Source organism: Manihot esculenta, chromosome 7 (genome assembly GCF_001659605.2).
Source record: "Manihot esculenta cultivar AM560-2 chromosome 7, M.esculenta_v8, whole genome shotgun sequence".
NCBI classification, from domain to species: domain Eukaryota; kingdom Viridiplantae; phylum Streptophyta; class Magnoliopsida; order Malpighiales; family Euphorbiaceae; genus Manihot; species Manihot esculenta.
In genome coordinates this window covers 11563626-11630683 of record NC_035167.2, presented here as the reverse complement: position 1 = coordinate 11630683, position 67058 = coordinate 11563626, and the positions used below count along the sequence as shown (strand labels likewise).

The following is a 67058-nucleotide window of genomic DNA, read 5'->3' as shown; positions in this document are numbered from 1 at the left end:
TTTATCAAACATCACAAGGGTAAGATCACCCTTCTTATTGTGTATGTTAATGATATAGTGGTGACAGGTGATGATAAAGAAGAAATGGCTCAACTAAAAAAGTTGTTGGCTCAAGAATTTGAAATCAAATATCTAGAAAAACTGCAATATTTCCTAGGTATCGAGGTGGTTAGATCAGAAAAAGAAATTTTCGTCTCTTAAAAAAAGTACATTCTGAATCTTTTGGAAGAAACTGGTATGATGGGGTGTGAATCTACCGTTGAAAGTAATCATAAGCTGGAAGCAGGAACTGGTGAGTTTGTGGATATTGGAAGATATTAGAGATTAGTAGGAAGGTTGATTTATCTCACACACTCGACCGAATATAGCCTATGTTGTTAGCTTAGTCAGCCAATTCATGCATAACCCTCGCGAGACTTATATGTAAGTTGTACTGCGCATCTTGAGATACCTAAAGTCTGCGCCAGGGAAAGGGCTTCCTTACTCCAAACATAGTCACCTCCGAATTGAAGCTTTTACAGATGAAGATTGGGAAAGATCTCTCAATGACAGGAGATCTACCTCTGACTACTGCACAATTGTGGGAGGGAACCTTGTCACATAGAGGAGCAAAAAACAAAGTGTTATTACTCGGTCAAGTGCTAAAGCAGAATACAGAGCAATGGCCCAAAGTGTGTGTGAACTCTTATGGTTGCAAAAGTAATTGAAAGAGTTGAGATTGCCCGAGAGAGATAAGATAACCTTGTATTGTGACAATAAATCTGCTATAAGTATAGCACAAAATCTAGTCCAATATGACCGGATGAAAAATATTGAAAATGCTCGGCACTTATTAAATAAAAATTAACAGGCGGTGTCTTGAACCTAGTTCATGTGGCTTCTACTGAGCAACTTGCGGATGTGTTTATTGAAGGGCTCAACAACAAGATCTATCATAATTTGATTTGCAAGTTAAGCATGTGCGATATCTTTGCACCAACTTGAGGGGGAGTGTTGACTTATTTGGTGATCTTAACTGATTCTAGGGATATGATTTGATCTGATTAGGATCCTTAATTATCTATGTAATTATTATTTGATTATTTATTTCCTGTTTAGATATGATTTTTTGTCTATAAATAGTCATGTAGACCAATTGTAAAGATTAAAAGTGAAATACAAGAATACTCAAAATTTTCTCAAAATTCTTCATAAACCTTTCCAATCCTACTCTTATCCATCAGAAAACCCAATTTAGAATACACTACTAAACCAAATATGCCTTATAATAAGACTAGTTCCTCAAGTTCCAGCTATACCACCCAGTCAACAACTCCTTTTATCAATAACAAAACTCTTGTTCAAAACAATGCCAGTAACTCAAATACCAGGAGCAATCCTAGACCTTGCTTTAATTGTGGGAAAAATTACTTCCCTAGGCATCAATGTAAACTAAAAATAGTGTTGGCCATTCAAGAAGATGAACAGGATGGGAATCAATTAGAGGATTTGTATGCAATCAATTTAGAGTAGGAGAACCTAAAAGTGCAGAAAAATCTAATGTTGTCTATTCATGCTATGGAGGGTAGACAAGGGGCTAAGACTATTAAGATTTTGAAGAGATATAAGGATAGACAATTGGTTATTTTAATCAACATTGGGAGTACTAATAGCTTACTGGATAAAGTGGCTGAGAAATTAAAAATTTCTTTAATTAATATACCACAATCGACTGTCACTATAGCAAATGACAGAAAAATTAATTATAGCTATAAATCTGTTAGATTATGCAGTCCGTACATTTTTTCTATGACTTGAGAATTCTTGATCTAGGGAGATTTGACATGATATCGGGGTAGATTGGCTCCACTCCTTTAATCCAGTTCTCTTTGATTTTAAAGAGTATCAAGTAGTCCTTAACAAGGGGGAAGGAAAATAGAATTGCAAGGGATAAAAAGGGAGAGTAATAAGCAAACACTGAAATTGAAGGCTTGTAAATGTTACCAAGTATTGATGAGGAAGGAGGGGAGAGATTTTCAAACCCTTGTGTTTTGTATAGACTTTGAGGACTGTAGAAATATAATAATTGTTATTATCTCACAATAGATATTACAATCTATTTATACATGAGAAACAATATCTAAACAGGAAGGAAAATCAAGCCTATGATTATACAATCTATAAGATTAAGCAACTGACCCATCTATCAATATTTACTTCCTATATTAATATATTTACTTTTTATAACTTATAACGCTCCCTCTCAAGTTGGATCATAAATGTTAATCATGCCCAACTTGTTATATATATAATCAACTCGAGTCCCATTCAGAGCTTTAGTGAAAATATCTCCTAATTGTTCTCCAGTTCGGATATGTCCTGTTGATATTATCTTTTGTTGGACCTTTTCACGAATAAAATGACAATCAATCTCGATGTGTTTAGTTCTCTCGTGAAATACTGGGTTGGAGGCAATATGGATAGCTGCTTGATTATTACACCCCAACTTAGCAGGCACCGAATTTGTAAACCCAACTTCTTCCAACAGTTGACGTACCCACAAGATTTCACAAACGGCTTGTGTCATGGTTTGATATTCAGATTCAGCACTAGAACGGGAGACCACATTTTGCTTCTTACTTTTCCATGAGACCAAGTTACCTCCCACAAAAATACAATACCCAGTAGTTAACCTCCTATCAACTTTTGAGCCTGCCCAATCAGCATCAGAAAATCATTCAATATTTGAGTGCCCATGGTTACCATAGAATAGGCCTCGCTCTGGGGCCCCTTTAAGGTAATCAAGCATCTGTCCCAGAGCATCCCACTGGATAACAGTAGGAGAAGACATAAACTGACTTACCACACTCACTGAATATGCAATATCAGGACGAATCACCGTCAAATAATTCAGCTTATCAACTAATCTTCTATACCTTCCAGGATCTGCAAATGGCTCACTGTCTTCTGTGGTAAGTTGAAGGTTAGGGGTCATTAGGGCACTACAAGGCTTAGCACCTAATTTTCCTGTTTCTGCCAACAAATCAAGAACATATTTTCTTTGAGATAAGAAGATGCCTTTTTTACACCGCATAACTTCGATTCCCAAGAAATATTTCAAGGAACCCAAATCCTTTGTATGAAACTGTGTTTTAAGAAATTCTTTTAGGGATGTGATGCCAGCAATATCACTTCCTGTAATAATGATATCATCTACATATACTACAAGCAGAATTACTCCATTATCAGAATTTCTATAAAACACTGAGTGATCACACTTACTCATTTTCATTCCAAACTGTTGGACCACCTCACTAAACCTGTCAAACCATGCCCGATGACTCTGTTTCAAGCCATAAAGGGATTTTCGAAGTTTACAAACCTTACCTGAGCAACAAGACCAGGTGGTTGCTCAATATAAACCTCCTCCTGAAGATCACCATGAAGAAAAGCATTTTTAATATCCAATTGATGCAAAGGCCAATTATGAGTAGCCGCCAAGGAAATAAACAATCGGACAGATGCGAGCTTGGCAACTGGAGAGAATGTATCAGAATAATCAACTCCATAAGTTTGTGCATAACCTTTGGCCACTAAACGGGCCTTGAGGCGAGCAATAGATCCATCAGAGTTTACTTTCACTGCAAACACCCATTTGCACCCAATAGCCCACTTTCCTGGGGGCAAAGACATCAACTCCCAAGTACCATTTGTGTCAAGGGTCATCATTTCCTCTTCCATTGCAGCACGCTAACCAAGATGGGACAAAGCCTCAATAACAGTTTTGGAAATTGAAATAGAATCTAAAGCAGTGACAAAACAACGAGAAGAGGAGGATAATTGATCATAAGAGACACAAGATGAAATAGGATAAGTGCAAGTACGTTTACCTTTGCAAAGAGCAATGGGCAAATCCAAATCAGACAGTGAAGGATCAGTAGGAGCAGGATCGGTCGACGAAGAAGCGGATAACGGAACGGAGTCAGAGTCCTCTAAGCGTCTGGAATACACATGAAAGATGGGAGGGCGACCTGGCACATGAGCGAAAGGTGTAGGAGTAGTCTGAGGAGACAGAGAGCGAACTGTGTATAACAAGAGGTCATCTTCCTCCTCCTGGGTGTTATAAACAGATGATGGCGGAAAAAACGGAGTGGACTCAAAGAATGTTACATCCGCAGACACAAGATACCGATTCAGATCAAGAGAAAATCAACGATACCCTTTCTAACGTCGAGAGTAGCCAAGGAAGATACATTTGAGTGATTTGGAATTCAATTTAGTAACATGTGGACGAACATCACGAACAAAATAAGTACAACTAAAGATATGTGGCTCAATAGGAAATAAAGATTTAGTGGGAAACAAAATGTTATAAGGGATATCACCATGAAGGATGGAGGAAGGCATGCGATTGATAAAAAAACAAGCAGTGGATACAGCATCAGCCCAAAAACATTTAGGTACCTTCATTTGGAATAAAAGGGCTCTGGCTACTTCAAGAAGAAGTCGATTTTTTCTTTCAGCAACTCCATTTTGTGAAGGAGTGACAACACAAGAGGACTGATGAAAAATCCCTTTTTGTAACAAATAAGATTGAAATTCCCTAGAAAGATACTCTTTAGCATTATCACTTTGCAATATACAAATGGAAGTATTGAATTGGGTTTGGATTTCAGCATAAAATGCACAAAAAATAGAAAATAATTCTGAACGACTCTTCATTAAAAATAACCAAGTAGTACGAGAGAAATCATCAACAAAAATAACAAAATACTTAAAGCCAGACTTAGACACAACAGGACAAGGACCCCAAACATCTGAATGGACTAACTCAAAGGGGGACGAAACCCGTTTATTGACTCGAGATAATTTAGGTAAACGATGATGTTTGGCAAATTGACAAGACTCACAATCTAGAATAGACAAAGAATGAAACTGTGGGTATAACTTCTTCAAAACCGAGAGAGAAGGATGCCCCAAACGACAATGAACATCAAAAGGTGTTAAACGCATGGAGCATACCAAAGATCAAGGAGATCGAGATAGTTGCTGATCCAAGACGTAAAGACCCTCTGACTCACTCCCCTACCAATAATCTGCTTCGTCGAAAGATCCTGAAAAACACAGTGATCAGGAAAGAATGAGACACAACAATTCAATGCACGAGTGAGTTTACTCACGGAAAGCAAATTAAATGCGAACTTAGGAAGACATAACACAGAGGATACAAAAAGAGAAGGAGTTAAGTTGACATGACCAGAACCCATGACAAAAGATTTAGTGCCATCAGCAAGAGTAATATAAGAAGGCGATGTATGAGACTCAAGATTAGACAAAATGGTAGAATTACCTGACATATGATCGATAGCACCAGAATCAATAACCCATTTGGAGGATGAAGACACAAGACATGCATTAGAGTTACCTGACTCGGCAATTGCAGTGATAGAGGAGGAATTAGAGAATTTTAGAGATGCCTGGTATTGGATGAATTGTGCATACTCATCTGCAGATATCAAAATTCCCTGATCGGAAGATCCATTCAATTTGTGCTCTGTGATTTTAGTCATCATAGGAACCACATCAGTTATGGTGGTGGTTTTAACTTCAGCCATAAGGACAACCAATCCAAAATGATAGCAACAAAACAAACACAGAATCAGAAAACAGTACCCGGCGTGAACAGTACCGATGAATAGTACCACGTGAACAGCACCGATGAACAGTACCCAAATATGAATAGTACCTAAAACACCTCCACCCAACACTCGAACGGCAAACAAACTTCAAATCTGACAAGGGGACGGTGTGGCGACTCTAACGACGGTGAGATCCAAATGTTACCCTTTATGGGTAACCCAAATGAACAGAGCCCCAAGTCTCCAAAAAAAATTTTAAAACTTGACGAGAGAGAGAAAAAAAATTAAATCTCTACGAGAAAGGCTCTGATACCATGTAGAAATATAATAATTGTTATTATCTTACAATAAAAATTACAATCTATTTATACATGAGAAACAGTATCTAAACAGAAAGGAAAATCAAGCCTATGATTATACAATCCTTAAAATTAAGCAACTGACCCATCTATCAATATTTACTTCCTATATTAATATATTTACTTTCTATAACTTACAACAAGGACAACTTTAATGAGGAATATAATCTAAGGACTACTTATGAGTTCACAGATGAGGAGTTATGAGTTCACAGATGAGGAGTTGCAAACTTTATTACAAAAATACAGTGGAATTTTTCAGGAACCAAAAGGTCTACCACCTTTTAAAAGTCACAATCATGCTATACCACTGCTATTAGCTAATCAACCTATCAATGTGAGACCTTATAGGCATCCCCTTTTCAGAAGGCTAAAATAGAAAAATTGGTCTTTGAAATGTTGGATTCTGCTATCATACAACCAAATACTAGTTACTATTCATCCCCAGTTCTGTTAGTAAAAAAGAAAGATGGTATTTAGAGATTTATGTGGATTATAGGAGGTTAAATAACCATACTGTGAAGGATAAGTTTCCTATTGCCATTATTGATGATATGTTTGATGAATTACATGATGCTAGGGTGTTCTCTAAGCTAGATTTGAGAGCAAACTATCATCAAATTACGATGGAAGCTCAAGATGTTTCCAAGACTGCTTTTAGAGCACACCATGGCATTTTGAATTTAGGGTGATGCTCTTTGGTCTCACCAATGCCCCTATCACTTGAATCAAATTTTCAGCCCTATTTGAGAAAGCTTGTGTTGGTGTTCTTTGATGATATATTAATTTACAGCCCTAATTATGAGTCTCATATGAAGCATCTAGAGGTTGTGTTCTAGGTTCTGCAACAGTAACAAATGTATGCTAAACTTTCAAAGTGTTCTTTTATGCAGATAAAAGTAAATTATTTGAAGCATATAATCTCGAGTAAGGGTGTATCTACTGACCTTAAGAAGGTGCAAATGATGAAATTTTGGCCCAATCCTTCCTTTGTGCAAGAATTGAGGAGTTTCTTAAGCGTTACTAGTTACTACAAAAAATTCATAAGGAATTATGACGTGATTAGCAAGCCACTAACTAATCAATCAAAGAAAGATGCATTCCAGTGGGAACCAGCAGCTCAACAAGCATTTGAAGTGCTGAAACAAAGAACGACAAAGGCACCAATTCTTACACTACTAGATTTTTCTAAAACTTTTGTGGTTGAGACAAATGCAAGTAACATGGAAATGGGGGCTATGTTACAACAACAAAAACATCCAATTGCTTTTATTTCCAAAGCTTTTGGTCCAATAGGGCAAGAGTTGTCAGTATATGAGAAGGAATTATTAGCCATCACTTTTGTTGTTTCAAAGTGGAGGCATTATCTAGAACAAGGCTATTTTTCATTAAAATTGATCATGAAAGCATTAAATTCCTTTTGGAACAAAGACTACATACGAATTTGCAGCATAAGGACATATCTAAATTGTTGAGGCTGCATTATAAAATTTTGTATAGGAACCGGTAGACAACAAGGTGCTAGAAGCTTTGTCTAGGAGGCCAAAAAGAGAGGACTTAGCAACATATGGTCTTCAGAATTCTTATTCTTCAGTTTCTCCTACTTGGATGGCGAACTTGATTGCTAGTTATGACAAAGATGTTAAAGCTAAAGAGCTAATTTATGAACTCTCTTTAGATGAGCTGGTTGTTCCTAAGTCCACATTAAAGGAGGGAATGTATGTAGGAGCTGCTACTACATCGAGGCAGAAACTTTTGGAAATTTATCATGCTTAGGTGGTCATTCTGGAATCAATGCAACTTAGAGTAGACTCAAAAGGCATTTTTTCTGGCTGGGGATACTGTCTGATGTCTTACAGTTTATCAAGTCTTGTAACACTTGTGCTAGGTATAAGGGAGAACACTGCTCTTCCCCTGGCTTATTGCAGCCTCTGCCCATTCCACATCAAGCTTGGCAGCACATCTCAATGGATTTCATTGCGTATCTCCCTAAGTCTGGTGGTAAATATACAATTCTAGTTGTGGTTTGCAAGTTCACTAAGTATGCCCATTTCATTGGGTTCTCATCCTTTTTCTGCTTCTGTGGTTGCTAAAGTATTTTTGGATACAGTGTTTAGATTGCATGGAGCTCCTCAGTCCATTGTCTGTTTTGGAAAGATCTATTTAAATATTTGGGTTTCAGCTGGCTTATTCTTCAGCCTATCACCCTTAATCAGATGGTCAGACTAAAAGGGTCAATCAGTGTATAGAAAATTATCTCAAATGCATGTCTCATCTCCAACCTAAGGCTTGGTTTAATTGGTTGGCTTTAGCTAAATAGTGGTACAACACTTCTGTCCATAGTGCAATTAAAATGTCCCCTTTTGAAGCATTATATTGATATTCTCCTCCTTCCTTGCCTATGCTGCCTGTTCAGAATCCAGTGGTAGGAGATGTGGAGGCTCTACTTCAACAGAGATAATACTGGAATAACTTGCTCAAAGAGAATTTGCAAGTGGTCCAAAATAGAATGAAACAACAAGCTGACAAGAAAAGAAGTGAAAAGAGTATTAGGGGTGGATGATTGGCTGTATCTCAAACTTCAGCCTTATAGACAGACTTCCTTAGCTTTGAGACAGAATTTGAAGCTGTAGCATACAGATTCACCCAGATTTTCATGTTTCTCTAGTCAAGAAGAAATTAGAGGATGGTATTAGCCCTATTCTGGACCGTCCTATTATTCAAGATGAAGAAGTAATAGTTGCATTTGAGAAAGTATTAGCTACGAGATGGATCACTAGAAATGGCAATAAGGTGCTACAAGGGTTGATTAAATGGGTGAACTTGTCTACTGAAGATTCTACATGGGAAGATAAGTCATTTATTGAAACTCAATTTTCATTCTTTTCGCATTCTTGGGGACAAGAATGTGCTGATGAAAGGGGTATTATTATGTATAGGAGGAAAAAATATAAGAATAGAGAGAATTAGAATTAGAATTAGAATTAGGAAGAGAGAGAGAGAAACAATTAGTTTGTTACTGCCAGCTATTGCAGTTATTCTGTTGTGACAGCTATTACTACTAGCTGGCTGAGTGTATATAGTGTGAGCTGAGTAGTATTGTAAGACATGGAAGATTTTGTTATGAAATAATACTCTCTCGCTCATTCTCTCTCTTTTTCTGATCTAGATCTATTCTTCCTATTCTTCTTATTCTTCTAAACATCATTTCTCTATTCATCTATTTCTCATCGTTAGGATTTACCTAACATAATTTCATTGTTTTTAACTTGAAAAATTACATTTTAAAAGAAATTAAAATCATGCATGATTTCATAAAAATTCATTTGAATTCTCTTCTAGTAAAATGAATTGTTCCAAAAGGCATGAAGAAGAAAAAGGCAGTCCAGGCCTAAAACTACTATAATCAAGCTAACTTGGAGATGATAGTGATGATAAGGGAATGATCCAAAATGATAATAAAAGCACTTCAAAAGGCATATACAACTAAGCAACTCAAAAAGAAGGTATCTTAGCCATCATTGCATCAAGATAGGCACGAGTGAGGTAGACATAGAGTTCTTGAATAGAAAGGCAACAAGCTACTAGAACTTCAAAAGATGCATATCAACTTCAACAAATCTTTTGAATTGTTTTAAGTCTAACAAGCAATATGCTCAAGAACACAAGGTTAGAAACATTATTGATACTCATATAATTAAGAGACCGCAAATATTATGCAAAGTAGATAGAAGGAAGAGATTCAAAACAATGGGTGTCAATGCAAATAGGTATTCCCTCAATGGCATGCATTGAATAAGTAAAGATGACATGGTATTTCAAAGTTCTAGTCATAAACAGAGATGGTATAAAGGAAAAATATTCATAGGCATTGTTGAAACTAAATAAAGTAAATGACTATCCCTCTGTACAAAACAATATTAAAATGAACATGGAAAATGGCAAAAGAATTCTTCTAAACCTAAATTAAATTAAACCTGGTTTGCATTATCTACAGTCATCTGATTAGTATGTGCAAACTGCAAATTTAAGGAAGAGCCTTGGAGCTCTTTCACACTTACAGCTCTGAAAGTGATTTCCCCTGAACAATACCATTTCATACTAAGGTTTAATCTGAGCTTACCATACAGAAATATTTGCATTGGACATAAATCTATAGGAGAGGACAGACATTCTAAAATATGCTATCTATATAGAAAAATGGCTAATAGGAAATTTGGAAAGAAAAATCATTCAGGAAGTACTTATTAACAGGAAAATTTCAAATCCTGGATCAGGTTCAGCTGCGGCACATATAAGGTCTGTCACTGTCTAATAGATGGATATGAGATTCAGTAAACAAAAGTTACATATAGAAAATTCATATAAATTGCCAACAGGACAAATGTCTGGTAGAGAAATATTAGCAGGTAACCGAAACGCTAACTTTGTAGAAAATATACAGAACTCTGAAGAATGAATATTGGCAAAGTTTGGCACAACGCAGGTATAATCAATGAGAATCTGAAATGATATAGGAATAAACAATTCCATATATGAGTCTATGACCAATGCAAATTTCACCGGAAGAAGTTTGGGGAACTCATTCCGCATCTTCAAAAGTGTATATGAAGCAATCCCCAAACAAATTCTACTTTGCAAATCCAACCCCAATTTGACATTCTACACCCTTCAGTCCACAAGTTTCTCAACCATTTTATTGCCTATTGGAAAATAATGCACCTCCTTGAGAAAATATCCCCTAAACTTAATTGTCCGGGTGCTTTGCAATCAAAAAGCTATCAAGACAAGCTCATTTTATTTTCTAAAGCCCCCCTTAGGTTATACCTCTCCCTCCCTGTCTCCCTCTCCTTTACTTTCTAGTGGTTTTACTAGCACAAGGTAATTCATTTCCTTTTGATGTTCCCCATTCTGTTCTGAACATTGCTTCTTTAGCATTTTACTTTGTGTTCTATATCATCTGACCCAAAGCTAGAATGAAAATATAGAATAAACTCACTATCCCCTAAACTACTCACAAAAAAAAAAAAAAATTCTACCCATTGTCTTCTTGATGCATCTTTCACTTGCAGTGAGAGAGATGTAGAAAACCATCTAAACAGAAAACATTCAGAGCTGCTATGTTCTCCAAAAATTATTCAACAAAAAAAGATGTCATCAGATAATGAAAACTAAACAGAAGCAAGTTTAATATGTACATTTCAATATTTGGTGTGTTAGCTCTAGCTCTTTGCTTGCCAATGCTTCAGGACATGCAGCAGGGGAAAAATAGCACCACATAAATTTTATAGAACTGCATTCCCATTAAGGCGATTGTTGTGCAACAGTACAGCATAAAATACAGCGTAATTTCCCAATCTAAGTAAGGATGCAAAATTCATATTCTTAAAACAGCTATATTCTAAAATAAACTTCTCAGCGTGATTTTCTTGGAGCATACCACCTCATCTTCAAAGCCTAAATTCATCTTCCAGCTGTTAGAGTTTCACAAGTAATAGTGCTAGTTGCTCATCAGATACCCGGACATTGACACATGTTCCCAATGCTGCAGCAAGTCTTGCAGCTAATTGATGCTTACACTAGAAAGTGGAGAAAAAAAATGAATTAATCACTACTACATTAGAGAAAAGTAGTGTACACAAAATACAAATGATGAACCACCAAGAAGACAAACTTACGCAAAGTTGCTCTCCTCTGTTTACAATGTCATAAAAGAACGAGTAACAGGCACAATATTGTTCAGGAAAACAGAAGTATTCCTCCTTTCTCTGTGATTCCGCCACCACCTGACGATGCCATATAAACAAGAAAACCACTTCCTCAATGTGTTTATTAAAAATCCAGTCTTAAACTCTTTACAGCCATCTTTTGAATAATTATAACAATAAGTTTGACAACATTTATGCCCTTATCCAACTAGAGTTTCTCCTACCAAATTAATGGAAAATTTTGGCAGATCCTAATCCTCAAACCTGTAATCATTTGGCTAAAAAGCAATTAGAATTTCTAGAGCATTCCCCTTTGATATGGCTATATATCATCTAAATTTTCTGAGCATTCTTCTTTAACATTTTAGCAACACCGAAGCAAGTTAGTAATAACTGGACCAAGGCAAGAAATAATCCTTCAGGTATGAAATTATAGAAGATCCTCTTTAAGAACAAACAATTCCATCAAATTGAGTATGATTGAATGAACCTAAAAAAGAAAAAGATTCGATAATTTTCTGCTCTCCAAATCTTTGTTAGTCAAACTCCCCTTCTAAGCTGAACATTCACAGCTCATTACCACCTCCTTTCTCTAAAAAATTAAAACCCATTTTAGTTCACGATGCATTTTCAAACCCAATTTAGGCCTTAAATTCATACTGTAAAATACCCATACAAGTAATACATGTGAATACAATATAATATAGGGCAAAGGGTTGGAGAGAACCTGAAAGATGGAACGACCACTGGGTTCACCAGAAATCCTCTTGACACCTCTTTGATCCACTATCCTAGTCGCTCTCTCAAAGTTTTTACCAAACAAGAAATGCAAGCTAAAAATTAACAAAAAGAGATTAAAAATTTTGGAAAATAACAAATACCCACTTACATCATCTAAACAAATTGTAGAACAAACACCTCTTTGATCCACTATCCTAGTCGCACTCTCAAAGTTTTTACCAAACAAGAAATGCAAGCTAAAAATTAAAAAAAAGAGATTAAAAATTTTGGAAAATAACAAATACCCACTTACACAATCTAAACAAATTGTAGAACAAAAGTAAGCATGCTTACTAACATTGAGAGCTGATCCTCAGTCACTGCCACCAGCCACCAATAAAACAAAATCAAACCTAATTTTTTTAGTGGGTGGGTTTCAAAATATTCTCTAACCTCAAATAAATAAAGGAATAAAAGAAAAATTTTATGAAACAAAGGACCTGTAAGAGTTGACTCAATGGTTTTCCACAGAGATTCCGCAACCAAAGAACTTGCGCTCATTCTTTGTTTTCCACTCCGAATCTGCAGAAGTTTTTTAGGAAGTAGATGATTTTGCTTCAAAGAAGAGAAAATTGAATCTATGGTTACTTAAAAGCTTCTCACTTTCGCGTCAGTCTATTGAAAATCAAGTGCCGCGTGAAGCTGTGTTACAACTGTTTATGAGTAATGATTTATGACTTGAGCAATCTCAACGGGTACATTTCACTCTTTAAAATTTTAAATTTTAATCTTTGGATTTGTTTTCTTTTTTTTCTTTTCTTTTCTGTCAATTAAGAATTTCTTTAAGAAATCTTTTGGCAGATAAGCGTTCCCAGTCCCAACGACCATGCCTTCAATAATTTCAACCCCCGTCGTGAATAATGAAAATTTCTAAGTTCCTTTAAGAAGTGTGGGTATAACATCAATTTTAATCAGATTGCATTCGACAAAATATACATATTGTAACTATACCTTCAATTTTTAAAAAGGAAATGAAAAGTTTTTTAAAAAATATAATACATAGCTTTTTCTTAAAAAAAATCTGCGAGCACTTGTTTAGTGAAAAAGCATGCAATAATCTCTGTCCATCCGCACAAAATCACTCGTATCAGATAGCCCCTTAGTTAAAGGCTGAATGAAAAGTTATAATATGTTAAATTTATAATTACAAATTCACCTATTATATTTAACTAGCTAAATTAAATAATGAAAAGTTATAATATGTTAAATTTATAATTATAAAATCGATTATAAAGTTAAATACATGTATAAATGAATCGAATCGAATCGAGTTAAATTTTAAAAATTTTAAATTTGGTTCGTTAAAATTTTTTCGACCTCGAATCGAATTAAAGTTTTACTTATTTCGAATTCGAATCGAGTATTAAAAAGTCCAAACTTGTATTGTTTAGTAAATAAATTTAGATAAATCGAATTTTTATCAAATTTAGTCTCGAATAGTTCAAAGATAATTTAATTTATTTACATATATAATAAATTTTAGTTTAAAATTAATAAATTTAAAATTAAAATAATTTTAGTTAAATAAATATATTCATAAATTTACTAGTAAACTTATAAAAATAGTTTTTAAATTTTAAACATTCAAATATATGCAAGTTTAAGAGTGTAATTAAACTGTATAGAGTTAAATATTAAAAAATTTAGATTTAACTCATGAATGTATATATAAAATTTGAATTTATTTCTCGTATCATAATAATCTCAGTTTACTTAATAAAATTATTCACAAATCGATAAGACTATTCACGAGTCTGCTCATAAACTCAAAAACGAGTCGAGCTCATAAGTTTTAACGAATCGAATACTATAAATCTCAAATTTGACTCGTTTACTAAACAAACATAAAAATTAAATTCGAATTTGACTCATTTAGAAATCGAGTCGAGTTCAATCGAGTTTTTATCAAATTAAATCTCACGTTCAATCGAATTTTGTTCAATCGAATTTTTATCAAATTAAATCTCGAGTAGCTCACAAATATACACAATTAAAAAGCCCATATCATTCTCTCTCTCCCCATCTTTTCAACTTTCTTAGTTTTGTTTGTTTCTTCTATGAAAAATTAATGAGTTGCTTTTGTTTCATGTTTATAATGAATTGAACCGGTAATACAGATTTTACAAGGCTTTTCATCAAATCCATTGCATTTCATTGGTGCCTAATTTCATTTACCTACACAAAACAATGCGAATACCTTAAAAATAAACGTCATATGCAGACAGAGATCAATCACAGAGAAGGAGATCTAATTTCTGAAAAAGGAGTACAAAATTGATGGCAATCTATAAAATCAATAAATCATCAGCAGAATGAAGAAAAACATGGTTAGATCTTCACATGGAAAAGTTTATGGCAGTTTTTATTTTCTTTTTCTTTTAATCCCAATTTCCATAGGCATCCACCTATCCATCAACTTATCTACACAAGGAAGAAACCTGTCTTACGTCCAGCGTCAATCTGCAACCCATAAGTATAACCTAAACATCCAGAAGTCAGTATCACCCTCCCAAAGGGTTTCCTCAAGAAATTGAATGAAGAAAATCCTTTTCTACTTGGTCTGCATTTAGAGAGAAAATATCGACAGGAGCAGTGGTGCAGCCAATGGCATTCTGCTTCGATCTATCATTTGAGGGGCCTTTGTGATCAAGATAAATTACTATCACAGTGATATCATCGTGAAAGTGACGCCTTATGCCCCTGTCAATTTTCTTTATATCATCATACCTCATTTCTCTTTTCTTCGCAGCTTCCTGAAGAGCAGCTCTCACCAATCTCTTAGCTATTCCCTGGCAGGTGCAAAGCAGCCAAATCATAGTTAGATAAACTACTCAAAACCTCCCAAGTTATCAAAATACTATGCAGTTGAAAATTTTAAGTAAAGCTTTCTACTTCATTTTTCACTACAAATGAAACACTGTTTTGTTCAAGAGATCAGATAACACCAGAACTACACTTTTTTTTTTCAATGGTATGCTCACAGTAAAAGATAGATGAGACAGAAAATCAAATGAATTATTGCATTCCCATGTAATCGATCAAGCTTCTAATTTCAAAATAAGGGATAATTTTTTTAAAAAATCCAAAATTTTTCCACTTTTAATAATTGTACCTTAACTACTACAAGAAAACGTAATTTAAAATAAATATTTTAAGGTATTTATTTACCCTAAACTATGGCATTTACTTGTACCCCACCATTTCTTTTTATTAAATGACAGATGAAAGCCAAAGAGGAACTCACAGCTCTAGGGTATTTGAAAACAATCTCCACAGCTGCTTGATCACTCAGCTGTTCCCAAAGACCATCTGAAGCAAAGATCAGGAACAAATCCTGTGGTCTGATCTTTCTAATGAGTATTGAGGGTTCTGCTGTCATAACCGGCCGCTTTAAAGGAATAGGGTTTCCAAATTGCTGAAACAACGGATCTCTGTTAAATTCAGGTTTCTTCAGATAAACATCACCAATAGATCTAGATACCTGAAATAGAAAAAATAAGAAAAAGGTTTAGAATCACACTTCTCTAATAGTCCTTAACCATGCTGGCCAGAGGATATCAAAGGGAAAATTAAATATCTGCCAACAGCAAAAGCACACATTTTAACTCAGTTAAGTTAAAATCCAAGCACCCAGTTGAGTTAAAAGGGGAAAATTTGAGGAGGAGGGAAATATGGTGAATCATCATCTCAATGCTCAAGTAGCAGTTAGTAATAGTGTTCATCTCAGGCACAGAAGATATAATGCTTTATTGAGAGAGCATAGGATTCCAGGAAGCACATGGATTATGGCCCTTGCAACAATTAAATATTCTAATCATAGTGTTTTTTCAACTTATAGAGGTGTATCGATAAAGCAAAGGACATCGATAAAAACAACAATGGTCAACATGATCCAATTATCACCATATTTACATTTCAAGACACAGAGATGTTGAAGAAGCAAAAAAGAAAAAAAAAGAAAAAAAAAAAGAACCATGCATCGCTGCAGAGGCAAGATAAAGACAAAAACTTCAATGACTCCTAAACCATTTAAACAATATATACGTTATTGATTAAACTTAATAAGCCAAATGTGTAATTATCTAGCAAAAAGCAGAGGGGGGTGGGATTCAAATCAAGTCAAGCTACCTGAATTATGCCCTTAATTCTCCAAACCCCACGTGTATAAACCACAATATGCGAATCATCAGGATGAAGTGCCTCAACTTCCTTCCTAACCTCCTCCACAGCAACATTGTGATCTGTTGATAACCGTTCTGCTACCACTGGTTTTTTTTTATCTTCATAAGTTCTTCGTCCAAGGACTGCTCTCGAGTCCCCTAAATTTGCAACATATAAGACATCATTTGTGATTGCTCCAACTAGACAACATGATCCAACTGACGCAATTTGCGGTTTCACTGGCAATGATCGTTTCACTAAATGACAAAATTCCTCCTCCGTGGCATTAAACGCTCTCTTTATGACATCAGCTGATAATCCCCCTTGCTCTATAGCAAATTCTGCGAATAAAACATAAAATTGAGTGGGAGAAAGACAAACACACAAATAGATAGGTTTGAGGCTTTGATGAGCGAGTCCAACCCTAATGTTTGGCAGCAAAAACTGAGTCTCACATTTACTGTAATTTTTTTTTTCAAGATTGGGTGTATTTTTATTATTATTTTTTTTAATCATTCCTCCTAAATTCTCAAATACCAAATATTGAAGTTTAAGGCATTCAAAAGTCCATTATTTTCCCACCAATCAAACACAACAGCTCATTCAGTTGGAAACAACAGAATCACACAAAGAAAGCTAACAAAAATCATAATTGATTAATAAGATACGACAAATGGATGCATATAGTATTGACAAATGATGAAGCAAAATGAATGATCGCAAATACATCCAAAAGAGTTCACGAATATCACTTTGATCACGCGCAAACGACACAACAAACCAAACAATACGCAATTAACCTCAGTATCAAACAACTATAGAGATTCTACCTCTGTCCTGTTATGCTCTGTTTAGGGCAAATTGCACAGAAACAGAGCCCGAACAAAAAAGAAAGAGAAGAAAAAGAGAAAGATTGAGTAATTACTATGCATGAAAGGGAAGAGATGCTTGTTAACGAATCTAGAAGCCTCAGGACCACCATGGCCATCATAAACCCCAACATAAGTCGCGGAAGGAGACGTAAACACTTGGCTCTGATCCTCCAAATTAGAGTTAGCTTGAACCACCGCAATCGAATAGTCACCGGAAGCGTGCGATTTCAAATCCGTATGCCACATCAAGGCATCACCACCACCACCACCACCAACACCAGGTCGCCTCCCGAAGCAGCGTTCAAGAGGCCGGCAGCAGAACCGCAACATCATCGCCTAATCTCCTCGTCGGAGTCGTAGTTGGAGAAATTAAGAAACGAATGATGAGATTGAGAAAGGGAAATTGGGAATGGATTTTGAAAGAGAGAGAGAGAGGAGCGTGAACAGAGTAAGAGAAAGAAAAGAGGAAAAGGAAAGTGCGTGGCAAAAGAAAGATGCCGCGTGATGAGGAAGACGACTCTCTATATATGTTTGCTTTATTACAGTGTACTCTACGCGTTTAAAGTAAAATTCCGTTTCCTTTTTCTTTTTCTTTAATTTTAATTTTCATTTATTTCAATTTCTTTTAGTTTGACCATTCACGCGATCACCGGTCAGTCGGGTTCTAAATTTTTAGAATTTTGTTAATATCATTACATAAAATTTTAAAATAAATTTTAATATAATATAATATTATTTTTTAATAATAAAATATTATTTTTATAATTTAAAAAATTAATTATTTAATATTTTAATTATTATAAAAATTTTAAAATATATAAATATAATAAATAATTTTTAAAATTAAAAATAAATTTTATTATATAAAAAATATTTTTATTATTAAAAAATAATATTATATAAGATGAAAACTTATTTAACTATTAAAAACAATACAGACATTTAATTAATTTTAAATTTTAAATTAAATTTATTTATCGTAAAAGTATAAAAAATTAACTAAATTTATATTCGTTTAAATTCTATTAATAATAATATATTTTTTTACTTTGTAAATTTTATTTATTATTTTAAAATTATTATTTATTTTATTTTTTATATTATAATAATATATAAATAGATTGTTATAATTCTATTTAATTTTATTTTATTTTTAAAATAATTTTTTATTAATTATTATTTTTAAAATAAATATTTAAAATATTTTTTAATATTTAATAAAATTTAATATATTAAAAATAATACAATTAAAAATTATTTTTTAATATATTTAAAAAAATAAAATAAAATAAACATAAATTATAAAACAGAATGAATAGTATTTTATAAGTTAAAAATAAATTCGCTCGAAACAAATAAAGGTGATTTAACACCAAGGTTATTAATATTGGTTTTCTGTTAAATTTATTTTGATGACGTCATTTTAAAATATTCAACGCGTGAATTGTATTAAAAAAATTTCAGGTACTTGATTTCATTTTCAAAAATAATTAGAGGAGCAAATTAAATATTTAGCTAAAATAGCAATTAAGGTAGGTGGCTGCTAACGGATTTGAATAGATATTTGTCCTGTTAGGAAAAAAAATTAAAAAAAATAGAGGTTTGTCATTTTCAATTTCGTGTTCGCTGTACCAATGCGCCTAGATCTTGCTAAAATTTTTTGCTTAAGTTGCATTAGACGGTTCACTATTGAGTTTAAATAAAATATTTAATGGAATGGAATTAATTTAGAAATTTAGTTTAATTTTTTATTTATTTTAATTTAATTTCATTTAATTTTTAATTTTAAAAATTTTATTTATTTTGATTTAATTCAATTTTAATTTAAAAAATTAAATTAAATGAATTAATAATAATAATATATTATTTTTTTATAATACTGAGATATTATATTATAATTAATATTAAAATATTTTAATTAAATTTTATAATACTAAAAATAAAATTTAAAAAATAAAAATACTGTTAAAAGGTTGAACCGAATAAAATAAATCAAATTAAATCGATCTGATTTAATTTGATTTGATTCAGTTCTCATTCAAAATTAATTCAATTTAATTTTTATAAATACTATCATTTCAATTTTTAATTTATTTAATTTATTTTAATTTTAAATCGAATCAAATTTACATTTTGAAGTAACTGTGGATTAATAAAAAAAGTTTAATAATTATTTTGTTAATATTTATTTTAATATTTAAATAAAATTAAATATAAACTAATCAAATTCCTGCATTTTGTTATGTGCTGTAAAATTATATTGAATTAATAAATGGCAAAACTGGAGGTTTTGGAACCTTGTGATTCAAAAAGAGAAAAAAAAATTAATTTATTCAGAAAAAAGTTACAAAATATACGAACAAAAAAAAAAGAAAAGTAAATTTAAAATTTTTAATTGCATTGACTACATAGAAAATTATATCAGAAGGATGAAAACAAAATTACAGCAGAAAAATAAAATGCTAAAACAAAGTCACAGAGTTATATTGAATTAAGAAAAAATTTTATTTTATTCAAAAAGAAAAAAATTAATTTATTGAGAAAAAAAATTTAATTATCATATTATGGCTCTGTTTGTTTGAATTTAAAAATGAGATAATTTATTTATTTTACTTAATTTTAATTTAAAAATAAAATATATTAATAAATTTATATAAAAATATTTAATAGAAATTAAAAAAGAATTTCGAACATTAGAAAAAATTTTAAATTTTCTCTTTATTTTGGCTTTTATATATGAATACATGATATTAAATTTATAATTATTAATTTTATTTCCATATAAATTTTGGGCTATTTACAGCTTTACCCTTTACTTAGCATCTAAGTATGATAATTAAGAACTAAAAAACGTTAGGTAAAGGTAGATTTGGTTTCTATTTTGTAGTGCATAACTTTAGTCTTTGGTTTTCTATTTTTGAAATTATTATGTTTTTTTAATTACATTAATTTCTTAATTTTTTTTAAATAATTATTTTATTAACAAAGTAAAAATTTAAAATTAAATGACTTCTTTCTTAAAAGGAATTAAATCGAAATTTTTATCAAATCTCATCCTTTTCTTAATACTTATGATAAGAAGATTTTTAAATGAATTTTGTACACAATAATATGAAATTTTCTCCCCGTGCAATGTTTGGTTCATTTAAAATTATTTAGCAAATTATTAATAAATAGAAAATAATATGGTAAATAATTATTCAAATTTTAAGATTAATTTTTTTTATTTGCACTCTACCTAGTGATAAGTATATTTAAATAAATACATTTACTCCTCCAATTCTCAGTTTAAAAATAATTAATTTTTATTTTTTTCGGTTTTTTTTATTCAAAAAATATATTAATTAGTTTTAATTTCATTAACTATATGCTAATTTAAATTACTCAACCTTTAATTTTTGATACAATTTTATCTAATATTTAAATGTCTAAATTTGAGTCTAATTAGCTTGGCACTGTATTATTATTATTATTATTATTATTATTATTATTATTATTATTATTATTATTATTATTAATTAACTGAAAATGTCTAATATTTATTATTTTATATTCTAATTTAAACGTTTAAATTTTAAATAAATTAATATAATATTTATATTTAAATATAATTTTGATTAATTTTTAAAATTAAAATAAATAATTTAATTATTAAATATATATTTCATATCTTTAACAATAATAAATTTTATTTTACAGTAATAATTATAAATATTTTATAATAAATTTTTTATTTAATTAAAAATAATATTATATAAAAAATAATTAAAAATAATATATTTATTATAAATTTTTCGTAATTATTAATATAAAATAAAATTTACTTACAGTCGAAGTAATCAACTGCATAAATTATTATTATTTTTAGAATTAAATATATTATTTAATTATAATTAAATATGAATTAATATTATTTTTATTTATAAAATTAATTTTTATTTAAAAATTAATAATAATAATATATGTGAAATATTAATTAAATTATTAAAATTAAAAATTTACAGATTAGCTAAAATTAAATTAAAATTTAAAAAAAAAATAATTAAAATACAAATACACTTGAGTATTGATGCAATTGGCCTTAAAATTTTTGTATATTATTTGTTCTTATCCTTTTTTTTTTATATAGGCTTAATGCATTAGCTATTTTCTTATATTTTCATATAGTCATCTTAATTTTTTATCATAAACATGATAAAGTGTTAGTCCCTCTAATTTTGTTTAACACAAAAATAGAGCAATATGAAGTTGGTTTTGAAAATATTATGAATGAGGCTAAAGCTAATGTGATTGGAGAGTTTCATGAAGAAGAGGATTTCGATGTGGATGTTCATGGCTAGTTTGATGACTATAAAATCTTATCGGGTGATGATGAAAATGACGTTATTTGTTATGTTAACTTGATTTTGCCTCATTTTTATTTAGAAATAGATTTTGATTTATGAGAATAGATTTATATGATCCACAGAATTATTTTATGAATCTGCTTAAAAGTTTACCATTGGTATATTATTTCTGTCAAAAATGCAACAATAACAAATAAAAATCATTTGTAAAGACATAATTAATTTTTTCATAATAAGAAGAAAAATAAAATATAGGAAAAATTACTTTTTATAAGTCCATGAGGTTTAACGTAAGTAACACTTCTATCCCTCTATTTTAACGACTCAACACTTAAGTCCTCCACTTTCTTTTCCGTCCGAATTCGTAGTCTTTTCAGTCCAAAATAGCCGTTTGGGATAAGTGAATTGATAAAATTGACCCTCACAAAAAGTTTCTCTATTTTTTATGATTCATTATGGTTACATTAAGCAAGATCTTGATATTAGCATACAGTAAATGGAGATGACCAATGGATGTAGGGAAGCGTGCAGATCATCTATGGCTAGTCCATGTTCATAAAAGTTTGATCTATCATCTCCATACAATTATTTAACCCATTTTTTTCTCTGGGAAATCAAATCCTGAAATGTGAAGAACCCCAAAATATGGGTTCTTGCTCTAGCTGCAGATTTCTCAGCCGCATCCATGGTGAATTCAAGAATATAGTGTAAAGTAATGAAATTCTTGGAAATGGAAATGGAGGAGAGAGTAGTGAAGTACAAAGAAGGGTAGAGAGTTCTTGAACAAGCCATTCTGATAATAGGATGTGGAATTGGAGTTGGAGTTGCAGAGGCAGCAAAGTTTGATAATCCTTGTTTTTCTCTTAAATCAAGAGAGAATTCTCTAGAGAAAAAATTTAGGAGAAGTGTTATTAGGGTGAAAAAGATTAAGAGAACGACAATATTTTAATGGGTTCTTATTGAATTCTTGGACGGCGAAGATGAGTTCTTAAAAATGATAGCCATTAAGGACATTTTTGGTAAAAAATTGTACCTCTCATCTTAGACTCTTTGACCAAACGGTCATTTTGGATGAAATGACTACGAATTCGGACGGAAGAAAAAGTGGAGGATTTAAGTGTTGAATCGCCAAAATAGAGGGACAGAAATGTTAATTACATTAAATCTCAAGGACTAAAAAATAATTTTCTATAAAATATATTCGATGAGATGTAAAGATAAAATAAATAATTATAAATGATATCTCTGTTCTTTTAAGAATTAAAAATTTTATGTGCTTTTTTTTTTTGAAATGAGAGATTGAGAATATGAAAAATAAAACTTATATCTCTCAGATTTATTCAGATAAACTTTGTCATCAGACTAAATCTGTTACTTTATTGTATTTAAATGTTGAATTTTACTTTTATTTAAATTTTAAATTTTACTTATGTGATTTGTAGTATGTGAGGCTGAATTTTGATAATGGAGAGTGGGAAAGAGATATAAAATGATATTATTTTATAGTAAAGTGTTGATGGTAAGAAAATTGATTAGTTATAATCAAATCAAATTAATTTATTTTTAATTTAATTTAATTGATTGATTTGATTTTTTAAAATAATAAATTTTAATTTTCAGATTTTTTAATTTAATTTTTAATTTTTTTGATTTGATTTAATTAAATGTATTGATTGCACACATCTAACTCTAATTAAGTCACTTATCTATATTTGGATTGTTTTTTTTTATTTTTTTTATAAAAAAAGTCGCTGTTTAGATTAAGATATTATAAAGACAAAATAAAATTCAAAATTTGAATCTCTCATCGTGAGTCTTTGTCACCTGTACTGGCAGCTGAAGCATGTCAATTCTTCTTTCCAACGGTGGAGAGTGAATATATATCCATTATATATTCTTATCTTTGTTACCCAATATTCTAGTTTGGATTTATGCTTAATTATTTATGGGCATTGAGAATGTCTTTTTACTTTTTTTAAGCTTCTATTTATTTATAAAAAATAATTTGTACAAAAAATATTTTATAATTTTTTTGTATAAAATATTTTTTATAAAAATATTTTTTAATGAAATAATTTATTTTTTATTATTTAATTTTAATTAAAAAATAAAATTTATTAATAAAGATTTTTAGGTATGAAAAATAATTTTTTTGAAAAAAATAAGTTATTTTTTAAATAATTTTTTAATTAAAAATATATTTTTTATTGACTAAATTTTTTGAATGTCTCAAACTATAAATTTTTAATATTTTTTTTTAAACAAACTAAGTTTAAATAATATATTTGTTAAAAGCATGAAAAATAAAGAGAGGAAAATAATTTTGAAATGCCATTTTACTTTTGTTTGAGAAATGAAGGAAAATAAGGAAAAAAAAGGGAAAATAAAACTTATTTTACGTTTTGGTTATTTTTTCTTCAATTTAAAGAGAAAATAAAGAGAAACAACATTTCAATTTAAAATTACATTCATACCCTTTAATTTTTTAATTTTATATAAAAAAAAGATGTATTAATAATTTTAATAAAATAATATATTTTCTTTTCAAATAAGAAAAAATAAGTTTATTTATTTATTTTATTTTATTTTCTATCTATATAAACATGAAAATGGAAAATAAATAATAAAAAATAAAAACTATTTTCCTCTAATTGTTTATTTTACTCCCCTATAAACTATCCAAACATGGTGTAAGATTCCAGGAACAACCACCGCAAGCTTCTATTGCAGATTTCTTGACCTCTTCGGTCCTGGAAACTCATCCAACTCAAAAGCTTCTCAGCATAATTTTTCATTCTGGAAGAATTGAAGTTCACCTCCAAGGACAAAAGCGATTAAATTTTTTTGAATAAATACCCACTAATTACTCCCATCCTCTGCGGTGTTTGCCTACTGGGTTATCTATGACAATCAGATTTCGGGTAAATTTGGGATTGCAAAGAGTGGTTAAATGAGTTGGTATTTATTTTATTTTTTTCTCTCCCTTTTAATTTAATTTTTATTTCTCATATTGAATATTTAATTTTTATTTCTCATATTGAATTGTTGCATACAACGGTTCTAATTTCAAACCACTCATGAAAGGTAGTTTGATCATCATCTCAAGCCCACCGAGTTCTTCGTGTCATTAAAGAGCAAAAACAATTAAAAGAGAGAAGTTACTTTTTGAAGTACAATACCCATTTTGCATTTTGCATTTTGCATTTCTTACAATTAAAATAAATTATTACAATGGTAAAAGTATAATTCTCAACAGTTACTATTTGAAGAGAAAATTACTCGTAAGTTCCATAAATTACTTTCTCAGTTTATTTTCCTTAAGCCATTATCTCCTTTCCAAGTAACGGATGGAAAAAGGAAAATCCTTTAAATTTCCCACTCTTGTTTTCTTACCTTCTTTAATTGAGAATATGAGCGGTAAGACTCAACAAATGGCATAACTCAGCTGCAAATAGATACCGATGACTTGAAAGACGAGCAATTTTTGTTTGCAACTCAACTGCTGATGAACTGAACATCATATGAACCAAAATTACAAACCATATCCTAAACTCGGTCAAATCAAAAACTGTCATTAAACACCATAAAAGGCGAAGGAAAATCTCTTTCAAGGGCATCTAGTCTCTATTTATGACGTGTGACGACTTACAACTATATCTCTTCGACAATATGGACAGTCACCACAAGTTCGAACCCAGGGATTCAAACAGGCAGCGTGGAACCTATGCTCACATGCTAAGTGAATAAGCTTATCTCCTTCCTTGAAACTTTCAAGACAGATGCTACAATCCCATGACACTAGATTTTCGCTTTCAAAGCCCTTTTCCAAGCTGCTAAATAACTCTATAGGTAAACTTGCAAGCTCCTCTGGAGTTAAACCAGGTGGTTTCTTCTTGTATATTTCCTGGACTAATTGAAATCTTTCTGTTTGAGAAGTTGGGTCAGCTAGAGGGATTTGTCTGGCAGACCACCTCGAAGCAATGTCAGTTCCCCAGTCCCCTGTCTCAACAACCCTTGCTTCATCACCAAATGTATGTTCCCTGCTGGAAATGCCAAATGACACTCTGCCACTTCGCCTATATAAAGCCAAAATGTAAAATTCAGTAGATTAGAACACAACTTAGAGCCAACGATTCAGAAATTACTTGAGCAGAAAAATTTAACATATCAATCATCTCTTTCTCAGTTCCAGTTAGTCAAAACAATAAATTAAATGTAATGGTAATAAAATTCAGAGTAATACAAAATATTTATTTGAGTGGTTATATATATAATATGCCTGTAGACAGTTTTCCATGTGAACTCTCGGGTGAAAAGTAAAAGCTAAAGCATTATAGTCTTACCTACTCCATTTTTGCCAAAAGTCATTAAAATTATTCAAGTAAAGTCAACTTTAATTTGAAAAAAAAAAAGTGTTTAGAAACTCTTATACAGATAAAATTTAGTAGAATTCCAAAATTGTCTTTGGTTTGTAATTGTGTACTTACTTTCTTTTACCTATTAACTAGACACCTAGAGGTTTAATCATGAAATTCATATGGGTAAAAGCAGTAGCTCCAACTGCACAATGGATTTGCAAGGATTTGATCATAATATTGCGTCTAAAATTTAAATCCCATCCACTTCCAATCCATTAGAGGAGAATAAAGGTAGCAATTTGACAGGACATGTCTAAGCATAAAACATGCCAAAGTTCACCACTGTCAGTGATATGGCTGCCAAGTCATTCTAGTTCACATACAAAGACAATTTTACACGTAACGTTTTATATGGAAGCAAACAGATAGTTCAATCACCTGTGTCCAGAGAGTGACACGCCTCTCAATCTCTCAAGAAGTCTTGCCCTTGCAAGTAGCACAGTTCCAGGAAGCCTTTCGTTTCCAGTCAGTCTAGGCCTGCTTGTGCCGCTCAAAGTTTCTGAGCTGGTACTGCTGCTTGGTACAGAATGACTTGTGCCTTGATCAAGTTGACCTGAGGCACGATCCTAAGAAAGCCACATGCAATAAAAGATGAGAATGCAGCATATTAACCAGCATTGCTAAAATTAAAAAATTGGTCAATTAGTGATTAAATATAATTTAGGCTATCCAATTCAGAGAGAAAAGGACATTATAAAGCAAACACGGTAAACATAACAGTGGTAAAGTTGCAACATAATAGAATACAATACCACAGCCTTATGCCAAATGAACCAAGATGTAAAAAAAAAAAAAAGAAAATCTGGGCACCTTTTCCCATAGGCACTTGACATATACTGTAAAATACATTATTGCTGTTCAAAATCTGAATGAATTGCGGAACACCCATCATCTAAAAAGGAACCTAATGATCTATGGTTTTAGAACAACGGCATACATAGAATTTGAGCAGTTTAAACCGAAAACAATGGATGCTAACTACAATCCACATCTGATGCCAACTACACTATTTGCAGCTTATGGTTTCTAGTTACTATTGATTACTGAATAAGTAGTTCCTTAATTGCTAAATATACAGCATTTAAAGAAAAAAAAAACCATGTTCAGCAATTTTATTAAAGAAATCATTGTTCATCTGTTCTCTTTTTCTGTTTCTCTGTCTGTGACCAAAGACTACATTCTCTAATTGCTTATCGTAAGTATGGAAGCATGAATATAATGAAATTTTAAATTATTTGAATTTCACATTCTTTGATACCCCAATGAAAAAAAGAAATGGCCGCTTGCAGCGCTATGTGCAAGAAAAGGACACGTCAATTGTTCGGGTTGCTCACATTTGAGAGAAATATTTATTTGGTTTTACAAATTTCAGATTACTAATGAAATTTCCATTTATGCATTTTCTATTAGTCAGTTTTCCGGTCCAAATTAGCATCATATATATTCCCATCTTGTAAAGAAAATTAAAGAAAATTTAATAATAATAATAATAATAATAATACAATTTTCCTTCTCTTAAGCATTTTTCCACCACACAAATAAAATAGTAAATGAACATTCGATGTCCTTACAGCATGAGGGAGACGATGGCACAGTTGACGCACGTGCGGAGATCTCCGGAGAGGATCACATCCGTCCAAATCATGCCGGGTATGATTACGATGGTGATGGTGGCGGCGAGCGTAATTAAGGTGAAAATTTCGGTCAGAACTTGAAGGGTCGAGCTCCAAATCGGCGGTGGTGGCTCTGCCCACTCGCGACCTCCTCTGGTAAAATAGCTCTGATGCGCTCGTCATACACCAACAGAAATTCAACAATCAACGCTGCACAATCCGATGAGAGAGTTGTATATCAAGGAAATTGAATATATGTGTATATATATATAGAGAGAGAGAGAGACAGAGACAGAGAGAGACAGAGAGATTTTCGAAGAAGAAGAGAAAGATTGGGAAATTTAAGAGAAGAATTTGGAAGAAATGAGGAAGATATTTTCAGGAAAGCAAGAGACAGCTTCCATGAAACGCAGAGAGAGAGATATCCATCTCTTTGTTTTTTCGAGAGATGGAAAATGATAGGAGGAAGAGAAAAGGAAAGAAATTGGACTTTGGAATTGGGGAGGAAAAGAGGAAGAGATAAAGATTTTGAGGGCGAAGTTTCAACTGTTTGACTCAGGTAAAACGGTGTCGAATACTGCCCTATTTTTGCAATATATCGATATTATATATTTTTCTTATTTATTTATTTTTCATGAAATTAAATAATAAATAAATATTCGAATATTATCTAAATTGTGGTAATTCATTAATTTTAAAATATTACTATAAATATTATAAATTTTAGTTTCCTTTTATTTTGTTAAATGTTATTATTATTTTAATATAATAATTATTATAAAATACCATTACTAAAGTAATTTAAATATTTTATGTAGTTAAAATATTTATTTAACATTAATATTTAAAATAAAACAAATAAAATAAAAATAATGTAATAAATAATAAAAATGAATTAATGTGATGTCTTAACTTTTCTTTTTGCTTTTTTTTATTTGTAAATAATGTTAGCAATAAACGTGATCATATTGAAATGTGTTGGAGAATATTGATAGTATAATTATTATGATATCTAGTTAAATATTATAATTATTATAAACCATCGTTACTAAAAATAATTTAAATAATTTATCTAGTTAAAATATTTATTTAATATTTTAAAATCAAACTTTATTAACAAAATCAAATTTGAAAGACTTTTTTAAAAGAAATTATATATATGAACAACAGGATTTTTCACATTTGAGACAAGATCAGGTCCTAATGAAAAAAGCATATTCAGAGTCCATTAGGCTCTCTTCAAGGTGAATCTGTCCACGTTACTAAGCTCGATCCAGTCAGGAGAGTCAAGCCGGACTGACCTCACGCACGGGTCCTTCTAAAGGAATTCCAGCCTAATAATGTAACAAAAACAAGAAAAGCAGGTCAAATTACCACGCAGTTCTACTCGCATACATATTGGAAGAATTAAATAACTGCCTGACGTGAAAAGAAGTTCTAACATATCCGTATGTATGGATTTAAGTGACAGAGATAAATGGCGTCACTGGCAGACAAAAAGAAAAGAAATAAAGGGGAGCAACATCTTTCTCTCCGTTTGAACTTACTCTGTTATTATAAACCTTATTTTTTAAATCTGTAAATATATTTTAATTATTTAAAAAATAATTAATGAAAAATTAGATTGAAAAACTTCTAATATAAAAAATTGAAATACAAAAACTAAGTTATTGGATTTAAAAATAAAAATTAATATGTATTAATTTTAACATATTTTAATACCGTAAAACTAATTTATCCTCATATCAAATAAATTTAAGTTAAAAAAAAAAAGAAAATAAAAAAAATAGCTTCAAATTTTACCTTTCAATATGTTTTTTAATTTTTAAGCCAAGACAAGTCTTAATGTCAATATTAACTAATTTTTCTCTAATTATATATGATAAGCTCTATTTTAGATCATTGAAATTTGTTAATCCCTTCATTAAATTTGTTTTCATTTGATCCGATGCGAATCATTCACACGAATTAAATAACCATATAAAAAATGCATCCAAGCTTTACAATAAAAATCATAAACATACGTTTGGCATAAATAATATTTTTAAAAATGTAATTAAATTTTTATACAATTAAAATAATTTGTTATGGTATAATAATGATTTTTAAGTTGAAAATATCAAAGTGTGGGAATAAATTATTAAAAAAAAGAATTAATAATAAAAAATATTTATTTTTAATTTTACTACAATTAATTTTTTTTCTAATTAAAATATAATTTTTTTAAAGTTACTATTTATACCATTAAAAACTAATAGAATTATAATATTAATAAATTTTAGGATAAAACTAATAATAATTTAAAAATTTAGGATATAATTATAACAAAATTTAAAGTATAGGTTTTTTTTATTTTACTAATTTTTTTTAAAATTCACTCTAAATATTAGTATAATTTAGAAAAAATATGAATTAGTATTATACTTGAAAATTAAAAGAATAATTAAAAAAATATTTTATTATTTTTAATATTTTTAAGCTGAATTATATTAAATATTATTTTAAATTATTTTTTAATACTTCATTGCTAATATATTTAATAAAATTATTTTTTTAACGATAGTTTTAAAAGTAATGCTAAATAGTAAGCATATTAGACAGATTCAAAGAAAATCGGTTGATAATGATTTTAATTAAAATAAGATTAAAATAAATTATTATTATTATAAATTATTAATAAAAATAAAAAAAATTAAATAATAATAATAGTAATTTTTAAATATATTTAATAGTGAAAAAGAGTAACTTAATTTTATAAGCCTCTAACTATGCAAGTAACTGTATGGTACATTTGGTGAAACATTAAAAAAATATAGTTTAATTGGCAAAAAAAAAAGTATAGGTATAATTGCAATAAAATAAAGTACATAGTTTTTTCGACGATTAATTCTAAACTTTTGACAAAAAAATATAATTTAATTGGCAAAAAAATAAAAGTATAGGTATAATTGCAATAAAATAAAGTATATAGTTTTTTCGACGATTAATTCTAAACTTTGCTGATATGGCATGGTGACATGGCGTTGACGTAACAATTCCATTAATTTTTTAATAACATAAGTAATGACAGGTACAATTAGAACAATTTTAAAATGTTTAAATTTTAATTGATAAAAAAATATATCGTGTAATTACAATAAAATAAAAAATATAAGTTTTTTTTATCATTAACTCATATATATACACAAAAATTAAGGCTAAAAAATATTTTACAATATTAAACTACTTAAAGAGTATTACTAAGCTTCTATTTGTTTTGGTTAACTTAACTAAGAAAATAAGAATTCCATGAAAGTAAATTTTGTTTGGTTACCACATTAACCAATTATTCAAGAAGTTCACTTTGAATGAGTTAGCTATTCTATCCCAAGTAAATAAAGTTTCAAAGTAAGAATTTATTTCACTTTGCACTAACTCTTAATTTTTTTTTTCTATTCTCATTGTGGCTCCCTCGTATGAGCTGCTCGAGTTCTGTTTTTTTTATTCAAATAAGAATTTTTCTTTTTCTCTCGTTATCTCTATTAGTGTTTCTTAATAATTATTATAAATTATGAAATTTGAACTTGACTTTTTCCATATTGTAATTTCAATTGGGTTTTTTTTTCCGTTCTTCTCTTCTATCTTTAGATTTGTGAATGATTTTTTTTTATCAAATTAAAATTTCATTACATTATAGTTGCTTTTACTGCAATTTGTGAGTGTTTTTGTTACAATTTTTCAAGTGCTTTTACTCAAATTTCACTGTGAATTTGAGTTTTGTTTACTATATACATATTCTAAATTCAATTCTAGCAATACTTGCTTCATTTAGGGTTTGAATAGGCCGTGAAAATTGAAGCCTTTATCAATATATTGTTCTAATTTTAGAAAAATTTCACTGTATTATTTTATCAAATTTGGTACTAGAAATAGTTAGAGTGTCAACCACTTCACTTTTATGTATAGAAAAGAATTAAATATTTGTGAGAGAAAAAAAAATTAAAAGGGTAAACAATATAAAATAAAGGAGAAAATTAATTTTACTATTTTATTGTTAGACCTTTTAATTAGTTTGAAATTGCTGTGAATATACAAATTTAATAAGGAGTTAGACAGAATTCATTTCTCCACTTTAATATTATACTTTCGAACTAGAATATTTGGTTCGTACTTGCTAATTCTTAGACCCAGTTGACTACCTAACATTTCATCATAGATAATGCTTAAAAGTCAATCTTTCTTATCTTAAAAAGTCAATCTTTCTTATGCAATTAAGATGTTTCATTTATTAGTATGCTGTGAAAATAATTTCATATTACTACTTTCTATACAGCATGACTAGAACTACAACTTTTATGGTATTTCATCATTATTCTTTATCTTCTGCTAATTTTACAACTAATTTGTCAATCATACATCAGTTTAAGTATCTTTGTAGCATTATAAAATGCTATATAGATCTTGATTGACCATCTTAAATTGTTCTATCCAGTGTATGTGAATAACTTATAGATGAGTTTTACTTTTTTCTCCACTTTTTGAGTGATCAAAATTTATGGACCAGCAAAATCAACTTTCTATAAGCAACTTAATATTATTAATATTATGTTATATATATTATATTTTTATTTCTTGTTTGAAGTTTGGTTTCTCCCTACGTAAGAAGTTAAGCAATGATCATGTTTATCTGGTTTAGCATAGAAATTTCCCTAAAAGTGTGCAGCAAGCAATTTCAATTGTTCCCATTCCCAAGGTGGTTGTACTAAATCACTAACCATCTCCCAGTTGGCACTTTCTTCTGTCTTTAAGGGATCAACATGATTTTCTTCTATGCTTGAGTAGCTATGTTTTATCAAATTTTGCATTACTAATATAGATTTGAATTGTTATTAAATTCTAGAGAATCGGTCATCAACAATTAGTGGTAATGCAAATGAGCATTAAAAATTATGTTCAGAAAATTGTTCATTATTGGAATTTTACAAATATATTTGATTTATATATATATATATAGATATGTATGTATATTTGATAATTGTTTACTAAACTTATATGTTTACAGTAATGGTAAGACTTCCATTGAGTAAAAAAAGAAGATGATTGTCTATTGTGTTGTAAATTATATTGAAATGATGATGATGATTATGGAAATGATGGCCATGATGATGCATGTGCTTGCTTTGTTAAGCGTTAAAGTTCCTAAACCTATTACATATAAATTTGGTAATTCTGCTCAACAAAAATTGCAAGTTAGACTATCAAATCTCAAAACATTTATCCATGTTGATGATGAAGTTTGTATAGAAAATTTAAGAATGAACCAAAGGAGTAGGGAGGCAGAGCTTTTTGTAAAATTAGGGTGAGAGATTTTTTATTTCCGAATTTGGGGTTATGATAAAAATATTTACGAATTTGGGATTGGAGTGACAGGTGGCAGCAAAAAAATTGCTTGGCGCCTGTTTAAGAGATGCCAAAACCTAGCGCCAGTTTAACAGGCGCCAAAACCTGGCGCCACTTAAACAGGCGCCATACCATTATTATTTTTTTTTAGAATGGCCTGGCGCCATTCACAATGGTCCCAAACCATTATTTTTTTATTTTTTATTTTTAAAAATGGCCAGGCGCCACTCACAGTGGCGCCAGGCCTTAAATTTTTTTTTAAAATTTTTTTAATTATTAAAATATTATAATTATATTAATTAATATATTATTTTTATATTATATTAACTTAATAATTATATTTTTTATTAAAATAAATTTTTTATAATAAATTTTATTAATTTTAATATATTTTTATAATAATATTTTAATTAAATAATATTAATTACAAATTTATTTAACTATTATTAAATATATATACAAGAAAGATTGAATTAAATAATTAATAAAAATAAATAAATTAATTAATTGATATGAATATTTAAAATTATAAAAATTAAATTTATTTTTATTAGACTGCCACTCTTATATTTTAGAGAGTTATGAAATATAATATAAAAAATTTATTATAATAAAAAATATAATATAAAAAATTTAATTACTATATAAAAAATATAATATAAATAAATTATTAAATTAACATTATATAAAAATAATATATTAATTAATTAATATAATTATAATATTTTAATAATAAAAAATTAAATCATGGCCTCACCTTTTACAAATAAAATAAAAAAATAAATAATGAAAAAAATAAATAATAGCTTATTGTTGCGCAATGTATTTATTTTTTTAATTATTAATATATTATAATAAAATAATTATATTATATTAATTTAATAATATTATTTATATTATATTTTATAAAAATAAATATTTTTTTATAATTTTAATATATTAATATTTGATAAATTATAAAATTAATATTATGTTGTAATTAGAGATGTAAAAACAATTCAGTTGCGATTAGATATATAAAAATAATTTAATAATATTGTATACATTTATTCAATATTTTTTATTATTTTAATAAATTAATACAGTAATATTATTTTATTATTTTAATAAATTAATACAATAATATTGTGATTAAATAGTATCAGTAATTTTTTAATCACATAATAATATTATTTTATAACTCTACAAATTACTAAAATCAGTTATAAATAATTATCATATTTTATAAAAATATTTTTAATATATAAAAATATTATAAAAGTTAATAACAAACGGACTATATATAAAAATATTTAAACACATAAAATATTTAAAATTATTATATTATTTTGCAATTAGATATTATATAAAAATATTAAATTATTTATAATTTATCACAGAGAAATAAATAAATTAATTAATTTAATCATATAATAAATTAATTATCAATATAAAATTAATATTATTATGTAATTATATATATTATCATAAAGTTAATATTATTCTGTGATTATGTATAGGTGCATAAGAATAGTCTAATAAAAATAAATTTAATTTTTATAATTTTAAATATTTATATTAATTTGTTTTTTTATTAATTATTTAATTCGATGTTTTTCTATATATTTAATATGAGGTAAATAAATTTATAATTAATATTATTTAATTATAATATTATTATAAAAATATATTAAAATTAATAAAATATATTATAAAATATTATTATAATAAAAATATAATATAAAAATAATATATTAATTAATATAATTATAATATTTTAATAATTAATAAAATAAAAAAAAACAAGGCCTGGCGCGAGACTACTTTTTTTTTTTTTTTAAAAAGTAAATAATGGCCTGGCGCCGTTGTGAGTGGCGCCAGGCCATTCTAAAAAGAAAAAATAATGGTCTGGCGCCTGTTTAAGTGGCGCTAGGTTCTGGCGCCTGTTTAACAGGCGCCAAGCAAATTTTTCGGCTGCCACCTGTCACCCCAATCCCAAATCCGCAAATATTTTTATCCTAACCCCAAATTCGCAAATAAAAAATCTCCCACCCCTAATTTTACAAAAAGCCCGGGGAGACAATCTCAAGGCATTTTAATTCAATTCTCCATAGCGGTACTTAGATTTCACTATCTTCTTCTTAGAAAGCCAGAATCAGTTGATAAGAACAATTTTGATGATAAAAGGAAATGGTTTAAGGTAGATTCCATGTATTGATATCAAGTTCTTTTTTCCTTTCTTTATATATATATATTTTGTAGAATTGCTTGGGTGCATTAGATGGAACCACATTAAAGTGTGTGCGGCGAAGAAAGACAAAGTTAGGTACAAAAATAGAAAGGAAAATCTTTTCACTAATGTGTTAGGAGTTTGTTCACAAGATTTACAATTTATTTATATATTACTTGGTTGGGAGGGATCTGCACATGATAATAGAGTACTTCGAGATGCACTCTACAGAAAGAAAAAATCTTTAAAAGTTCCCCAAAGTAATGTATAAGAAATTTTAACTTTATAATGTTATAGGTCATATAATTCATATTTTAGTAATTATACCTTTTTAATTTTTTATTATAGGGTATTACTATTTATGTGGTGCTGGTTATTTGAATTTAAATGGCTTCTTAACCCCTTTTAGAGGTCAAAGATACCATCTAAATGATTGGAGAAACATTCTCGAGCAAAAAATGTCATAGAGATATGCTTTGGATTATTAAAGCTCAGACGGAGTATTTTGAGATGTACAACTTGGTATTTTGTGAAGATAGTTTGTAGGATCATCTCAGCATGTGCTTAATTACATAAATTTATTAGAATGAACATGTAATCAGATCCAATGGAGCGCGAGTTAAATTATTTAGAAAAACTGGACCAAGAACCATAAGATGTTTATGGTGGAGAGTTGATTGAGCATCTTGAAAGTTTTTGAGAGTGGAATAATTTTAGATCTAATTTAGCTATGAAGATTTTTCAAAAATAGAAGAAAAATAGAACAAGTTTAGATACTTGTATCGACATTTAAGAAAATAGTTTATTTAAAATACTAATTTATAATTATAACAAACTTCTTATATTTGTTTATGAATATTTTATTTTTTAGACAATTACACTTTCACTTTTATTTTTTGATCTCTTTTATAAATATTTTATTTACAATAATACAATGTCATCAACTTACTTATTCTCTATTAATGATAATATTGTTTATACAATATATACATGTAATAATTTCAGAAATGACTCACATTTACAATAGTCAAAGAAGCACAACTTCAAAAGATAAAGGGAAAAAAACATATAATGATAAGAATTCTGAAAGTTCTTGTGTTAGATGGACACATTTAGAAGATACTGCACTAATTTCATATTTGGTAGATCTTGTTAATATGGGAGGATGGAAATAAGATAATGGCCAGTTTAAATCTGGCTATCAATTTTAGATTGAGAAAATGACGAGGACAAAATTCCTAATTGTCAAATGAAAACTAATCCATGTATTGACTCAAGGATAAAAAATTTTGAGAGGAAAATATCACGCAATTGGTGAAATTCGAGGGCCAAGAATTCTTGCAGAATCATCCGAATACTGTAGGGTTCTGAAATAGATCATTTTCTTTTTATGATAAATTAGATTATATTTATGAAAAAGACAGCTACTGAAGAAGGTGCAGAAAACCCGCTGATGCAATAGAAGAGATTGATTTACAAGAGCCTGACCAACGAGGCCACAATGAATTATCTACCCCCACTAATTGTCCTTGGAGAGGTAGGTAGTGAACAAGAAGAAACAAATCGTACAACTCCAAATCCATCTACTCATTCTGCACACACAACACACGTTGCACCATCAAGCAATGAAAATAAAAGAAGAAAGATAGGAACATTGGAAGTTATTCAAGAATTTTCAAGTCAAATGGATAGATTAGGTAACTTGATGGCAACTGCTAGAGAACACATTAGAATGCTTGCTAATTGTTTTAAGCATGAGTCTAAAGGTGCAGAAAGGAGAATGACTATCAATGGTGAGTTAATAAAGATTGAAAGATTATCTCAACAAGAGATTATTAAAGTGAGAAGGAAGATAGTACTTGATATTATGGAAACTGATTACTTTTTAAATATTTTTTAGGATTATAAGAAGACCTGTATCTTGAGCTTGTTGATCCCTAAAGATATATAATTTTATTATTAGAAGCTCTATTTTGGAGCTGGTGTTAAAAGGATATTGAAGAAGTTAATCGTAGTTGCTTATGTAGGTGAAGTTACAATATATCTTTTGAATGCTAAAACTCAAGCATATTTTATAATTTGCAGGTGAAGTAGTATTAGCTAATTTCTTGTATATAATATATATACCCTAAACTTAATTGTCTGGATGCTTTGCAATGATTAAGCTATCAAGACAAGTTCATTTTATTTTCTAAAGCCCCCCTTAGGTTATACCTCTCCCTCCCTATCTCCCTCTCCTTTACTTTCTAGTGGTTTTACTAGCACAAGGTAATTCATTTCCCTTTGATGTTCCCCATTCTCTTTTGAACATTGCTTCTTTAGTAAGGATGCAGTTCAAAGTTCATCGACTTCACCATATTAGTATTTTACAGTGTTCTATATCATCTGACCCAAAGCTAGAATGAAAATATAGAATAAACTCACTATCCCCTAAACTACTAAAAAAAAAAAAAAATCTATCCATTGTCTTCTTGATGCATATTTCACTTGCAGTGAGAGAGATGTAGAAAACCATCTAAACAGAAAACATTCAGAGTTGCTATGTTCTCCAAAAATTATTCACCAAAAAAGATGTCATCAAATAATGAAAATTAAACAGAAGCAAGTTTAATATGTACATTTCAATATTTAGTGTGTTAGCCTTAGCTCTTTGCTTGCCAATGCAAATTTTATAGAACTGCATTCCTATTAAGGCGATTGTTGTGCAACAGTACAGCATAAAATACACCATAATTTCCCAATCTAAGGATGCAAAATTCATATTCTTAAAACAGCTATATTCTAAAATAAACTTCTCAGAGTGACTTTCTTGGAGCATACCACCTCATCTTCAAAGCCTAAATTCATCTTCCAGCTGTTAGAGTTTCACAAGCAATAGCGCTAGTTGCTCATCAGACACACGGACATTGACACATGTTCCCAATGCTGCAGCAAGTCTTGCAGCTAATTGATGCTTACACTAGAAAAAATTAAGAAGTGGAGAAAAAAATAAATTAATCACTATACTATATTAGAGAAAAGTGGTGTACACAAACTACAAATGACGAACCACCGAGAAGACAATCTTACGCAAAGTTGCTCTCCTCTGTTTACAATGTCATAAAAGAACGAGTAACAGGCACAATATTGTTCAGGAAAACAGAAGTACTCCTTTCTCTGTGATTCCCCCACCACCTAACGATGCCATATAAACAAGAAAACCACTTCCTCAATGTGTTTATTAAAAATCCAGTCTTAAACTCTTTACAGCCATCTTTTGAATAATTATAACAATAAGTTTGACAACATTTATGCCATTATCCAACTAGAGTTTCTCCTACCAAATTAATGGAAAATTTTGGCAGATCCTAACCCTCAAACCTGTAATCATTTGGCTAAAAAGCATCTAGAATTTCTAGAGCATTCCCCTTTGATATGGCTATATATCATCTAAATATTTTACGATATTAAACTACCTAAAGGTATTACTTAGACTTTGTTTGTTTTGAAAAAACTTAACTAAAAAAGTAAAAATTTATTAGAAGTATTAAAATAAGTCTTGCTTGGTTATCATATTTATTAATTATCTAGGAAGCAACCTACTTATTTTCTCTACCGTATAGTGAATGAGTTAACTACTCTACTCCTAGTAAGTAGAGTTCTAGAATAAAAATTTATTTCATTTTCCATTTTGTCCTAACTCTTTTTTTTTTTTTTTCTCTCTCTATTCTCTATGGTTCCCTCACTTGATCTACTTGAGAGTTCTGCTTTTCTCATTCAAGTAAATTTTTTTTTCTCATCATCTCTATTAGTGTTTCTTGATTATTATTATAGATTATGAAATTTAGACTTTGCTTTTTTTCTATTGCAATTTCAATCGGGTTTTCTTTTTTCGGTTCTTTTCTTCTATATTTAGATTTATAAATGATTTATTTTTTTTTTATCAAAATCAAATGCTATTGCATTATAGGTACTTTTACCGCAATTTATAAGTGTTTTTACTGTAATTTTCAAGTGGTTTTATTGTAATTCCTAATTTGTATCCATTGTGAATTTGGGTTTTATTTATTATATATCTATTGTACATACTTTTTAATGAGTGCTTTTTAATGATATATATATATATTATCATAACAAATATAATTATATATTTTTAATTTATTGCAGAGTCCCCTGTAAGGTTGAGAAATAGATTATTTTCTTTTTATTATGAATTAGATTATATTTATAGGAAAGACAGAGCTATTGGAGAAGGTGCAAAAAACTCTGCTGATACAATAAAGAAGATTGATTTATAAAAAAGCATAACTAACAAAGTCATTATGAATCATCTCCCCCACCAATTGTCCTTAGAGAGGTAGGTATTGAACAAGAATAACTTGATGGAAACTGTCGGAGAACACATTAGAACATTTGCTAATTATTTTAAGTAGGAGTCTGAAGGTGCAGAAAGGATAACTAATTTATTATTTAACTATTTACAATTCGCTTTAAATTTTAAAATGGATAATTATTTTATTATTTAAATAAATTTATCTATACTATAAATAAAAGTGGAAAGAGTGAAAAATAATGAAATTACTGGTTTTACTTTTATGTTATTTAACTATTTATAATTGATTTTAAATTTTAAAATGAAAAATTATTTTATTATTTAAATATATTTAAATTCATAGATTATTCATATATCACTTAAAATAGTTTTAAATATTTATCATTTAAAATTAATGTATGTTTAAATTTTTTATGAGTTTAATTAATTTATTTAATAATTAATTAATATTTAAATATATTTTAATAATTATTATCTTAAATTTTTAACCTTCATTATTTTGTATATTTAAAATTTTGATATTTTTTAACATGTTTACCATTGAATTTATAGGTTTTGATTCATATATTTATATATGAATCAAAAAATTAAAAATTTTAGATATAATTATTAAAATAAAAAATTTAAATATTATTTAAAAATATTAAAAATAATTATTACAATATTAAAATATTAGATAATAAATTCAAATTTAAAAGATAAAAATGATACGATATATGGAATGATTATCATAAATTAATTATTTTAAAAAATAAAATAGTAAAGTGATTACTTTAATTTTAAATATTAGTAATTTTATTAATATCTAAATATTTAAAAAATTTTAAAAAATATTTAAAAGAATAATCATATTATCTTATTTTTTTAAAATTATGTTATTGATCACACACACGGATATATATCGAGGTAGGAGAAATTAATAGGACGCTAATCTCGTATATTTCAAAATTTTTAATAAATATATTAAAAAATTTTAAATAAATTGTTTTTTTATAAAAAAACATTTAATAATTTAAATTTGAAAATATTTAAATAAAATATTAAAATTTATTATAATAATAAATAATTACTGATAATTAAATTATAATTTAAATATATTACGACTCATTTTTTACTCTCTAGCCGCAAAATATTATACTATAGTAAAAACTCTTCTCGGTAGTTTTTAAAATTGTAAATTTATGGTATTGTCTAGAAGCAGTAAACGGTTTGAATTCACCCTCTATTTTTATCTGTATACTTATTTTATTTTATTTTTTAGTTTTAATTTTTTGTCATTAAAAAAATTATGTTATTAAATGTATACATATATAGATATAATATTTTTATCTATAAAAAATATATTTTACTTTATTTTATAATTTTATAAAAATTTGTATGGAAATTCAATTTTTTCAAATATTAAAAGAAATTTTTATATGTCTGACCAAGAAATAATATTTTTAACCTTTATTTAAATTTTCTTCGTATCATATTAATTAAAAAGATTTTATAAGTAAATTAAAAATAATATAAATATTAATATAGCTACAATTAATAATTATAGTAAGTTTTATATATTTTATTTTATAATATATGATATTTAATAATTATAAAATTAATTTATTTAATATTCACAACAATTTTTTATTATAATCTTTATTTAAAGTAAAAAATGTTTATAATGTTATACTAGTGAATTTAATTTTTAATATTATTAATTTTAAATTTAGTAAAATTAAATTATTTATTATACTAAAAATAATTTATTAAATTTAATAAATGTTAACATTTAAAAATTTTATATATTATGTAATCTATGTTTATTTTATTAGTTACAAATTTATAATTAAAATACACCCACAGGCTTAATCTGGTCATAGGTACATCTGAATAAATATGAGAGTTTCAAGTTCTATTCCCTCGATTTCTAATTTCCATTTAAATATATATATATATATATATATAATTAAAATTTAAGTAGATAATAATTTTATTATATGTATTTAAATTTATAAGTATATTGGTAATTTTATAATTGAAATTAACTTTTAAAGTAGATAATAATTTTATTATTTAAATTAATTTATCTTTAACAAAAATTTGAATTTTGAATTGTATATAAATAATAAAAATTTAAATTTATAATATAAAATTATTAGAATAATAAATTTAAATAATTATATATATATATATATATATATATATATATATATATATATATATATATATATATAATTCTTATAATGAATATTAAATGTGCAAATACATATTGAATAATGTTAATAAAATTTAAATAAGATAATAAATTATATTTACAGATTTAGCCTGATGATAAATGAATCTGAATAAATTTGAGAGATTTCAAATTTTACTCTTCTAATCACCAATTTTTATTTAAAAAAAGATTATTATAAAAAATTAGTTTAACATAAAAAAATTCACTCTAAATATTCACTCTAAATGGAGTTGTTTCATCGATCTTCGTTTCTATTATTTGGTTTTTATTGGGTGGTGTTAGAAGTAATCACAAGACAATAAAATATTTTTTTATTTTTATATTTATTTTTAAATTTAAATGTTATTTTAATTAAAATTTTTATTTATTAATTAAGGAATTTTTATGATAAAAATAAATTTTTTTCATAATTTTTAATAAAAATATAAATAAAAAGTATAATAATAAAAATATCGTTAATATATAATATTTTTATTAAAAAATTAAGAATAAATTATAAAAAAATATATAATTTAAAATTTTTACAGACACTATCCCTTTAATTAACAATGTAATTAGAATAAATAAAATTATTGCTCTAAAGTCTTTACCTTTTTTATAATGCATTTAAATATATTTTTATTTTTGTTTAAATTACATCAATATATGTTATAACTTAAATATAAAACTTAATTTATTTTCAAAAGCATTTCGTATAAATATTTTTTCTGATATTTAAAATATCAGCAACACATTTGTTTTTTCAGTTTATTTATCTATTTATTGATATATAATAATATAAATAAAATAATAATCACTTATTTTAATATTTAAAATTAAATAATATATCTTTATATATTTAGTAAATATAAAATTATATCAATTATTTAAGATATTTTAATAGCAGTAGTACAACTAGTTAAAGATTAGAAAAGTTATTGAAAATATTTAAATTTAGTAAAAAGATAAAATTTATCCTTAACTATATACTACAAATTAAAAATAATAAATTCTACTTTTAAGTTTAATTTTATTTTTAAATTATTATAAAAAATTTAAATAAAATTATTTATCAGAATTTAAATTTTTTTATATATTTAAATTTTATTTTTTAATAATAATTAAATAATTAATGTATAAAATTAAACATTTTTAATTCCATCATATGTTGTGGAAAACTTGACGTCTGGCCGTTTAAATTTTAAAACTTATTGCCACCACATTGAGATGATAGAAGATTTTTTCATTTGGAAGATTCTGATTGGTTGATTTTTTTTTCTTATAAAAAAAATCCACATAAATGCACAAGTCAAAAAAAATAAAAGAAAGTCACTGTCAACTGCATTCACCAGCAAGCTGTGGCTGCCACCTGGATTACCACGACCATTTAGTAGGCCCACGCAGCGCCACAAGTATCGTAACACTACAAGGAAATGAGTAGAGCTTTGCGGCAACAACACTTGTAGATGCCACGTTTTGTTGCAAATCTACCATACCAACCATCATTTTGATTGCGCAGAAGGCTACATCTGGCGCATGGCCGCCTCTTTTAACTTGCCCCATTTGTGCTAGTGGGAGTTGGCTGGTGGGCCTCTTTGTGTCTATAGAAAAGCAAATTCTTACGCCCATTGATGAATAGATCGACTCCCGAACAGTCAATGGGACTCAAAATTCAAATCCCATTCGACTCTCCCATCATAGTAGTTGAGGGACGGCAGCTATTCAGTGGGCGGTGATTATAACAACGATTGGATGAGATGGTGGTAAGGGATAATACATTCAAGTGTTAATTTTCAGTTTAATAAAACCTTAACATGACTGATTTGTTTTGTAAATGAGTATAGTTTGAATTTAATTTTTAAAGTAATTTATTTAAATTTGTAGATATTTGAGATTTAATTTAATAATAAAAGGTCAATTTATCTTGACTCAATTATTAAATAAAGAAGTATAATAAAGTAAATTATTTAAATTTATGGATATTACACTCGAGTTTAAAATAAATCACGTATGAATTTAGTTAGAGTTTAAAAAGTTTTTAATATACTAAATTTAAATGTTTCAAAATTTTATTTAACTTAATTATTTATAACCCTAATTAGTGGCGGATAATCGATAATACATAAAAAATATATATATTTCTCCACCCTATTTTATATATATTATAACTTTAAGAAGTCTTACCACATAATTGAATTTTTAATAAGTGAAATTAAAACAATCTTAGAATTCCAATTAATAAGTAGGGTATGCGAACTAGAGATAGAGAAAAGCAAATAAAAAGCTTACATGGAAAATTCTTTATTTAAAAAATTATGTTGCCCACAAACTCTCTCTAAACTCCCTTTCTAGATTCATGCAATGCTGCAAAGATACAAATTTCCAATTGATGATCTCCAATAAGGGTGAGCAGAATCTGGTTCAAATCGAAAAAACCGATCGAATCGAATCGATTTGAAAGTTTGGTTCGATTTTTTATACATTTCGGTTCGGTTCGGTTTTAAATTTCAGAAATTTTGGTTATTTCGGTTCGGTTCAGTTTTGATCAGAAAAAAACCGAAAAAACCGAACTGAACCGATTAGGGATAATAATATGTTTTTTCAATAATATTGAGAAATTAAATTATATTAAAATTCAAATATTTTAATTAAATTTTAAAATACTAAAAATAAAATGTAAAAAATTAAAAAAATATTAAAAATCGAAATCGATCAAACCGAACCGAATCAGACCGATTCGGTTCGATTCGGTTTTTGACCAAAATCTGTTCGGTTCGATTTTCATAAAAACTAAAATTTCGGTTTTGAACCGAACCGACCGAATGCTCACCCCTGATCTCCAATCACCATTGGCAGTGATGATTCAATCTTTTCAATAAGCTTAGTTTAGAATTAACACACTTCAATATTTATATTAAATTTGGACTAACTTAACTCATCTCAAAAATTAGTTCAATAAAGAGGAATATCTAAAACTCTTAGAGTATATTATTTCTATCCTAAACTAATTTGGAATTTAACACATCTCCCTTATGCCCAAAATTATAATAGAGCGTGATATATTTATAAGAGTTTCAATATCAAATGGGAAGAAAGGCTCTACCATATTAAATTTGAGTTAAGTCTAACTCATTCTAAAAGTTAATTCAAGTGAGAGGAGTGGTTAAAACTTTATAAAGAATATATTATCCCTGTCTCAAGTTGATGTGGAATTCAACGATTTAAATCTATTTTCATTTCGTCTCATCTTCAAATTTGATGCAAGATTTAGTTGAGGAAGGAAGGAAACAAACAATTTTCCTTAATTTAATTAAACACGAATGATAAAAAGAAACTTGTTATTAGGAAAGGCTGGAGAATGAAAAGTCTTCTTATCCTTGCGCTCTTTTTAGGCTTATTTGTGACTTTTTTACCGTGCATAATTATTATAAAAACTAGACAGTAAATGTAATACCCGGCTAGACTCCGGTATCGGAATTCCTACCGTCCGGTGGAATTTTGAATGTTGGAGGCCTCTAGAAGGGTAATAACTATATTTTTATAAAATATTTTAATGTATTTTATGTTTTGAGCATGAAAGAAAATGAGTTTTTGCATGAAAATAGCATTGGAGGAAAACTCAGGTTCGGCCGCCGAACCCCTAGTTCGGCCGCCGAACATGCATGCACTTCGGGAGTGCTTTAGGCCCCCGAAGGGCATAAGTGAGGGAATTCCAGGTTCGGCCGCTGAACCTCAAGTTCGGCCGCCGAACATGGCATGCATGCGGAGGCACATTCGGCCCCCGAACGTGGTCTGGCCAGCCACTATAAAAGGGTCCCTTAGCCGAAAACGGGCGAGCTTTTTCCCCATTTTCGGCCAAGGTGAGCTCTCCGCCGTCCCTCACCAATCTTTGATGTTTTTCCTCTAGATCTTTCAAGATTTTCATTTGTTTTAACTTTGTTTTGAAGATTTGAGCTTTTGAGCAAAGTTTTGGAGCTTGGAGGTTCAAGAACCCAATCTCTCCCAACTTCGAGTTTAGGTCGTCTCTCTCTCGGTCTTCAAGAGGTAAGAGCCGATCTTAAGCTCATTGCATGTTTTAAGTAAGTTTTCAGTAGATCTATGGGTTAGAATGCATGTTTAGGTTATGGTTATGTTTATGGGTATAAATGTACGTTCATGAACAATGTGGATGCTTGATGTGTTGTAGATGGGGTTTATGATGGTTTGAGGCCCCTAGGAACATGTATGCTTGTGTTTGTGTGTTGTAGAATAGGTTTGTTGCATGTTTAAAAGGTTTGGAGGCGAAATGTGCAAAGGGAGCCAAGTTTCTGCCCTTTGGCAGAAACCAGGTTCGGCAGCCGAAGGACTTTCGGCCGCCGAACATGGCTGGGGAGGCAGCCTTTCGGCTGCCGAAGCTTGCCCCCGAAAGGAGACTTTCGTCTCTGTCTGGTAGTTTCGGCCGCCGAAAGTGCCGCCGAACATGCATGAGTTTCGTCTCTGTCTGGGAGTTTCGGCCGCTGAAGGTGCCGCCGAACCTGCCTGACTTTTGGCTCTGGAGGGACTTTCGGCCGCCGAACCTGCCGCCGAAAGTGCCCTGTCCAGGCCTCCTTTGCATGTTTTTCCATGGTTGTTTCATGATGTTTTAGGGAGTTTTTGGGGAGTAGTTTATAGTTATGTTCAGGTGTGTTTGGTCCCTCATTTGAGTCCACCTGTGTAGGTTCGGACCCGAGGAATCGAGGACCCCAGCAGTGAGTTCAACTGCTTTGGTGTTGTCAGAGTCAGCCAGAGGTGAGTGGAACTAAACTTAATCTTTTAAATTAAATGTTTTATCATGTTTCATGCATCATGATTATGCAATAGGATGATTGCATTAGTTTCACGAATATGCCGCATTGCATCGATTGTTGTTGATGTGGGTGAATGTTGGATGACCCAATTAGTCCATGACAGGAAGACCAGGACCCCATTCTACGGCCTGGCACAGAGTAAGGAAAGACCAGGACCCCATTCTACGGCCTGGCACGGTAATGGGACTCGAAGACCAGGAGCCCAGAGGAGGCCCTGGGATAATGGTAAGTAATGTATGTATGACAGGAAGACCAGGACCCCATGCTACGGCCTGGCACAGAGTTAGCTTGGACTAATTGGTGACAAGTTCACCCAACCCTTATGTGAATTGTCTGTGTTATGATGCATTTCATTGGAGCATAGTGTTGTTATGTTTTGTAGTTCAACTCACTGGGCTTTTAGCTCACCCCTCTCCCTTTTATCCCCAGGCTTGCAGGTATAGGATAGAAGAGGAGGTCGGTTAGAGTAAAGCTTATTGTGTAATAGATAGAATGTGGACATGACAAATCGTAGTATGATGTAATGTAATAGTACAGTATAGTTATGTAATGATGTTTATGGATTATTAGAGGTGTGCTTGACCACAGAATGTTGTTATCCCTTTTAATACATGATCTTGGTTATTTTATGTCATTTATGCAAACCAAATCAATATATGTTTTGTCACCCATTTGGGGGCACTGATGAAATCCCACAGAGGGATCAATGTTTATGATATATGTTATATACAGTGCATGCACAGGTTGAGTATGGTTGATGTATATGGAAAGAAAAGTTTTAATTTTTATGTATGTTGTTGATCATGTATGGGATTATACAAGTTTACAGGTTAGATGTCAGGCTTGCTACGGGTCCCGGTGGCCTTAAGCCGATATGGATCCTAGCGCCGGTAGCGGTCCGATTTTCGGGTCGTTACAGAATGGTATCAAAGCCCTAGGTTCATATGGTCGGACCTAGAGTGTCGGGCTCATAGATGTCATAGAAGGTCAAGCACAATAGGAAAGATCATGTCCACTAGGATAGGATGTGGAGTCCTGTCTTGTATGATGATGTGAAATGCCATGATAATATACATGTGCATTAATGATATGCTATGATATGTGATGTATGTGATGCGGGTTCATGTGTGCCCACATGAATCATATGATGCTAATGTTTACTTGTGATGTGCACTGTTTTTCAGAAAACAGGATGAGAGGAACTCGTCGATCAGCAAAATTGACTGGAGTGCCACCTGAGGATGAGGGCATGAGCGCCCGTCCTCCAGCATTGCCAAGGGCAATGTCTAGTAGGTCTAGCAGAGAAAGAGCAGTAAGAGACCCTAGAAGGTCTTTGGATCTGGGTAGAAGCAGATCAGTCAGAGGAACAGTTCAGGGAGGAGCGTCGGAGGGCATGGGGGAAGATATGGATGTAGAGCAGAGGAGGGATGGCAGTCTGGGAGTTAGCATGTCAGAGGAAGGTATGAGAGAGTCCCAAGGAGGCACTCAGGTCTCGGGATTTGTTCAGCCACCCCACTACCCACACTTCTCACAACATCCCGGGTATTCGATGGGAGGTACATCGGATTACCCTAGCTTCACCCCTTATCCCACACAGACGCCATACCCACCATACTACCCACCATATTCACAATACCCAATGTGTAATACTCGGCTAGACTCCGGTATCGGAATTCCTACCGTCCGGTGGAATCTCGGATGTCGGAGACCTCTAGAAGGGTAGAATCATGTTTTTATGAAATGTTTTCATGTTTTTAATGGTTTTGAGTATGAAATTGAATGAGTTTTTGCATGAAAAGTCCTTGGAGGAAAACCCAGGTTCGGCCGCCGAAAGTCAAGTTCGGCCGCCGAACATGCATGCGTTCTGGAGGCACGTTAGGCCCCCGAAAGCATGAGTGAGGGAAGTCCAGGTTCGGCCGCCGAACATGGCATGCATGCGGAGGCACATTCGGCCCCCGAACGTGGTCTGGCCAGCCACTATAAAAGGGTCCCTTAGCCGAAAACGGGCGAGCTTTTTCCCACTTTCGGCCAAGGTGAGCTCTCCGCCGTCCCTCACCCATTTTTGATGTTCTTCCTCTAAATCTTTCAAGATTTTCACTTGTTTTCACTTGGTTTGGAAGATTTAAGCTTTTGAAACAAGTTTTGGAGCTTTGGGAACTCAGGAGCTCATTTTCGTGGATCTCCAAGTTTAGGTCGTCTCCCTCTCGATCTTCAAGAGGTAAGGGCCGATCTTAAGCTCCTTATGTGTTTTAAATGAGTTTTATGCTAGATCTATGGGTAGAAATGCATGTTAGGGTATATGTTGAGTTATGGGTTAATATTAATGTTTTGAGCAATGTGGCTTGCTTGAGTATGTTTGAAGTGTTGTAGTTGGGGTATTTGATGTTTTGAGGCCCCTAGGAACTTGTATGCATGATTTGGTTGAGATTTATGCATGATTTGAGGTTTTGGGAGGCAAGGGGTTCATGTGAACCAAGTTTCTGCCCTTCTGGCAGAAACCAGGTTCGGCCGCCAAAGGGAGTTTCGGCCGCCGAACCCCCTTTGTGGAGGCAGCATTCGGCTGCCGAAGTTGCCCCCAAAAAGAGACTTTCGTCTCTGTCTGGGACTTTCGGCCGCCGAAGGTGCCGCCGAAAAAGCCCTGTTCAGCCATTTCATGCATATCTCTATGTGATATTTTCAGGATGTTTTAGGGGGTTTTTGGGGAGTATTTTAGAGTTATGTTCAAGTATGTTTGGTCCCTCATTTGAGTCCACCTGTGTAGGTTCGGACCCGAGGAACCGAGGATCCCAGCAGTGAGTTCAGCTGCTTCGGTGTTGTCAGAGTCAGCCAGAGGTGAGTGGAACTAAAACTTAATCTTTTAAATTAAATGTTTTATCATGTTTCATGCATCATGATTATGCAATAGGATGATTGCATTAGTTTCACGAATATGCCGCATTACCTCAATTGTTGTTGATGTGGGTGAATGTTGGATGACCCAATTAGTCCAAGACAGGAAGACCAGGCCCCATGCTACAGGCCTGGCACAGAGTAAGCAAGTCCAGGCCCCAGTCTACAGGCCTGGCACAGAGTAAGGCACGGTTATGGGACTCGAAGACCAGGAGCCTAGAGGAGGCCCTGGAAAAATGGTAAGTAATGTATGTATGACAGGAAGACCAGGACCCCATGCTACGGCCTGGCACAGAGTTAACTTGGACTATTTGGAGACAAGTTCACCCAACCCTTATGTGAATTGTTTGTGTTATGATGCATTTCATAGAGCATAGTGTTAACGTGTTTTACTAGCTCTACTCACTGGGCTTTTAGCTCACCCCTCTCACTTTACCCCCAGGCTTGCAGGTACAGGGTATAGCAGGAGTCCGGATAGAGTAAAGAAGTCATGTTTATGTAATAGCTAGCAATGGACATGATCAAATTGTAATGTAAAAGTACAGTATAGTTATGTAATGAGTTTTATGGATGTTAGTGTGTGCTTGACCACAGATTGTTGTATCCCTTTTATACATGATCTTAGAGATTTATATGATGTTTATGTAAACCAACTCAACAGATGTTATGTTGCCCATTGGGGGCACAGATGAGATCCCACAGAGGGATCAAAGTTATGTTTATGTTTATGCACAGGTTGAGTTTGGTTGATGTTCATGGAAAGAAAAGTTTTAATTTTTATGCATGTTGTTGATCATGTATGGGATTATACAGGTTTATAGGTTTTATGTTAGGCTTGCTACGGGTCCCGGCGGCCTTAAGTCGACCCGGATCCTAGCGCCGGTAGCGGTCCGATTTTCGGGTCGTTACAGAATGGTATCAGAGCCCTAGGTTCATATGGTCGGACCTAGAGTGTCGGGCTCATAGATGTTATAGAAGGTCAAGCACAATAGGAAAAGATCATGTCCACTAGGATAGGATGTGGAGTCCTGTCTTGTATGATGATGTGAAATGCCATGACTTTATGCATGTGCATTAATGATATGCTATGATATGTGATGTTTGTGATGCGGGTTCATGTGTGCCCACATGAACCATATGGTGCTAATGTCTATGTGATGTGTACTGTTTTTCAGAAAACAGGATGAGAGGAACTCGTCGATCAGCAAGATTGACTGGAGTACCACCTGAGGATGAGGGCATGAGCGCCCGTCCTCCAGCATTGCCTAGGGCAATGTCTAGTAGGTCTAACCGAGAAAGAGTAGCAAGAGACCCTAGAAGGTCTCTGGATCTGGGTAGGAGCAGATCAGTCAGAGGGACAGTTCAGGGAGGAGTGTCAGAGGATATGGGGGATGATATGGACGTAGAACAGAGGAGGGATGGCAGTTTGGGAGTCAATATGTCAGAAGAAGGAATGGGAGAGTCCCAAGGAGGCACTCAGGCCTCGGGATTTGTACAGCCACCTCACTACCCACATTTCTCACAACATCCCGGGTATTCGATGGGAGGTACATCGGATTACCCTAGTTTCACCCCTTATCCCACACAGATGCCATACCCACCATACTACCCACCGTACTCTCAGTACCCAATGTATCCACCTCCACCCTACTATCCAAATCCAGAAAACCCTACCTCAGAAAATGTTGCACCACCTCCACCACCTGCAGAACCAGCAGCCCCAGTTGCTCAACCTCCTAGACCTAGCTCAGCCAGTGGGAGCAAGGTCAAGATGACAGACTATATGAAGCTGGGTGCTCCCCAGTTTGAAACCGGTGATGATCCGTTCGTGTACTTGGAGCGGGTCAAGGCAATTACAGACGAGATAGGGGCGGATGACGGTAGAGCCATTCAGATGGCTGGGTTCACGCTTAAGTGCAAGAAGGCACGGGAGTGGTTCAAGAATTATGTGAACCCGAGAGTGGACAGCATGTCTTGGGAGGAGTTTGCAAATGAGTTTGCAGGATGGGCTTTTCCCGATAGTTCAAGGGAGCTGAAGATGATAGAGTTTGAACAGTTGATGCAGACGGACGAAATGAGTGTAGAGGAGTACACCGACAGATTCTTGGAGCTGTTGCCTTTTGCTGGGCAGAGTCTGGATACATATTCGAAGAGGTCAAGGAGGTATGTCATGAAACTCCATTCCAAGTATTCCTCCTTGATCCAGTCAGTGGACAGGGAGAGCTTCCATGCCATAGTAGATATGGCCAGGAAAATGGAGGCCAGTGCCATCGTTCAGGGGACAGTTAAGCAGTCAGTGGCACAGTCTTCCGGTTCTAAAACTCCGGGTGGGGGAAGATTAGATCCCTCTACCCTGAGTGCAGCAGCTTCAGGCAGTAAGAGATGGGGTAAGCCCAAGGGTAAGAAGAATAAGTTCTGGAATAAAGTCAAGTCCAGTCTGGGATTTGGGAGTGGCTCAAGCTCTGGTGCGGATAATGCAGTTTGTGCGAAGTGTGGTAAGCCACACAGGGGAGTATGTCGATTTGGGACGAACGCCTATTTCAGATGTGGTCAGGAGGGGCATATGGCTCGAGAATGTCCAAGAGCAGTCCCGATGGCTCAGTCCCAGCAGACAGCCTCAGGCAGTGTAGCGCAGCCAGCAGCTCCAGCCATGACTCAGGCCAGTGGCAGAGGCAGAGGGAGAGGAGCAGCCTCTTCTTCAGCGGGTTTCAGAGGTGAAGGTCCATCAGCTCCAGCACGGATCTTCACAATGACACAGCAGGAGGCAGATGCATCTAACACCGTGGTGGCAGGTAACTTAATCATTGGTTGTTCAGATGTGTATGCCTTGATGGACCCTGGTGCATCTCATTCTTTTATTGTTCCGAGAGCCGTGGGGAGGTTGGGTCTGATGACTTCTGGGTTAGAGTGTCCTCTCTGGGTCAGTGGACCCAAGTGTGATCCATCAGTGGCAGAGTCAGTCTGCTAGTGTAGTCCTGTGTTTGTTGAGGGAAGATGCCTGTCTGCCGACCTAGTGGTTCTAGATTTGACAGATTTTGACGTCATTCTAGGGATGGACTGGTTATCTACCCATGGTGCTACCTTGGACTGCAGGGACAAGGTAGTCAGGTTCAGAGGTCAGGATGGGTCTGAGGTCATCTTCAGAGGAGACAGGAGGGGTACACCTAGAGGTCTGATATCAGCTCTTCAGGCTCGTAGGTTGCTCAGGAGGGGATGTCAGGGGTATTTGGCTCATGTGAGAGAGCTTAGCAATCAGGTTAGAGAGCCCGCCTCGGTGCTAGTGGTTAGAGAGTTCTTAGATGTGTTCCCAGACGAGCTGCCAGGTTTACCACCTACTAGGGAGATAGAGTTCGAGATAGAACTGATGCCTGGAACCCGATCGATCTTTATCCCTCCCTACAGGATGGCGCCAGCAGAATTGAAAGAGTTGAAGGAGCAGTTACAGGAGCTGGTAGACAAGGGTTTCATCCGGCCGAGTACCTCACCCTGGGGTGCTCCGGTTTTGTTTGTGAGAAAGAAGGATGGATCCCTTAGGCTTTGTATCGACTACAGGCAGTTGAACAAAGTCACTACCAAGAACAAGTACCCTTTGCCAAGGATCGACGATCTATTCGACCAGCTAGCAGGAGCGGGCTGTTTCTCCAAAATAGATCTGAGATCTGGGTACCACCAGCTGAGGATCAGAGATGAGGATGTGCCGAAGACAGCTTTCAGGACCAGATATGGGCATTTTGAGTTCCTTGTAATGCCGTTCGGGCTAACCAATGCCCCTGCAGCATTCATGGATCTCATGAATAGAGTGTTTAGCCAGTACCTGGATCACTTCGTTATTGTCTTCATAGATGATATCCTAGTGTATTCCAGGAATGCAGAGGAGCATGCCCATCATCTGAGGTTGGTTCTACAGACCTTGAGGGAACATGGCTTGTATGCCAAGTTCTCTAAGTGTGAGTTCTGGCTGAGGAGCATTTCGTTCTTAGGGCATGTAGTGTCAGAGAATGGGATAGAGGTGGACCCCAAGAAGACGGAAACTGTGGCTAACTGGCCTAGACCCACTTCAGTGACGAAGATCAGGAGTTTCTTGGGTTTGGCAGGTTACTACAGGAGGTTCGTTCAGGACTTCTCGAAAATAGCAGCTCCTCTGACCAGACTAACCAGGAAGAATCAGAAATTTCTGTGGACCGACCGGTGCGAAGAGAGTTTTGAAGAGCTTAAGAAGAGGTTGACTTCAGCGCCAGTTTTAGCTCTGCCATCTAGTGATGAGGACTTTACAGTCTTTTGTGATGCGTCCCGTGTGGGACTGGGTTGTGTACTGATGCAAAATGAGAGGGTGATTGCTTATGCTTCGAGGCAGCTAAAGAAGCATGAGTTGAATTACCCCACACATGACCTTGAGATGGCAGCAGTAATCTTTGCACTCAAGATGTGGAGGCACTACCTCTATGGGGTAAAATGTGAGATCTTTACAGATCATAAGAGCCTGCAGTACATCCTGAGTCAAAGAGATTTGAACTTGAGACAGAGGAGATGGGTGGAGCTGCTGAGTGACTATGATTGCAAGATTCAGTATCATCCGGGTAAGGCGAATGTCGTGGCAGATGCCCTAAGCCGGAAGTCACTAGGCAGTCTATCCCACATCACGGCAGAGAGGAGACCAGTGGTGAAGGAGTTTTACAAGCTCATTGATGAAGGTCTACAGTTGGAGTTGTCTGGTACAGGTGCCTTGGTTGCTCAAATGAAAGTGACACCCGTGTTTCTGAGCGTGTTTCTGGAGCAGGTGGCTCAGAAACAGCATGAGGACCCAGAGTTAGTGAAGATTGCCAGGACTGTTCAGTCAGGCAAAGACAGCGAGTTCAGATTCGACAATAAGGGGATCCTCCGCTATGGGAGTCGTTTATGTGTACCAGATGACATAGGGCTAAAAGGAGACATTATGAGAGAGGCTCATAATGCAAGATACAGCGTTCACCCTGGAGCCACCAAGATGTATCAAGATCTGAAAAAGGTTTATTGGTGGCCAGCTATGAAGAGAGAAGTGGCACAGTTTGTGTCAGCCTGCGAAGTATGTCAGAGGGTGAAGCTGGAACATCAGAAGCCGGCTGGAATGCTTAACCCGCTACCTATTCCAGAATGGAAATGGGAGAATATAGCTATGGACTTCGTAGTGGGGTTACCGGCGACGTCCAACAGATTGGACTCCATATGGGTGATTGTGGACAGACTCACCAAATCTGCTCACTTCATCCCTGTCAGGAGTGGCTATTCTGTGGACAAGTTGGCGCAGGTGTATGTTGATGAGATAGTCAGACTGCATGGGGTTCCTATTTCTATAGTGTCAGATAGAGGACCCCAGTTCACCTCCAGGTTTTGGCAGAGTCTGCAGGATGCCATGGGTACCAGGTTGGATTTTAGCACTGCCTTCCATCCACAGACAGACGGACAGTTAGAGAGGACCATCCAGACCATAGAAGATATGCTAAGAATGTGTGTGCTGGACTTTGGCGGTTCTTGGAGGCAGCATCTACCCTTGGTGGAGTTTGCCTACAACAACAGCCATCATGCTAGCATCGGGATGACTCCATATGAAGCTTTATATGGAAGGAAGTGCAGGTCACCTGTTTGCTGGGAAGAAATTGGAGAAAAGGCCTTGGCAGGGCCTGAGCTAGTAGAGATCACCAGCAGGGTGGTACCCTTAATCAGAGAAAGAATCAAGACGGCTGCAAGCAGACAGAAGAGTTATGCAGACATCCGCAGAAGGCAAGTAGAGTTCCAGGAGGGGGATCTGGTATTGCTCAAGGTGTCTCCAATGAAAGGAGTGGTTCGGTTCGGGAAGAAGGGTAAGCTGGCTCCGCGGTACATCGGACCCTTTGAAGTCCTGCAAAAGATTGGAAATGTATCGTACAAGCTGGATTTACCTGCTTCAATGGATAGAATCCATCCGGTTTTCCATGTTTCTATGTTGAGAAAGTTCGTGTCAGATCCGGGCAAGGTTCTTAGTGAGCCTAATGTGGAGATCCAAGAGGATCTCACCTATGTTGAGCAGCCGGTACGAATTCTGGACACCCGGATCAGAAAGCTAAGAAACAAGGAAATCCCGATGGTGAAAGTCCTTTGGAACCACCACAATATGGAAGAATGCACCTGGGAGACACGGGAGTCCATGCTCCAGCAGTACCCTTATCTTTTCTAAGGTTAGCTTCTTATATGTTTCATGTGTTTTATGTGTATGATATGTTGTATGCCTTGCATATGCTAGTTGAGGAACATTCGGGGACGAATGTTCTTAAGGGGGGGAGAATGTAATACCCGGCTAGACTCCGGTATCGAAATTCCTACCGTCCGGTGGAATTTTGAATGTCGGAGGCCTCTAGAAGGGTAAGAACCATATTTTTATAAAATGTTTTAATGTATTTTATGTTTTGAGCATGAAAAAAAATGAGTTTTTGTATGAAAATAGCATTGGAGGAAAACTCAGGTTCGGCCGCCGAACCCCTAGTTCGGCCGCCGAACATGCATGCACTTCGGGAGTGCTTTAGGCCCCCGAAGGGCATAAGTGAGGGAAGTCCAGGTTCGGCCGCCGAACATGGCATGCATGCAGAGGCACATTCGGCCCCCGAACGTGGTCTGGCCAGCCAATATAAAAGGGTCCCTTAGCCGAAAACGGGCGAGCTTTTTCCCCATTTTCGGCCAAGGTGAGCTCTCCGCTGTCCCTCACCAATCTTTGATGTTTTTCCTCTAGATCTTTCAAGATTTTCATTTGTTTTAACTTTGTTTTGAAGATTTGAGCTTTTGAGCAAAGTTTTGGAGCTTGGAGGTTCAAGAACCCAATCTCTCCCAACTTCGAGTTTAGGTCGTCTCTCTCTCGGTCTTCAAGAGGTAAGAGCCGATCTTAAGCTCATTGCATGTTTTAAGTAAGTTTTCAGTAGATCTATGGGTTAGAATGCATGTTTAGGTTATGGTTATGTTTATGGGTATAAATGTACGTTCATGAACAATGTGGATGCTTGATGTGTTGTAGATGGGGTTTATGATGGTTTGAGGCCCCTAGGAACATGTATGCTTGTGTTTGTGTGTTGTAGAATAGGTTTGTTGCATGTTTAAAAGGTTTGGAGGCGAAATGTGCAAAGGGAGCCAAGTTTCTGCCCTTTGGCAGAAACCAGGTTCGGCAGCCGAAGGACTTTCGGCCGCCGAACATGGCTGGGGAGGCAGCCTTTCGGCTGCCGAAGCTTGCCCCCGAAAGGAGACTTTCGTCTCTGTTTGGCAGTTTCGGCCGCCGAAAGTGCCGCCGAACATGCATGAGTTTCGTCTCTGTCTGGGAGTTTCGGCCGCCGAAGGTGCCGCTGAACCTGCCTGACTTTCGGCTCTGGAGGGACTTTCGGCCGCCGAACCTGCCGCCGAAAGTGCCCTGTCCAGGCCTCCTTTGCATGTTTTTCCATGGTTGTTTCATGATGTTTTAGGGGGTTTTTGGGGAGTAGTTTATAGTTATGTTCAGGTGTGTTTGGTCCCTCATTTGAGTCCACCTGTGTAGGTTCGGACCCGAGGAACCGAGGACCCCAGCAGTGAGTTCAGCTGCTTTGGTGTTGTCAGAGTCAGCCAGAGGTGAGTGGAACTAAACTTAATCTTTTAAATTAAATGTTTTATCATGTTTCATGCATCATGATTATGCAATAGGATGATTGCATTAGTTTCACGAATATGCCGCATTGCATCGATTGTTGTTGATGTGGGTGAATGTTGGATGACCCAATTAGTCCATGACAGGAAGACCAGGACGCCATTCTACGGCCTGGCACAGAGTAAGGAAAGACCAGGACCCCATTCTACGGCCTGGCACGGTAATGGGACTCGAAGACCAGGAGCCCAGAGGAGGCCCTGGGATAATGGTAAGTAATGTATGTATGACAGGAAGACCAGGACCCCATGCTACGGCCTGACACAGAGTTAGCTTGGACTAATTGGTGACAAGTTCACCCAACCCTTATGTGAATTGTCTGTGTTATGATGCATTTCATTGGAGCATAGTGTTGTTATGTTTTATAGTTCAACTCACTGGGCTTTTAGCTCACCCCTCTCCCTTTTACCCCCAGGCTTGCAGGTACAGGATAGAAGAGGAGGTCGGTTAGAGTAAAGCTTATTGTGTAATAGATAGAATGTGGACATGACAAATCGTAGTATGATGTAATGTAATAGTACAATATAGTTATGTAATGATGTTTATGGATTATTAGAGGTGTGCTTGACCACAGAATGTTGTTATCCCTTTTAATACATGATCTTGGTTATTTTATGTCATTTATGCAAACCAACTCAACATATGTTTTGTCACCCATTTGGGGGCACTGATGAAATCCCACAGAGGGATCAATGTTTATGATATATGTTATATACAGTGCATGCACAGGTTGAGTATGGTTGATGTATATGGAAAGAAAAGTTTTAATTTTTATGTATGTTGTTGATCATGTATGAGATTATACAAGTTTACAGGTTAGATGTCAGGCTTGCTACGGGTCCCGGCGGCCTTAAGCCGATCTGGATCCTAGCGCCGGTAGCGGTCCGATTTTCGGGTCGTTACAGTAAATTACATAATCTTAAGTTTTGTGTGTAAGGATTACTTACTTTTGGGAGAAAGATGAAAATGAAAGGAAAGTGAAATTGAATTCTCATGAATTAATGGAACAAATATTCGCTGGTAGATGAGCCAATTCGATACAAATAGATCGGATGTCCCCGTAGGGACAACTCGATACAAATATATAATACCTATATTTATATTAAAAAATTATTCGGGAAGTATGTGCAGCCCTAGTGGGTGTCATTTAGAGATTTAAATATGCAGGTTTTTTTAAGCTTTCAATTGTTGGAAAAAAGATTTTAGAAAATATTTTCTGTAATTTTTTGCTACATTAAAAAAGATTGATCAAAGAAAATATTTTCGATTGGAAAATTAAAATAAATTATTTTTCTAAAAAAAATCACTTTCCAAACTTTGAGTGTATATTAATACTACTATATATAAAGTCATTAAAATCTTTTATTTTTTTAATTAAAACTAAATTATGAGAAATAAATTATTTTATTAAAAATATTTTCCATAAAAAATATTTATTTATTTTTCAAATAAATAGAGACTAAATATAAAATTATTTTATTATGGTATTTTTTATTTATCATTTGTCATCAATTTAATTAGTATATGTTAGCATGTTTATAATTCACTCTTCTTGGTTTTCTTAATTTTATTTGTATAGAGTTTAGGTATATAATCAGCCATTTTAATATTCAAAGTATCAAGAAGGTTTTTTTTTTTCTAATGTATTATTATAATTATTTTTTAATTGGTCCATTAATTGAAAAAGGTCTAATATTTATATTATTTTATATTTTAATCCAAACATTTAATGCAATCATAGGTTTGATACTTTTTAAGTATTTAATGAGCATTAGATTAAAATTAAAAGAAAAAGAACTGTTAACATTTAATAAGCATTAGATTAAAATTTAAAAAAAACAAAAGTAAGAGAGAGAATGCATACCTTTGGATCAAACATATGACCTTTAAAGCTCATAAACATTAGAATACCACTTAGCCACATGCTTAGGAGTTATAAGTTGTAAATTAAAATGATGTTCGGTTCAATCAATTTGATTTTTTAACTTTTAAAATTTAATCAAACTAACTTAATTGATTTTTAAAAAATTTAAAATTAAATCAAATCGAATTAAATTTATTAATAAATCGAACTAAAATTTTAATTCAATTCGATTCAATCGGTTATTTTAATTTGAATCGAACTCTATTCACCCTTAAAAATAATAAGTGTCATTTCGTTCACTGATATAAGTAACTACATTATACAATTATACAAGGTTAATATCCATTATCCCATAATGTAATAACTTCCTACTTTCTTTTTAGAAAAATATTACTAATACATTGCCTACATACATAATTTAATAATAAAAACCACACTAAATTAAAATTGGATGATACGTTGATTGAAGTCCATCTTCATTTTTTCATATATATAAAAGGAAAAGTACTTCACCCATCCTACATTTTTCATTTGATAAAAAAATTAATTAGAAATGTTTTATTTTAAAGGGATAATCAGAAAAAAATATTTTAAAATTTTTAAATAGAATTTTATAATTTAATTTATAATAGGAAAAATCATATGCTTTTGTTATATCAATAAAACAAGACTTTTCTTTCGAAAAATGTTAATGAATGCGAGTGCATCTTTTAAAAATTAATTAAAAATAATTTATAATTAAAATAAATTATAATTAAAATAAATTATAATTTAATTTTTAAAATTTTATAAAAAATATAATTTAATTCATATATTTTTAAATTTAATTATAAAATTTTATTTTATAATAAAATAACTCATTCCTTATATTTTTACAAATTGATTCTTAAATATTATAATCTTACAAATAAGTACTTATAATTTTTATATTTTTTTTATAAATTAGTCTTTTATATTTATTTAATTTAATTCTTATATATTTGACAATAAATTAATAAAATAAAAATTGATTAAAGAATTTTAATATAATATATATTTAAATTTTAAGTCGAAAGAATTCTTTTTTGTTTAATTTCTTTTTTGTCAATGATTTATTTTTTATTTAATTAAAAATAAAAAATAATAGATTTATTATTTTTTAAAAAATTGAGACCGTATTATTCAAAATTCAATGGTAACAAATAACAAATACAAGATGGTGGAAGGTCTTCCATACCACAAAATCCATCGAATTAGTGCAAGTTCCAGCTAACTTGTGAGTTACACCATTTGCAGTCTATCATCAACAATTAAACCAAAAGATAAACCATAAGCATAACAAGGATCATTAATGGACGGAACACAAGTTTGTGCGTCGGACTCCAAAGCTACACAAGACCAATTCTCCTCCTTGATCCAAGCCAAAGCTTTCTGAATAGCCATTACTTCCACTTCTCGAGGTTCAAAGCTGCCCAAAATAGAAATTTGAAAAGCACCAATAAAATGACCCCGACTATCTCTAGCAATACAACCAATACCAACGTAACCATAAAAGCAAGCACCATTGATGTTGATTTTCAACCAATCAGACTGAAGTCTACTCCAAGAACAGACACCAACAGGAGCAGAAACTCTAACCGAAACATCTTGACATGGCGCTGAAATCATGTTGAAGAGGAACTGATGGTATAGCAGTAAGAAATTTATAAGAGCTCTTAACAGAATATTCCCCTTCTGATCCAACCGCCAGAACCAGTTATCATCACGTTGCCCTCGACTCAAACGAATTTTAAGAATTGCATTCCTATCCTCCTCCAGAAAATTTGCATTAATAATATCAGACCTCCAATGCCCTCCGTGAATCAGGTACGAAACAAGCAACAGATCAGTACCAATGGGTCTAGGAGTTGCCACTTTCATCGAGCTTTTAGAGTAAAGCCAGGAATCCGGCCAAATCGAAATTGAGCTACCTCTCCCACACGCACCCGAATAGTTTAAATGAGGAAAACATTTGGCTTTCAACAGGCGTGTAACAAGAGAATCCGGATTACTAAGTAATCGCCAAGCATGTTTACCGACCATAGCCATGTTGAATTCATGAAGCTTTTTAAACCTAAGCCACCGAAACATTTAGGCCGACACATTCTCTCCCAACTTATCCAATTGATGCTTTTCTCATGAGATTTCCCTTTACCCCACCAGAAATTGCTCATCATACGCAGCAATTCTTGACAAAAGGTCTTCAGAAGCAAAAATAAATTTATGACATACATTGGGAGGGCTTGTAGCACCGTCTTAAGCATAACCTCTTCCCTGCTCTAGATAAAAAATGGCACTTCCATGAATTGAGCTTCTTCCAAACTCTATCCTTAAGAAAAGCAAATACCTTCTTTTTATTGAGCCCTACCTGAGTTGGTAAAAAAGTAAGTGCCCAAGTCATACTTCTCTTCCACCCCTAACAACCTGCAGATATTGGACCGAAAAACACCTTCCACATTTTTAGAAAAACAAACTGAAGACTTTCCAAGATTAATTTGTTGACCTGAAATTCTAGCATAATCTTCAATGACGGTCTTTACCATATTAGCTTCATTACCATCCGCTCTGAAAACCAACAAACTATCATCAGTGAAGAATAAATGATGGATCATAGGAGCACCTCTAGCAATCGCACAACCATGCCAAATACCCGCATCCACCTTTGATTGAATCATTCTAGAAAGGCCCTCAACACACAAAATAAAAATGTAAGGGATATGGGATCACCCTGTCTGATGCCCCTCGAAGGGATAATAGGACCCAAATGCTGACCTTCTTGGGATATCCAGTATTTCACCGAAGAGATACAGTTCATTATCAAGCCAACCCATTGCGGATGAAAGCCCATTTTATCTAACACAGCCATGATGTAGTACCATTCAAGCTTGTCATAAGCTTTGGAAATGTCCATTTTGAGAGTAACAAAACCCAACAAAAGCATTCTACGAAGGAGAAATAATCACAGGCAGCAACCGCTTCAACCGAATAGCTAAGGCTTTACTCATAATTTTATAACCACATTGCATAATGCAATTGGTCTTAAATCACCCATAGTTTCAGGAGTTGATTTCTTCGGAATCAAGACCAGTAAAGTCTTGTTCAAGTCTGCCGTCTGCCGGAAAACTTCGTTGATGAAGAAACTGGATACAAGCTGCCGATATCACGGGACCCACAATATCCCAATGGTTCTGAAAGAAAGCCGGATTAAGCCAAAAGGTCTTAGCTCGCTGTTGCCATCTAATTTCTTGATGATGAAGCAGTTCTTGAAATTGATTCTTAGCTTCCAGAAACCTTTTCGTATCTGCCAAGCCCCTCAAATCCCGAAGCTCTTTCATAGTTCTACGACACCACTGGATCTCCACTTTATCTTCACTACGCAAAGCCAAACCCCATTGAAATAACGCAGAACCACAATTATCCAGGCGATCAATAATAGACTAACGAATAGAACTCTCTCACAAATTTTGTACCAGCAGCTTACAATCAGGATTTCTCAACCAATAATTCTCAAATCGAAGGCATTGGGCAGTAGCACGCATAAGATGTTAACGTACCTCTAAGAAAATTGGGAGCAATTTTTCAAATCATACATAATTTAAAAATATTTTAAAAATCATGCAGTATTCGAAAATATTTTTGAAATTTGTGTGTCTAACCTAGCGTGTTTGACACCTATCTTATCAAAGAAATAGAAGTTCAGCACCATAGATGTCGAACTGTACTGCTTTGTTTGTCACTCATAGTGCCGAACAAACCTTATCTGTGCTTCACTGCTCCCGTGGCTGTCAGCTTGCATGTTCGGCATCCAAGGTGCCGAACACACAACGTCTTCGGCACTAGGCTGTACAACTCCACGAGGCATCTAGGGTGCCGAACACAAAACGTCTCGGCACTAGAGCTATATAACTCCACGACCGTGCAACATGCATGCATTTCACATGAATTTATTCGGCACTAATTCATTGCCTGGTCATAAAAAAATAGAATAATAAATAATTTGTTTTATTAAATTTTTTTAAAATTATTAAAATTTATTTTTTTAATTATATTTATTTAAAAAAATTACATTGTATTATATATTAAAAATTATTTAAAATAATTTTAATATAAAATAAAATTAATATTAATCAATTTACATAATATTATAATATAAAAATAAAAATAAAATAAATTTATAAAAACTTAAAAAGGAAATAAATGAGGGGTTAAATAATTTATTAATTTAATTTATTATATTTTTTAAAAATTATTAACGTTATTACAATTATGTATTTTATTTTACAAATAAAATAATAAAAAATATAATTACATATTTTTTTAAAATATATCATTATGAACGGATAAAATTTTTTACAAAAATTATCTTTTTAATCTCTTAAATTAAAATACTAATTAGTTTATTTTTAAAAATTTTCTATTTTATTTAATAAAATTTTTTAAATTTACAAAAATTATATAAAAAATTATATTAACAATATTACTTAATTTAAAATAATTTTTTTTTAAATTTAACATTTTAATTTATAATTTTATTTTTATACAAAATATAAAAAATATATATACATTTAAAGTAGTGTGAAATGCATGCAATAATGCATTCTTTGGATCAGGCCGTGAATTTGTTTGGCAATCATGGTGTTGAACTTCTATTTTTTCGTCAAGATAGGTGCCGAACTAGCGTTAGATACATAATTTAAAAATATTTTTAGATTTTTCATGATTTTTAAAATATTTTTTAAATTATATATGATTTGAAAAATTGTTCCAAGATGATAAAAAGAAAGTTGTATCTAATGTGTAAGCTTTAGCCATAGGAAACAGAGTCCTCCAAGAATTCGAAACAAGCACAGGATCGAGTTTAGACTCAATTAAGTTACCCGATTCTTTGCCATGTTCGCAGGTGAAAGGGTGGCCACCCATCACAAAATCAATCAAATCGGCATTAGACACAGATTGACGAAAGCCATCAATCAAAGCTTGGGGTTATCTTCGACCTCCCCTTTTCTCATGAAGATTCAAAATATCGTTAAAGTCCCCAATGCAAACCCAGGGCAGAGAGCTACAGTCCCACATGTTCTGCAATAAAGCCCAAGATTCACATCTTGGATCTCTATCAGGCTATCCATAAAAGCCAGTTAATCGCCAAGAACCAATCTGACTAATGGAGACTTCTACATCAATACATCTACTGCAGATATTCAAAGGAATAACAGAATCAACGTCTTTCCACAATAATACCAAACCACCACCAATACAGTCAACCGATAAAAAACTATCATAGCCCAGCATCTCTTTTATTTCATCAATTTTATTCAAAATATAAAGTGTGTCAATCAAGAAAATAAAAATGGGTTTCTTATCTAGAACAAAAAACTTTAAATATTGCAAGGCACGTGGGTTGGCCAATTCATGGTAGTTCGCTAAGGTAACTCATTTCTGGCGGCGGGTTCGGGTCGAACTGGCCGATGTGGTATTTTTTGGATCATGAGGCATGTTTGTTTGATGTAGAAACAAAATTCTGGGCTCCCCCATTGGATTGATCCAAGCCCATTTTCTTCCTTTTAGTCTCCCCTACAACAAGCTCATCCACAGATTCTGTATTCATTTCATTCAAGGTAGGATCAGATTGGTTGGCATTATGATTTACTGCCAAAGGATTGCAGTAAATGTGAGTTTGACCTCCTTTCTTAACCGTTTCCTTTCCATTCGAATTAGGATTTTGAAAAACAGGAGCCTTATCACCTCCTTGATTATCGGAATTACCATCCTCAGCTTGAACCCGATGACTCTCAGAAGAATCGCTGGAAAATACCATTGGCCTTAACCACCGATCACCCACATTCTTCACAGTCCCGCGAGATGAAGCACGAAGAGAAGGAGGGAATCTGCGTACTGCTTTGCCAGGCTCAAACTCGAACAGTTTCGTACAGAATTTCTCAGTATGGCCAAAGTAGCCACATATAAAACAAAGAGAAGGCAACCGTTCATAAGCAAACTCCACCGTGACGCAAAAATCCTTGCCAAACTTCAGTTTTAATTCATCACGAATCAAATGACGAACATCATACTTCATCCGCATCCTCATATAGGAGTCCCATGAAGATTCAAAATTCTTTGGGTCAGCTTCCATAAAATAGCAATCTTGTTACCAATGTCCATAGGAATCCTTTCCGATTTGAAACCAGTACGAAGTCCCTTAACTTGGACCGACAATGGAAAATCAACATTTTCACAGATATTTAATCCAGACGAGACGATGTATGACGATTAAGATTTTAACTCCATTGGCCGCCGAAGTTAGGGCAGTAAACCAATTGATTGGAGCGGAATTTTGAAGAACTCAAAATTTGATTCATTAAAATTCATTACAATTTTTTTGATCTAGTTTTATTACTCGAACATAGTATCAAGAAGTCAAGTTTAAATTTGGCTTCTTTAACAAATAAGTTTACACATTTTGAATTCGAATCGATAGTTAAGAAATCTAAGTTCAAGTTTGGCTCTTTTAGCAAATGAATTTAGACGACTTCAGCTTTTATCGAATTTAATATTTAATAATTCATAATTAGTTTAATTTATTTATATGTATAATGAGTTTTGATTTAAAACTAATCAATTTAAAATTAAACTAATTTTAATTAAATAAATATATATACAAATTAACTTGTAAATTTATATAAAAATAAATTTTTAAATTTTAATAATTTAAATATATACAAGTTTAAGAGTGTAATTAAACTATAAAGAGCGTAATTAAACTATATAGAGCTGAATTTTAAAAAATTTGGATTTGACTCATAAAGTATATGTTGGGTTTGAGTTTATTTCTCTTATGATAATAATTTCAGTTTACTTAATGAGGCTGTTCACGAGTCTATTCGCGAGTTTGCTCATTAACTCAAAAACTAGCCGAGCTCACGAGTTTTAACGAATCAAATACTATAAAATTTAAATTTGGCTGGTTTATTAAATGAGACTAAAAATTAAGTTCAAAATTAATTCGTTTAGAAATCGAATCGAGCTCGGTCGAGTTTTTATCAAATCAAATCTCAAGTAACTCACGAACGGTTTGATTCATTTACGACATTAACAGTAAACCATTTTGTATTATCGAATTTAACTATAAGTCTTTCTAATTTATGGCACTACAACTAATCCTATTTATTTTAAGTCCGTTTATTAAAAACAAATTACTCTTACTAAGTATTTAGACAAAGATTAAATACTTCACGTTTGATTAAAAAATAAGAGTACTGAACCATCCATACTAGCTGTGGAAGCAGTACTGGAAAATATTTTTATATATTTTTAGTATTTAAAATATTTAAAAAATTTAGTTAATAAAAAATATTTTTTTATTAAAAAAATTAAATTATTTTTTACACTTTAAAATTTATATTAAAATTTTTTATATAAATTTATTAATATATTTTATTTTTTAAATTAAAAATTAAATAATAAAAAATAAGTTATCATATTAAAGAATATTTTTTATAGAAAATATTATTAAAATACAAAAACAAGTATTAGTTATTAGTTCCTTTTGTATGATTAACTAACTTTGTAGCTGATAGGTCACCAAAAGCAAGGTTTGTTCCCTTATTTGTGTCTTGGAATTAATACTAAATAAATCTTTTGAGTTGAACTACATTTTTCATATGGATATACATTTATATAGAAAGAGAAATTAAAAGGTCAAAATACTAAAAAAATGCAAATTAATACAAATTTTAATTTTACCTTAAATTAACTTTAATATTAGTTTTAATTTTACCAATCATTTAAATCATTTTACATCAAATCTGCTTAAGTTGAAA

At 32.1% G+C, this 67058-nt stretch overlaps 3 protein-coding genes across 8 annotated transcripts; all 3 read right to left on the bottom strand.

Moving 5' to 3' along the window:
- Nucleotides 1-11118: 11118 nt before the first annotated feature.
- On the bottom strand, nucleotides 11119-13427 carry LOC110619418 (zinc finger SWIM domain-containing protein 7). Of its 6 annotated transcripts, XM_043958423.1 has the most exons (6): nucleotides 13120-13427; nucleotides 12906-13043; nucleotides 12764-12818; nucleotides 12413-12662; nucleotides 11656-11763; nucleotides 11119-11556 (listed from the first exon to the last, which is right to left on the bottom strand). In XM_043958423.1, exons 2-6 carry the CDS (start codon nucleotides 12964-12966, stop codon nucleotides 11455-11457), a joined length of 576 nt encoding a protein of 191 aa, XP_043814358.1. In that variant the 5' UTR covers nucleotides 12967-13043; nucleotides 13120-13427; the 3' UTR covers nucleotides 11119-11454. The 6 variants fall into 6 exon arrangements, with proteins under 6 accessions (XP_043814358.1, XP_043814357.1, XP_043814359.1 ...); XM_043958422.1 differs by having other exon boundaries at nucleotides 12906-13426; XM_043958424.1 differs by having other exon boundaries at nucleotides 12764-12785; nucleotides 12906-13388.
- Nucleotides 13428-14697: 1270 nt separating this feature from the next.
- LOC110619417 (probable protein phosphatase 2C 63) lies at nucleotides 14698-18004 on the bottom strand. Its single transcript, XM_021762848.2, has 4 exons — nucleotides 17552-18004; nucleotides 16594-16967; nucleotides 15710-15946; nucleotides 14698-15254 (listed from the first exon to the last, which is right to left on the bottom strand). Exons 1-4 carry the CDS (start codon nucleotides 17829-17831, stop codon nucleotides 14988-14990), a joined length of 1158 nt encoding a protein of 385 aa, XP_021618540.1. The 5' UTR covers nucleotides 17832-18004; the 3' UTR covers nucleotides 14698-14987.
- Nucleotides 18005-25325: 7321 nt separating this feature from the next.
- On the bottom strand, nucleotides 25326-28373 carry LOC110619779 (probable E3 ubiquitin-protein ligase RHY1A). The gene is made up of 3 exons (XM_021763328.2): nucleotides 27834-28373; nucleotides 26641-26828; nucleotides 25326-25920 (listed from the first exon to the last, which is right to left on the bottom strand). Exons 1-3 carry the CDS (start codon nucleotides 28056-28058, stop codon nucleotides 25473-25475), a joined length of 861 nt encoding a protein of 286 aa, XP_021619020.1. The 5' UTR covers nucleotides 28059-28373; the 3' UTR covers nucleotides 25326-25472.
- Nucleotides 28374-67058: the final 38685 nt, after the last annotated feature.

What these genes read in the sequence shown, in the direction of transcription:
- LOC110619418 (XM_043958423.1), bottom strand. Translation starts at nt 12,966, where the DNA reads ATGAGCGCAAGTTCTTTGGTTGCGGAATCTCTGTGGAAAACCATTGAG. An exon ending in CATTGAGTCAACTCTTACAG is followed by an intron (nt 12,819 to 12,905) that starts GTCCTTTGTTTC and finishes TAAAAAAATTAG; the next exon opens with GTTTGATTTTGTTTTATTGG. An exon ending in GTGGTCGTTCCATCTTTCAG is followed by an intron (nt 11,764 to 12,412) that starts GTTCTCTCCAAC and finishes TGGCATCGTCAG; the next exon opens with GTGGTGGCGGAATCACAGAG.
- LOC110619417 (XM_021762848.2), bottom strand. Translation starts at nt 17,831, where the DNA reads ATGATGTTGCGGTTCTGCTGCCGGCCTCTTGAACGCTGCTTCGGGAGG. An exon ending in GAATTAAGGGCATAATTCAG is followed by an intron (nt 15,947 to 16,593) that starts GTAGCTTGACTT and finishes TTTCTATTTCAG; the next exon opens with GTATCTAGATCTATTGGTGA. An exon ending in TTTTCAAATACCCTAGAGCT is followed by an intron (nt 15,255 to 15,709) that starts GTGAGTTCCTCT and finishes TGCACCTGCCAG; the next exon opens with GGAATAGCTAAGAGATTGGT.
- LOC110619779 (XM_021763328.2), bottom strand. Translation starts at nt 28,058, where the DNA reads ATGACGAGCGCATCAGAGCTATTTTACCAGAGGAGGTCGCGAGTGGGC. An exon ending in GCCATCGTCTCCCTCATGCT is followed by an intron (nt 26,829 to 27,833) that starts GTAAGGACATCG and finishes TGGCTTTCTTAG; the next exon opens with GATCGTGCCTCAGGTCAACT. An exon ending in GTGTCACTCTCTGGACACAG is followed by an intron (nt 25,921 to 26,640) that starts GTGATTGAACTA and finishes GGCTTTATATAG; the next exon opens with GCGAAGTGGCAGAGTGTCAT.